Source organism: Leopardus geoffroyi, chromosome B2, assembly GCF_018350155.1.
Source record: "Leopardus geoffroyi isolate Oge1 chromosome B2, O.geoffroyi_Oge1_pat1.0, whole genome shotgun sequence".
Taxonomy (NCBI): domain Eukaryota; kingdom Metazoa; phylum Chordata; class Mammalia; order Carnivora; family Felidae; genus Leopardus; species Leopardus geoffroyi.
The window spans coordinates 102,561,349-102,624,299 of record NC_059332.1 but is presented as its reverse complement, the minus strand read 5'-3'; the positions used below and the strand labels follow the sequence as shown (position 1 = coordinate 102,624,299).

Genomic DNA, 62,951 nt, shown 5'->3' with positions numbered 1-62,951 from the left:
ATTTGTGGGTCCTTTCCTCGGAGGGAATGCTGCTTTATGGAAGCCTGCCTCTGCAGATCTCACATACCCTGTGGTTTTTAGTTTGTTAGTTCTCTCCGTTTTCTTATAACTATGTCCCAGCTCACTTTCTGCTAATTGTTTAATACCTCAGTTTGGTGGGAAGAGTTTGAGAAGTGGAACAAGCCCGCCCTCAGGGCATCTGCCTAGAGTAATAATAAGGATGAGTTACCGTTTATTGACTCGATACACCTTGCCAGGCACTGTGCAAACGCTTTGTATGTATTATCTAATTTAATCTACATAAGAATCCCGTGAGATCATTTTACGGGCAACAAAACAAAGTTTAGGGAAGTTAGGTAATTGGTTTGTGGATAAAGCTTTGATTCCTTCTCAGATCTCTGTGCTGCCATACACAATCGAGCAATTTTCCTAAAACCATGACAATGAATGTTGGACCATCCGCATGCCATGGTCTGTGTGGATATGATAAGATGGAATATTTTCTAAATTTTCTTGTCTCTCTCTCTTTCATTTTAAAGAAAATGTCCCTGAAGTCAGTGAGGAACTCGAGAGAGTTGCCCTTTTCCTTTGCTTGTAAGAGGAAATGTGAACTTTGTGATTGTTCCACACATTTTTGCCACTTCCCTAAATTAAAGAAAAAAAAATCCCACAAAAACATGGCTTAATGCATGTTTTTATATCAAAAGGTCAAAAATCAAAGATCCTTTAGCTCGCCATGAGGAAATAGTGGGAAGAGAGCATTGTTACAAAAACACCGGGAGTTTTTTACGTACGTACATACATACATACATAGGAGAGTTTTGAGAGGGATGGAGAGAAGGAATTAATATTTTGTTGCTGAATCCTGATCCAGATCTAATGTTTTCAGAAGGAATAATCCAGCCAAAGACTCAGGCATTGGGATTTTGTTGTTTCAACACTCCACCCACAAAGTAAAATTAAGGACCCATGACCACCTCCCCCCCTTCTCTCTCTTGAGGTCAAGAAAACAACAGAATGCACTATTTCCCCTATGGGCTATGCCTTCACCCAAGAGCAAGATGGAGACTTAAGCCAATTATCCAAAATTTCAAGCCACGTAGAAAGTAATTTGGCCTTAATTATGTGGCCAAAGTGTTTGGAAACCTGAATTATTTACACAAATTCTTATAGTGGCTTGGTACAAACAGAGTGACAGTGTTTAGGCCATTTCAGCTGATACTTATTCAAGGTTTTTAAATGACTAAACTTATCTATTTTCATGTCCGGAAAGGTAGCTTCAATATTCATAGGGAGAGAAGGGCTGAGGTCTGAAATTTGGGTTTTACATTACTGCCAATGCTGGGGGAGGATGTAAGCAGGGCTTCTCAGCCCCAGCGGCACAGAAAAATCATCTGAGGAGGTTTTAAAACCATACCCATGGCCCTGGTCCCAGCTAAGGCCAACCAACACAGGATTCATAGGGAGGAAGCTTAGGTCAGGATATTTTCTCTTCTTCCTTTTTTCTTTTAATGTTTACTTATTTTTGAGAGAGAGAGAGAGAGAGAGAGAGAGAGAATGAGCAGGGGAGGGGCGGAAGGAGATAGACACAGAATCTGAAGCAGGCATCTGGCTCTGAGCCATCAGTACAGTGCTCAACACGGGGCTCGAACTCACGAACCACGAGATCATGTCCTGAGCCGAAGTCAGACACTTAACCAACTGAGCCACCCAGGTGCCAGGTCAGGCTATTTTCTAAACGCTCCCCAGTGACTTGAAAGCATCTATGGTTGAGACTCATTTGATTCATCCTGGATGTCATCATGCTGATGGTGGGAAGTATAAAAAAGAGAATTCTTTAGCTTAATTGTCCAAATGGTCCCCAGACATTTGACATTTTAAGAATTCTGGCAATAGATGAAGCAAAATGACAGGGTGGGTTTACCTTCTTGCCTTTTTCACTAGCCTTGTGGCCTTCTGTATCAGTTGAAAATCAAATGTGCTTTACACTTCCCAAAACTAGTGATGAAAGCAAGTTCTAAAACATAAAAGTTCCTCCAGAAAAACGAAAAAGAAAAATCTCTATGTTCTGAATAGAAAAGAACAATATTGACCAAAATAAGTGTAATTTTTTTTTTTTTCCCCTACCATCAAGGTCTCAAAGATCAAGGTCTCAGGGACACCTGGGTGGCTCAGTCTTTTTTTTTCTTTTAATAGAATTTATCGACAAATTGGTTTCTGTACAACACCCGGTGCTCATCCCGACAAGTGCCTGCCTCCATGCCCATCACCCCCTTTCCCCTCTCCCCCACCCCATCAACCCTCAGTTTGTTCCCAGTATCCAAGAGTCTCTTGTGGTTTGCCTCCCTCCCTAACTCCCCTCTCCCATGGTCTTCTGTTAAGTTTCTCCAGATCCACCTATGAGAGAAAACATATGGCATCTGTCTTTCTCTGACTGAAAAATAAGTGTGCTTTAAAATTCTTCAGGAATCACTTTCACAAAGTCCTCTCACTTTACACTTGACTGTTCACACTGGCTCAAGGATCGACTCCACCTATTTCATGTTTTAAAGGAGTGGTTCTCACACTTTATCGTGCATCCAGATCACCCAGGGATCTTGTGACATCCAAATTGCTGGGTCCCATTCTTGGGGTTCCCGGGGTGAGACCCAATAATTTCATTTTTAGTGAGTTTCCAGGTGTTCTGGTGTCTCCAGCTGGATTCCCAAGATCTGACCTTTACTGTTTACCGGTTTGTACTCAATGACCTTTGTCCCACATTTTTCCTGAAGTTCTTCTTTCCAGCTTATCTCTTGACTCGGGCAAAAGACCGGAGAGGCGTAACACTCTGTGATGGAAATGAAAACTACCCTTCAATCAACAACAACTGCCCTGACAAAGTTCTGGCTGGCCTAGACCACCCAGACCAGGTTGAACTTAAGCCCTAACTCATGCTCCACAGATGGACCATGGAGTGACCCATGGACTCACGAACCGGTTGTTACCTTTACCTCATTATAATACTAAGATCTTTGCCTGAGGAGGAGCACAAGCCTCATTTACGTAACATAAAATGTACGTATAAACATGTTTCCTTAAGCTCATGTGCCACCTTATGCCCCGCTTCTCCATACAGTGACAAGACGACCCTTTCTAAATATTCATTTCAACCCTAAATAAAAGGAACTCATGCACCTTTGCTAAGGGAGTCACAGCTTTGGAAATTATTCCCCGTGGTCTCTTTAATTGCTGCAGATAAAGTTTCCATTGGGTAACAGCTCATCTGGTATAGTTTCTATCTGTTACTCACCAAGAAGCAGACTCAGTTAGTTTAGTTACGCTGGGACCACAGCAAACTAAGGTAGAGCTTGAGGTCCTCTCCCAAAAAAGCTCATTATAAGGGTGTGAAGACTAATGAGAATATTTAATTTAGTAGTATTTTGTTGCATTCCAAAATGGATTTGAACAATTCTCTGAAAGTATACACAACATGGGGCGCCTGCGTGGCTCAGTTGGTTGAGCATCCAATTCTTGATTTCAGCTCAGGTCGTGATCTCAGTGTTCATGAGATCGAGCCCCATGTCTGGTTCCATGTTGACAGCACAGAGACTGTTTGGGAGGCTGTCTCTCCCTCTCTCTCTGCCCTTCCCCTGCTCACTTCCTTGCATGCACATGTGTGTCTCCCTCTCTCTCTCTCTCAAAATAAATAAACATTTAAAAGTACACACAATTGATTAAACAAATGTAAGAAAATTTGGGTGAGAAGATTTAAGTAGTAAAAATCAAACAGCACATACACATAGAAATGAATTATTTTAAGAAGATAAAATTTATTTCATTATTTATCAAAATAAGTATTTGAGATTATCAATTATTTTTTATAAGTATTTTTTAATGTTTATTTATTTTTGAGAGAAAGAGAGACAGAGCACAGGTGGAGGAGGGGCAGAGAGAGAGGGAGACACAGAATCTAAAGCAGCCTCCAGTCTTTGAGCTGTCAGCACAGAGCCTGATGCAGGGCTCGAACTCACGAACCATGAGATCATGACGTGAACCAAAGTCAGATATTTAACCAACTGAGCCACCCAGGCGCCCCAGAGAATATCAGTTCTGTATAACAAATCACACCATTTCTGAGCTTTTTCTTATTTCTGAATTGCTTTGAATCTTAATTATTATAATGTTTAGTGAAGTAAAAATGGAAGTTGCTTGGCCAATCCTAGGGATAGCAGCCAATGGTATGAGATTTTATTGTGTTCTTCTTTATGTAAATAGATTTCAAACAGAATGTAGTGAAATGGAATAATGGGGACATGCCTGGTTTATTTAATAAAGCTGTATATAGTATGTAACTAAACTGAAAAAATTTCGGAAGTTTAAAATTTTTAGAATCATTATCTGCATAGGAATGAAAAGTCAAGAGCAGTAGTCCATATGAGCAAATGAAGCAGTTCAGGTGGAGACTGAGATACCTTGATATGGCACCCTGTCTAACAGGAGCATCCATGGCCCTGTGCTGGATAGTTGATTTATTGAGAAAAACCAGGACTTGGATTTTTCTACGGAACGTCGTGAATTTTTAATGTTGACAATAACGATAATGAGATATCACTTCACACCTGTCAGAATGGCTAAAATTAACAACACAGTAAACAACAGGTAATGGTGAGGATGCAGAAAATACCATTGGTGGGAATGCACACTGGTGCAGCCACTCTGGAAAAGAGTATGGACGTTCCTCAAAAAGTTGAAAACAGAACTGCCCCACAACCCAGCAATGGCACCACTAGCTATTTATCCAAAGGATGCAAAAATAGTGATTCGAAGGGACACATACATCCCGATGTTCAGAGCAGCATTATTTACAATAGGCAGACTATGGAAAGAGCCCAAATGTCCATCAACTGATGAATGGATAAAGAAGATGTGGTTGGCCAAAGAACAGCTGTCAGTGTAGGGATTGGGGTCAATGATCGTTTACTCATTTGTGCCAACTCCTCCAGTTGTGCTTGGTGTCCATCGAAGATATTCTCATTTCCTCTCCCTCCTACATTTATCTGTTTTGCACAGCAGCCCATGAATATTTTTTGAGGGTCAAGAGAACGTGATATAGATACAGGTGTATATATACACACACACATACATATATACATATATACACACACACATACATATATACATATACATATATATGTGTATATGGATACATACATATATACGTTGTATATATACAATGGAATACTAGCCATCAAAAAGAATGAAATCTTGCCATTTTCAACAACATGGATGGAGCTGGAATGTATTAGACTGAATGAAATAAGTCAATCAGGGAAAGACAGATACCATGTAATTTCACTCATATGTGGAATTTAAGAAACAAAACAGATGAACATAGGGGAGTGGGAAAAATAAAGAGGGTGGCAAACCATAAGAGACTGTTAACTATAGAGAACGAACCGAGGGCTGCTGGAGGGGAAGTGGGAGGGATGGTTTAAATAGGTGACAAGTATGAAAGAGGGCATTTGTGATGAGCCCTGGGTGTCATATGTAAGTGATGAGTCAGTAACTTCTACTCCCGAAACCAATATAACACTATATGTCAACAAACTAGAATTTAAATAGAAACTTGAAAAAAAAAGTTGACAACAAATTCAATTTAAAAAATTATACTGTGGGAGTCAAACAAAACACCTCTGGGGCCAGATTTGGCCTTACTATAATCTGTAAACTCCAGCCTTCAGGGATTAATTTTACCTGGTTAATTACCAGCTCCTCTTTGCTCTCAGGACAAATTTCTATCCAGGCAGCTAATCAAAGTGGAGGCAAAACTGTGTTGACTACTATTTGCATGGTTTTTCTTTAATCTACTGTGTCTCAAAGTGTGGTCCTAAATCACATCATCATCATCATCATCATCTGGAAACTTGTTAGAAATGCACATTAGGTTTGCCCACCCCAACTGGGCATATTTGAGATGAGCTCCCCCCACCCCCCGGCTTTACTGAATCACAAACTCTGGGAGTGGAGCCAGAAATCTGTTTTAACAAGCCCCTCCATGTGATTCGGATGCCCACTAACTCTTTGAGGGCCCCAATTTACTTGAAGAGAATTTAAGGCAGCCTCATTAAACCAAAACAGATCTACTGGGTTGGCAATAAGATGAATTCCTTACCAGCATCCAGAGCCAGAACTCACTGGTTATGTGACATTCCACATGATGCTGGGTATTATTATGCTGTTCATAGATACTTTGACATGTCTCTTTTAAAAAGATATAATTCCAAAGGAGCACAGAGAGTCTCATTTAAGAAGTTTGCTAAAGAACAGCTGTCAGTTTACAGAGTGGGGTCAATGATCATTTACTCATTCGTGCCAACTCCTCCGGTTGTGCGTGGTGTCCATTGAAGGTATTCCCATTTCCTCTCCCACCCACATTTCTCTATTTTGCACAGCAGCCCTTGAATATTTTTTGAGGATCAACAGAACATGATATAGATATAGATATAGATCCTTGCAACTACTCTTCTAACGGGAAAATAGTTTTGAATATACAAATAAGAGTCAAGATATGTTTACAGGAGGATACTTACTCTGAATGAAGATTTCAGTCTTAAATCAGTGTATTTACCAATATCCAGATGTGTGCCAATAAATAATCAACAGTTCAATATATTATTGAAGTGTGAGTATTTGAACATGCTACCCAACCCCCCCCCCCCCGTATATTTGACATCTTGTGGGTAGCATGGGGTGATATAAAAAGCATTGATGGGCACTTAAAAAGACTTGATTTCTTATCCCACATGTGTCCCAATCCATGCCTGTGCCTTGGACTGGTCATTTGTGACTTCCCTTTTCTCCATCTGTAAAATAAAAGGCTTGTACTAAATGATCTGAGAGCTTTTCAGCTCTGAAAACATTCTATGATATTAAAGGCTTAGTGTCATGCGGGTTATGAGTCTTAGCTGAAGCTTCTTTAGTTGTTTGGTTATCTGTGGATTGTGTATTCACATGCATTCCATTTAAGTCACATGCTATGAGCTCATTTACTTGAACTTTTATAGTAATACTTAAGCATTTATATATTGCTTTTCATCTTCAAAGCACTTAAAATACTTACGAATCCTTCCAGCAACACTTTGAGGTAAAGTATTATTAAAACAGGGAGAAAAGTTAAAGAGGGGAGAAGGGATGGGGGAGAAAGAGAAAGAGGCACACACATACACACACACACACACAGGGGTGTGGGCGAATGAAGGGATAGAGTGAGTTTAAGTCATTTAGCTTCCAGCTAAAGGAAGAGAATATACTGGGGGAGGGGGGGGGGAAGCACAATTAAAAATGAAAAAATTTATACCAGGGCCAGAATGAAAATGGATTCCCTGTTTCATATTAGACCTTGGTATCAAAACTTCCTTCCTCTAAACATTCTTAAGGGTTTAGAATCCTCCCAGCTCGACTCCAGGATTTTCTCTAATCTTTGTAGGATGAAGGCATTTTGATGTTGTCTGCCTCCTGGGAGGGCAGAGACCACGTCTTGCATAAATACGGTGCTTAGTTTGTAACTGAAATTTGCTGTTGGTGATAGTGTCATGGGTCCTTTCCCATTTAGGCTGATCTAACCAAAATCAGGAGGAAATACACCTGTTGTAAAAAGTGAAGATTTCTTTTGCAAGAAAGCAGCAAATCCATTTTTGGTTGCTAGTTTCCAGGTTTGGAGGCTTACATTTTCTCTGTAGCTTTCTAGAGAGTTACGCCTTTTAAAATAACGCCAAACACATGGTGAACTTTGGTAACCTTAACCCTTTAATGAAAATGTAACTCTGAGCAGGGTGTATAATCAGAGACCAAATAATAAAACTATTGCTAATAAAATTTTAAGCGTAGTTTGAGGATTCATAACTTTGACACTGTAAGAAAGGCGTGAATGGAGTGAGAGCAGATGGATGGCAGGGAGACAAAAACACAGGGAGGAAAGGAAAGCGAGCTCTCTGGAGAAGATTCAGGTTCCTGAAGAAGAATTTCGCTATTGCCCCAGCGTACTCCAGACATGCGCAAATATAAAAAGGCTAGTATTGGGAGAAAACTAGAAGTACCTATATGAATGATACTCTGATAGGAAGTTAGATTACACTTAGCATAATCCTATGCATTTTACTTTAAAAATTAGTTCACATTTGGGGCACCTGGGTGGCTCAGTTGGTTAAGCGTCTGACTTCAGCTCAGGTCATCATCTCTCAGTTTGTGGGTTTAAGCCCCGCGTTGGGCTCTGTGCTGACAGCTCAGAGCCCGGAGCCTGCTTCGGATTCTGTGACTCCCTCTCTCTCTCTGTCCCTTCCCTGTTCACAGTCTGTCTTTCTCTCTCTCTCAAAAATGAATGAACATTTAAAAAAAAAATTAGTTCAGATTAGACTTTTTTTGTTGCAATCTGCTTTAAAACAAGAATTAATTTCTTTGCAAATTCCTAATTCACCATATTACAATTTTTAGAAGTGTTTCACAATTTGTGAAATTTCTGTTCAAGTTGTATTTATATGTAAGATTATATATTCTGATTATAACACACACAAAAACACACACACACCTCAAACGACCTGAAGGTAACTCATCAATGTTTAATGATCGGTTGTAAAAATGAAGCTTTGCCCAACCATGCTTTTAAGTTGGACAGTCTTCTGGCAAATATTTTAGATCATCTGTCCTGGGACTTGTTATAACAGCCTTGCTCACATTGTTGGAAAAACATGCATTTGCTTCGAAAATAGTCCCCTGTTTTCATATTTATTGGCTCCCCAAGTTTTAGTTTCCAAAAGTATTAAAATTTGCTATCGGATGAAGTGACATTGTTGAGCATGGGCTTGAGGGCAGCTGCCTGTTTGTTTCTGGTTGAGCAGCTCTGGGCGCCGCCATTTCCCCGAGGTCCCAGCAGGCCTTGCGCCTGGTGCTCATCTCAGCAGCCCCTGAAATGTGATGGTTTCTGGCCATACAGGGTTGACTGGGTTTGGAGGTGGCTCTCTCATGCTAATGTCCTTATAAGAGACTTGTTCATAGATAGTCATTTGTAACGTGAAATACAGATAGACTGTCGTTGAAATTGGACTACAAAGAATTCTTGAGTCTCAAGACATCCTAGTTAGTAACCACCCAGAAGGTTTCTCAGAGAGAAAAGAATGCCCACACACAATGGGAAGCCCATAAGTCTTGGGGACTATTTTGTCTGGACGATGAGAAATTGTCTCATCTTCATTAGTCCTCAGAAGGTCTCTCTTCCTTACACAATGGTGAAGCTGTGCTCAAAAGTTGGAGTTTTCATTTCTTGTTTTTTCTTGACATTGCAACTGTCCAGGTGGAGGTGATTTCTCTGTGCTCCATAAATCTGCTTAACAACTGACTACATTCCAATTTGTATTTTGATGAACTGTGTTAAGAAGAAATCATTCTATTAATCTCTCTGCTTCTTTTTGTGCCTGTAATTCTGTCTTTCACACTATGGAGAAGACATATGGCTTATCTATTTGTTCTTTTTATTCATTATTCAAGGAGCGTTTATTGCCCACACCCCTTTTTCCCCTTTTCACTAAACAGTTCAACCTAGGAGGTTCCTGGATAGCGGTCTGACTACACAAACCCCATACTCCTAGTGTTTAAAATATTTTGTATCATGGATCTTTAATAATTTTCAAGGAAACACAACACGACCCTCCTTCTCTATAGCCATTGGGTGTGAAACCATATGGTTGAAAATAGATTAACCGGTATGGCTTTTGCCAAAACAAAGGAATGCAATATGCCATTACCTCTTCAGACACCATAAGAAATGTATAAGAATACCAAAAAACAAATTGCTATATCCCCAAATTATTCTCACACACTTACTCTTAAAAAGGTGCTGGGAAATAGTGTTCAGGGCCTATATATTTTAAATGTGTTAGAACACGCTTCATGCGGATTTTGCTTCATGACACTGCAGTATTGATCTAGTCCACACCATTTCTCCAGAGTGAGTTTTAAAAAGGAAAAAAAGAATAAAAATGTCTAAGACTCTACTTATACTGATCCTAAGTAGATTTTGAAAACTAACCTAACTGATTTGTATTCCTTGAGTTCTGTTGAACTCCACTTACCTTTAAATGGTCTCTTCTTTATGCGCTAAAACTTTCTGAGTAGGTAAAATTATTTCATGGTTCTAAAACAGAAAGTTATGAAAACTATTCAGATAATTCTTCTGTCTTAATCCCTTACCTGTCTGTACCCCTGTTGCTATCTTTTTTCAGTAAACAATATTCCTTTATATCGTACGTTAAGAGTTTTCTCATTCTCTTTTTTTTAAGCAGCTATTTTTATTTTTTAATGTTTATTTATTTATTTTGAGAGAGAGAAAGAGTGTGAGCAGGGGAGGGACCAAGAGAGAGGGAGAGAGAGAATCCTAAACAGGCTGCACTGTCAGAGCAGAGTGTGCCGCGGGGCTTGATCTCACAAATCGTGAGATCGTGACTTGAGCCAAAGTCAAGAGTTGGACACTTGACCGACTGAGCCACCCAGATGCCCCTTTCTCATTCTTTTTTATAGCTACAGAGTATTTGGTGGTAAGGACATACCAAGATTAATGTAACCCGTCTTCTATTGATACACATTTAGGTTGTTTCCAATGTTTTGCTATTGTAAATAATGATTGGATGAATATATTTATACATTTGTCATTTTACAAATAAGCAAGTATATGGTCAAATAAATCCTCAAAAATAGAATTACTGGAACAATTTCTGTGTGCACTTATTAACTTGTTAATGTTAACAAATTATCATCATAGGGGCTGTCCAAATTTATACTTGTAACATCAGAGATTGGCTATTTTCCCACAGGCATATTTAAAACTTTTAATTTTTGCCAATCTCCTAGACAAAAAACAATATCCTCGTGTAGTTTTAATTTGTGTCACCCTTATCATGATTGAAGCCAGTGTCTCCTGTATGTATGAGTCATTTATTTTCCCACTTTTTGAATGCTCTCTTCATATAATTTTCCCACTTTTGGGTTGTCATTCTTTTTATTGTTGATTTTTAGTAGCTCTTTATATATTAGGAAAATTAACATTTTGCAATTTAAGTTGAAAAATTATTTTTGCTTGTTTATTATGTCCTGCTTGTGTGTGTGTGTGTGTGTGTGTGTGTGTGTGTGTGTATTTCAAAAATTCTTTTAAACGTGTTGAACTTACCAACTTTTTCTTTTAGGCCTTTAAATTTTGACACATCCATAGAAAAGACCTCAGTACTCCAAAGTGAAAGGATTGTCCTTTTCTTCTAAATATTCTATGGTTTAATTTTTCATATTTAAATCTCTGATCCCTATGAAACTTATCTCAGTATATCATATCAGATATAGATCAATGAATCATCTTTTGATATAATCAGGAAAACTAAAATAAAACCTTTCTATAGTTTGGAATAAAAACTGAATCTATCAGTGAAATGAATGGCTCAGATTGGTAGTCTACAGTGATTACTCAGCACAAAATACCCTTCACTTTATATTATCTGTGTGTTTTCTAACTTTCCCAAACTCAAGGTCCCAACTTTGAGTTAACAAAGAGGAGTGACTCCTAATGAGGCAAACCCAACTTATCATCATGTAGCATATACTGAATACCTTTAAAGGTCCATACCACTAGTAATGAATTACTTGGCTTGAGTTCCACATCCAAATTTTAACAGTCTAATACGATGGCAAGACCAAGAGTTACCCAAAAGTGAATGTGGAGCAAACATTGAGCCGGATATAGAAAATCTATGTCATGCTGTTTAAATGCGACATAAAGGTCCAAAGGACATCATAATTCATAGACAGGAGGTTCTAGTTTTAAGTGAAAGGGCTTATTGAAGACATAAATTTTGACAATACTTCTGGCAGAGAGTGGTTACAGGGGTAAGTGAAACAGTGACATGAAGTAGCCCCATAGTAGAAGGAGCTTCTGGAAACTCCTGGACAGAGGACACAAAACAGGTATGAAGTGTTGACAGAATTTGCCATCGCTTTTAAAGGCAAATAAAACCAAGTGTGGAAACCAAGTGTGAAAGGGCCCATATGTTCCTAAGATAAGACTATACAATGGAGGTGTTGCTAGAATCCTCTATCTCAGCCCAGATAACAGGCACTCGAAGATGACCAGGCCAACAAGAGCAGATGAAAAAGGGCAAATCTCACTCAATCCTCAGCTCCATGCCACCCAGTTCACCACAGGAGGGATGGCGCCTGGTCAGTATGGTCAGTAATGACCGCAATGAGTGAAAGTTTCCTGCATTATGACTAGCCTGTTAGTTGCCCTCAGCATATAAGGAAAAATTAATTGGACAAAGCTGTAGCCAGGCAATAAGTCACTTTGGGGGATGTTCTAACTATCTCAGTAAAATATGCTGTGCAGATATGTACATTTGTCACTTAAGAAATATCGAGAGACTACTGGACTAGACGTCGAGAGAACTGAGCTTTAAGTCTGGTTCTGCCATTTAGCTCCCTAATTGTACAAACCTGAGCAAATCACGTGTCCCATTTGGTTTCATGTTCTAAGTTACCCAGCCTTGTTCTAGTCGTGAATAAGTATAAAATTTCTGTGGCTGACAACAAAAAAGAGCGAACAACGTTTGATTTTTATGTTCCTGACGTGTGAGAAGATGGATAAGAGGTATGTGTCCTTTTTGTTCTGCCCTGAAAGAGCTCCCTTGGGGAGCTATTCCCTCGGGGAGCTGTTCCCTCCAGGAGCTGTTCCCTCCAGGACATTGTCGCTGTGGCAGAGGGAAAAGAATAGGGGGTTGGCAAAACCGCATGACGACTGCTAAAGCCTCTGCTTCCCGTGTCACATGCAGTGTCCCCTCACTTGCCAATGGCCAAACGAAGCACACAGCCAAGCCCAATGGCAATAAAGTGGGGATATACACCTCTCCCGTGCAAGGCATGTTATATGGTAGTGGGTGGAATTGACGAATCCTTTCATGGGAACAGGAAGTGAATATTGGGAGTAGTGATACAATCTATCCTAAGCTTTATCATCGCTTCTTGAATATGCAGCACAATACATTCTCTGATATTCAGCTACTAAGTGGGGAACTTTAAGTCCTCTACTTGAAGGTCTCCATCGTGCTTTCTGTTCTGGAGTTCTGTGGTTCTAGAAAACAGTTCTTACAGTTCGTTGTCAGAAGAGAGAAATGCTGCCTCTGGACTGCAGTTGCCTAATGGCAGGTCTCTGCATTCTATCCCTGTTCCTGGAAATGTGAATATCAAGTATAGCTGGCTACAGTTAATTAGATCATCTCGTTTTACCAGGTGCTGAGGGATGGAGTTTGGATTAGAAGCCAAACTTGTCGGATTCTCTAAGCACGAATGTCCTTGCATGTTTAGGTCTAAATTTCCCAAATTCATTTGGCAGTACGGTATTTTTAAATGTAGATTACAGTGATAGGACAGCAACTGGAGCTCATGAGAAATAGGCTTGGATTAACAGAAATCATAAAACGGTCTCAAGAAAATGTTAATCGCGACTAGAAACTATCAACATTTGATTGATTGATTTTTTTCAAACCATGCTGCTGAATTTTATCACTCTGATTTTATTTTGTTTAATTTTTTAAAGTTGATTTACAGGGGTGCCTGGGTAGCTCAGTCAGTTAAGCGTCCGATTTCAGCTCAGGTCATGATCTCGCGGTTTGTGAGGTTGAGCCCCAGGTCAGGCTCTGTGCTGACAACTGGGAGCCTGGAGCCTGCTTCGATTTCTGTGTCTCCCTCTCTCTCTGTTCTTCCCTGCCTATACTCTGTCTCAAAATAAAGAAATAAACATTACAAAAATTTTTTTTATGTTTATTTTTGAGGGAGAGGGAGATAGAGTGCAAGAAGGGGAGGGGCAGAGAGAGAGGGAGAGAGAGAATCCTAAGCAGGCTCTGCACTGACAGCGTGGAGCCCGATGCGGGGGCTCCAACCCACAAAATGTGAGCCTGTGACCTGAGCCAAAGCCAACAATCAGACACTTAATCGACTGAGCCACCCAGGCTCCCCTCAACATTTGACTAATATACAAATATCCAATTGCTATGAATACTGTTACAAATACATGCTGAAATCATAAAAAGAGATACCACCGTAAACTAGTGATAGTGATAGAAGCAAAGTGTGGTACCCGCTGCTGTAACCTGTATAGCAATGACCTCACATCGTATGCTCTGTGTTCTATCATCCTGTAAGTGACTACTTAATATTCTTGCCACACGGCTTTGAAGAAAAACTAACACAAAAAATAAAAGCAGTTATACCTGTGTTTGATATTCCTCTCATACGTGTTCTAGGGTAATTCGAGAGGAACTCAAATTGCTAATGCTGAGAGGATTTGTTTTGTTTTGTCCTATAGAACACCCATTGATTTCTCACCGACCACTAGGAAGGTTTTGCTTTGGTAAAAGAGAAACTGAGACATATTAAAAATTTTTAGAGTTTATCTGAGCACACGTTAGTTTAAATCGGGCAGATTTAAGCCAGAAGTGGTTAGGAGTGTTCTACTAATAGGAGGTAGGAGGATGAATTTTATAGAGAAGACACAGAAGCAAAGCAAAGAAAGTATTTGATTAAGTTGTTGTCTTGTTTGGGAAAGCCTACTTGGCCGTTTGTGACTGGTTTTCCTTAGGTTTTGATTTCTTAGCCCTGAGATAGTTACAGGCTATGGTTTTGGGTTGTTTACTTAGGCTGCTAAGGCATAAGACCCTCAGGCTAATTGCCTCCTTGTTTGATTAGTTTAACAACTTCAAGATTTTGGAAAAAAAGAAAAACACGTGAAAATCCTTGTTTTATTCAATTCATTGTTGATTAAACAACTAGTGGTTTTTGAAACCTAGGTGCTCAGTCCTGTGTGCAGGCTTGAACGAATGACAAAACCCACCTGGGACCTAGTGTATTTTTGCTTTCTTATACTTGGCACATTCTGCTAAATATATTTATTTACATCCATATGTCTCCCACTTTGGACTCTGCACTTGTTGAGGGGACTGCGATTCCTTGTACATAGTGGTGAATAACAGGTGTTGACATGAACTGAACTGAATTCTATCTTGAAAAGAAGTACAATCTGGTTGGTTAAAAAAGATTTGTGTACATAAGACATTCAGAGAGATTCTTTTAATAAAATAAAAGGGTAGGATAACACGCATTGTTGGTTTCATTGACTAAATGACCCTTCAGGGAACTTCATCCTGAATGGGGCCTACAGGGCCTGAGAGTCACAGAGGAGAAAGAAAGCCAATTTCAGGTAGGCAAAACAGTAGTGCTAAAATTTTACAAAATTTATACTCTAGTTTACTTGGTTCTCTATACCTTTAATTCTACAGAACAATATTTTCATGGTCGGAAGGAAGATACTTATCCTTAACCAACTACTGGACTTTTCTGGCTGGTCTGTTTTTCAAAGTATACAAAGATAACAAGATGGCCCCCAGTAATTCCCATTTCCCAGTATTCTCATCCTTGTGTATTCCAGTCCCTCACAGAATAGAACTATATAAACAGCAACAAACAGTATAAACAATAGAACATTGGAAAAGTGGTGGCTTCTGAGGCTAGGTCACAAAAGATAGTATGCCTTCACCTTGCTCCCTTGGATCGCTCACTCTGAGGAAAGCCAGCTGCCATATTGTATGGACACTCAAGCAGTCTTAGGGGGAGGTATGCATGGTGAGTAAATGAGGCTACCTGCCAACAACCAGGCATGTGAATGGGACATTCTGGAAATGAACGTTGAGCTCATACAGCCTTCAGATAACTGCAGCCCTTATCAACATTTTGACTGCAACCTCTGAGAGATCCTGAGCCCAAATCAGATTTCTAACCTTCACAAACTGTGGAAGATAATAGATATTTACTATTAGCTTAAGTTGCTAATTTTGAGGTAATTTATCATTTAGCAACAGATCATTAATATACCTACTGATACAGAACACCAAGATCCCTGGGGATCTTGTCTTAAAATACATATTCTATAAAATAAGGCAAATCTTTCTTGATCTTAATTAATCTCATGCCATTTCTTGCCAAGCAAGTATTTTCCCCTATCGATCTTCTTCCTTATTCTGTTTATGACTATATACCTGGAATCCCTTTCCACATTTCTTTTCTGGCACACTCTTTGTCAGATTTCAAGACCCAGTTTAAAGAAGCCAGTCTATCACTTAGGATTGACTGTATGTGACTAAAGAACCCCAATTAACAATTACTTAAACAAGAGTCATTGTTGTAGTTGTTGTCCTTTATGTAAAAGAATACTGGGAGTAGTCCATTCATTCTGTTATAATAAATATATTATAAAAAATCTTGTAGACACGGTTTCTTCTAGCTTACTGTTCTGAATTTTGGTGCCTTGATTAAAGTCTAACATGTCAGTCAGAGCACCAGCCTTCACAACTTATTCCTGGTAGCGAAATGGAACTTGGAGGAAAAAAGAGGTGAAATATGTGCATTAGCTGTTTTTTTTTTTTTTAATTTTTTTTTTTTTTTTTTTTTTTTTTCTTTTTTTTTTCTTTTTTTTATTTTTTTATTTTTTATTTTTTATAATATATGAAATTTATTGTCCAAATTGGTTTCCATAAAACACCCAGTGCTCATCCCAAAGGGTGCCCTCCTCAATACCCATCACCCACCCTCTCCTCCCTCCCACCCCCCATCAACCCTCAGTTTGTTCTCAGTTTTTAACAGTCTCTTATGCTTTGGCTCTCTCCCACTCTAACCTCTTTTTTTTTTTCCTTTTTTCCTCCCCCTCCCCCACGGGTTCCTGTTACGTTTCTCAGGGTCCACATAAGAGTGAAACCATATGGTATCTGTCTTTCTCTGTATGGCTTATTTCACTTAGCATCACACTCTCCAGTTCCATCCATGTTGCTACAAAAGGCCATATTTCATTTTTTCTCATTGCCACGTAGTATTCCATTGTGTATATAAACCACAATTTCTTTATCCATTCATCAGTTGATGGACATTTCGGCTCTTTCCATAATTTGGCTATTGTTGAGAGTGCTGCTATGAACATTGGGGTACAAGTGCCCCTATGCATCAGTACTCCTGTATCCCTTGGGTAAATTCCCAGCAGTGCTATTGCTGGGTCATAGGGTAGGTCTATTTTTAATTTTCTGAGGAACCTCCACACTGTTTTCCAGAGCGGCTGCACCAATTTGCATTCCCACCAACAGTGCAAGAGGGTTCCCGTTTCTCCACATCCTCGCCAGCATCTATAGTCTCCTGATTTGTTCATTTTGGCCACTCTGACTGGCGTGAGGTGATACCTGAGTGTGGTTTTGATTTGTATTTCCCTGATAAGGAGCGACGCTGAACATCTTTTCATGTGCCTGTTGGCCATCCGGATGTCTTCTTTAGAGAAGTGTCTATTCATGTTTTCTGCCCATTTCTTCACTGGGTTATTTGTTTTTCGGGTGTGGAGTTTGGTGAGCTCTTTATAGATTCTGGATACTAGCCCTTTGTCCGATATGTCATTTGCAAATATCTTTTCCCATTCCGTTGGTTGCCTTTTAGTTTTGTTGGTTGTTTCCTTTGCTGTGCAGAAGCTTTTTATCTTCATAAGGTCCCAGTAATTCACTTTTGCTTTTAATTCCCTTGCCTTTGGGGATGTGTCGAGTAAGAGATTGCTACGGCTGAGGTCAGAGAGGTCTTTTCCTGCTTTCTCCTCTAAGGTTTTGATGGTTTCCTGTGTCACATTCAGGTCCTTTATCCATTTTGAGTTTATTTTTGTGAATGGTGTGAGAAAGTGGTCTAGTTTCAACCTTCTGCATGTTGCTGTCCAGTTCTCCCAGCACCATTTGTTGAAGAGGCTGTCTTTTTTCCATTGGATGTTCTTTCCTGCTTTGTCAAAGATGAGTTGGCCATACGTTTGTGGGTCTAGTTCTGGGGTTTCTATTCTATTCCATTGGTCTATGTGTCTGTTTTTGTGCCAATACCATGCTGTCTTAATGATGACAGCTTTGTAGTAGAGGCTAAAGTCTGGGATTGTGATGCCTCCTGCTTTGGTCTTCTTCTTCAAAATTCCTTTGGCTATTCGGGGCCTTTTGTGGTTCCATATGAATTTTAGGATTGCTTGTTCTAGTTTCGAGAAGAATGCTCGTGCAATTTTGATTGGGATTGCATTGAATGTGTAGATAGCTTTGGGTAGTATTGACATTTTGACAATATTTATTTTTCCAATCCATGAGCAGGGAATGTCTTTCCATTTCTTTAAATCTTCTTCAATTTCCTTCGTAAGCTTTCTATAGTTTTCAGCATACAGATCCTTTACATCTTTGGTTAGATTTATTCCTAGGTATTTTATGCTTCTTGGTGCAATTGTGAATGGGATCAGTTTCTTTATTTGTCTTTCTGTTGCTTCATTGTTAGTGTATAAGAATGCAACTGATTTCTGTACATTGATTTTGTATCCTGCAACTTTGCTGAATTCATGTATCAATTCTAGCAGACTTTTGGTGGAGTCTGTCGGATTTTCCATGTATAATATCATGTCATCTGCAAAGAGCGAAAGCTTGACTTCATCTTTGCCAATTTTGATGCCTTTGATTTCCTTTTGTTGTCTGATTGCTGATGCTAGAACTTCCAGCACTATGTTAAACAACAGCGGTGAGAGTGGGCATCCCTGTCGTGTTCCTGATCTCAGGGAAAAAGCTCTCAGTTTTTCCCCGTTGAGGATGATGTTAGCTGTGGGCTTTTCATAAATGGCTTTTATGATCTTTAAGTATGTTCCTTCTATCCCGACTTTCTCAAGGGTTTTTATTAAGAAAGGGTGCTGGATTTTGTCAAAGGCCTTTTCTGCATCGATTGACAGGATCATATGGTTCTTCTCTTTTTTTTTGTTAATGTGATGTATCACGTTGATTGATTTGCGAATGTTGAACCAGCCCTGCATCCCAGGAATGAATCCCACTTGATCATGGTGAATAATTCTTTTTATATGCCGTTGAATTCGATTTGCTAGTATCTTATTGAGAATTTTTGCATCCGTATTCATCAGGGATATTGGCCGGTAGTTCTCTTTTTTTACTGGGTCTCTATCTGGTTTAGGAATCAAAGTAATACTGGCTTCATAGAATGAGTCTGGAAGTTTTCCTTCCCTTTCTATTTCTTGGAATAGCTTGAGAAGGATAGGTATTATCTCTGCTTTAAACGTCTGGTAGAACTCCCCTGGGAAGCCATCTGGTCCTGGACTCTTATTTGTTGGGAGATTTTTAATAACCGATTCAATTTCTTCGCTGGTTATGGGTCTGTTCAAGCTTTCTATTTCCTCCTGGTTGAGTTTTGGAAGAGTGTGGGTGTTCAGGAATTTGTCCATTTCTTCCAGGTTGTCCAATTTGTTGGCATATAATTTTTCATAGTATTCCCTGATAATTGTTTGTATCTCTGAGGGATTGGTTGTAATAATTCCATTTTCATTCATGATTTTATCTATTTGGGTCATCTCCCTTTTCTTTTTGAGAAGCCTGGCTAGAGGTTTGTCAATTTTGTTTATTTTTTCAAAAAACCAACTCTTGGTTTCGTTGATCTGCTCTACAGTTTTTTTAGACTCTATATTGTTTATTTCTGCTCTGATCTTTATTATTTCTCTTCTTCTGCTGGGTTTAGGCTGCCTTTGCTGTTCTGCTTCCATTTCCTTTAGGTGTGCTGTTAGATTTTGTATTTGGGATTTTTCTTGTTTCTTGAGATAGGCCTGGATTGCAATGTATTTTCCTCTCAGGACTGCCTTCGCTGCGTCCCAAAGCGTTTGGATTGTTGTATTTTCATTTTCGTTTGTTTCCATATATTTTTTTATTTCTTCTCTAATTGCCTGGTTGACCCACTCATTCGTTAGTAGGGTGCTCTTTAACCTCCATGCTTTTGGAGGTTTTCCAGACTTTTTTCTGTGGTTGATTTCAAGCTTCATAGCATTGTGGTCTGAAAGTATGCATGGTATAATTTCAATTCTGGTAAACTTATGGAGGGCTGTTTTGTGACCCAGTATATGATCTATCTTGGAGAATGTTCCATGTGCACTCGAGAAGAAAGTATATTCTGTTGCTTTGGGATGCAGAGTTCTAAATATATCTGTCAAGTCCATCTGATCCAATGTCTCATTCAGGGCCCTTGTTTCTTTATTGACCGTGTGTCTAGATGATCTATCCATTTCTGTAAGTGGGGTGTTAAAGTCCCCTGCAATTACCACATTCTTATCAATAAGGTTGCTTATGTTTATGAGTAGTTGTTTTACATATTTGGGGGCTCCGGTATTCGGCGCATAGACATTTATAATTGTTAGCTCTTCCTGATGGATAGACCCTGTAACTATTATATAATGTCCTTCTTCATCTCTTGTTACAGCCTTTAATTTAAAGTCTAGTTTGTCTGATATAAGTATGGCTACTCCAGCTTTCTTTTGGCTTCCAGTAGCATGATAAATAGTTCTCCATCCCCTCACTCTCAATCTAAAGGTGTCCTCAGGTCTAAAATGAGTCTCTTGTAGACAGCAAATAGATGGGTCTTGTTTTTTTATCCATTCTGATACCCTATGTCTTTTGGTTGGCGCATTTAATCCATTTACATTCAGTGTTATTATAGAAAGATATGGGTTTAGAGTCATTGTGATGTCTGTATGTTTTATGCTTGTAGTGATGTCTCTGGTATTTTGTCTCACAGGGTCCCCCTTAGGATCTCTTGTAGGGCTGGTTTAGTGGTGACAAATTCCTTCAGTTTTTGTTTGTTTGGGAAGACCTTTATCTCTCCTTCTATTCTAAATGACAGACTTGCTGGATAAAGGATTCTCGGCTGCATATTTTTTCTGTCTAGCACACTGAAAATCTCGTGCCAATTCTTTCTGGCCTGCCAAGTTTCAAAAGAGAGATCAGTCACGAGTCTTATAGGTCTCCCTTTATATGTGAGGGCACGTTTACCCCTTGCTGCTTTCAGAATTTTCTCTTTATCCTTGTATTTTGCCAGTTTCACTATGATATGTCGTGCAGAAGATCGATTCAGGTTCCGTCTGAAGGGAGTTCTCTGTGCCTCTTGGATTTCAATGCCTTTTTCCTTCCCCAATTCAGGGAAGTTCTCAGCTATTATTTCTTCAAGTACCCCTTCAGCACCTTTCCCTCTCTCTTCCTCCTCTGGGATACCAATTATGCGTATATTATTTCTTTTTAGTGTATCACTTAGTTCTCTAATTTTCCCCTCATACTCCTGGATTTTTTTATCTCTCTTTCTCTCAGCTTCCTCTTTTTCCATAACTTTATCTTCTAGTTCACCTATTCTCTCCTCTGCCTCTTCAATCCGAGCTGTGGTGGTCTCCATTTTGTTTTGCATTTCATTTAAAGCGTTTTTCAGCTCCTCATGACTGTTCCTTAGTCCCTTGATCTCTGTAGCAAGGGATTCTCTGATGTCCTGTATACTGTTTTCAAGCCCGGCGATTAATTTTATGACTATTATTCTAAATTCACTTTCTGTTATATTATTTAAATCCTTTTTGATCAGCTCATTAGCTGTTGTTATTTCCTGGAGATTCTTCTGAGGGGAATTCTTCCGCTTGGTCATTTTGGATAGTCCCTGGCGTGGTGAGGACCTGCAGGGCACTTCCCCTGTGCTGTGGTGTATAACTGGAGTTAGTGGGTGGAGTCGCAGTCAGACCTGATGTCTGCCCCCCGCCCACCGCTGGGGCCACAGTCAGACTGGTGTGTGCCTTCTCTTCCCCTCTCCTAGGGGCGGGATTCACTGTGGGGTGGGGTGGCCCCTCTGGGCTACTTGCACACTGCCAGGCTTGTGGTGCTGGGGATCTGGCGTATTAGCTGGGGTGGGTAGGCAAGGTGCACAGGGGCAGGAGGGGCAGGCTTAGGTCGCTTCTCCTTAGGTGATCCACTTCAGGAGGGGCCCTGTGGCAGCGGGAGGGAGTCAGATCCGCTGCCGGAGGTTTGGCTCCGCAGAAGCACAGAGTTGGGTGTTTGTACGGAGCGAGGAAGTTCCCTGGCAGGAACTGGTTCTCTTTGGGATTTTGGCTGGGGGATGGGCGGGTGAGATGGCGCTGGCGAGCGCCTTTGTTCCCCACCAAACTGAGCTCTGTCGTCCGGGGGCTCAGCAGCTCTCCCTCCCTTTGTCCTCCAGCCTTCCCGCTTTCTGAGCAGAGCTGTTAACTTATGACCTCCCAGACGCTAAGTCGCGCTTGCTGTCGGAACACAGTCCGTCAGGCCCCTCTGCTTTTGCCAGCCAGACTCGGGGGCTCTGCTTGGCCGGCAGGCCGCCCCTCCACCCCCGCTCCCTCCCGCCAGTCCGTGGAGTGCGCACCGCCTCGCCGCCCTTCCTACCCTCTTCCGTGGGCCTCTCGTCTGCGCTTGGCTCCGGCGACTCCGTTCTGCTAATCCTCTGGCGGTTTTCTGGGTTATTTAGGCAGGTGTAGGTGGAATCTAATTGATCAGCAGGACGCGCGGTGAGCCCAGCGTCCTCCTACGCCGCCATCTTCCTGGAATCTTTTAATTTTTTTTTTCACCGTTTATTTTTTGGGGGACAGAGAGAGACAGAGCATGAACGGGGGAGGGGCAGAGAGAGAGGGAGACACAGAATCGGAAACAGGCTCCAGGCTCTGAGCCATCAGCCCAGAGCCTGACGCGGGGCTCGAACTCACGGACTGCGAGATCGTGACCTGGTTGAAGTCGGACGCTTAACCGACTGCGCCACCCAGGCGCCCCTGCATTAGCTGTTTTAAAATAAATTTTCTTAAAGTGCCACTCAATATTTCTCTTCTAAATCACTGGCCGTGAACTAGTCACATGGTCACACTTCATCTACAAGGAAGGCTGAGAAATGACTCCTTTTCTGACTGGCCCTATGCCCCACTAAAATTTGGGGATTCTATTGTTATTGAAGAGGTGGGTAGGTTCAATGGGGTATGAATGTGACCGTGCAGTAGACAACAGCAGCCTCGGTCATATCTTCCCTGTGTCCCTTGTGGTTCTTTGCATCCTCCAGTGGGTTCCCACAGCTTTTATTTTTTTATTATTTTTTTGTTTTTATTTTTTAACATTTATTTATTTTTGAGACAGAGAGAGATAGAGCATGAATGGGGGAGGGTCAGAGAGAGAGGGAGACACAGAATCCGAAACAGGCTCCAGGCTCTGGGCTGTCAGCACAGAGCCCGACGCGGGCTCGAACTCACGGACCGCGAGATCATGACCTGAGTCGGAGGCTCAACCAACTGAGCCACCCAGGCGCCCCTCCCACAGCTTTTAAATGCCTTATTGTGGAGACTCATTTGCCTTTAACAGCCAAAGGAAATCATAAGGTCTCAGTAAATGTGTGTTGAATGATTGTACAACTAAATAAATGCTGTGTCAACTTGGGGTTCTGAATCTTACCTTCCCATTTCTTTGAACTTCTTAGCAGAAGCAGTCACCATTAGTCTGTCTTTCTTTTTTTTTTTTTTTTTTTAAGTTTTTTTGTTTGTTTGTTTGTTTGTTTTTAAGTAATCTCTACACCCAGTATGGCGCTCAAACTCACAGCCCTGAGATCAAGAGCGGCATGTTCTTCTGACTGAGCCAGCAGGCACCCTCATTAGCATTTATTTGTATAAAAATTGCCCAGAACAGTCGAACAAAATGCCTGGTCTCAACTGGTCAATTATTAATCTAAGATCTTGTTTACGGTGAATTTCCCAGGACATTGTTTTTGACAGGAGAGAACTCTTTAATCTTGCTGTAGGACAAAAAATTATAGCAAAGTGTCCATTCTGTTAAATCATATTTCTTTGGTCGTAGTTGATCACGAAAATGTAATTCAGAATATGAACTTCATCTCAGAAAAGATGGTGCAAAACGACAAGATTCTCAGATGCTGTTAGAGGCATGTCAAGCAGGCATAACTCTTTAGGTTAACAATGATGGTATATGGGAACCATTATAAAAATGTTCTTTCGCTTTGACCCAGTCATTCTAATCCTGGAAATTCATTCTAAAATAAAGAATTCAATAAAAAACAAAACAAAAAAAAATCCATGCACTAGGATGTTCCTTGATGTATTATTTCTAGTGCAGTAGCAATCAGTTGGAAGCAAATAACCTAAATATTCAATATTCGGGAACTGGTTTAGTTATGCATGGTGCTTTGATACAATAAAAGATTGAGATAATTATGAAATCATGGCAAAGGGACATGACATTTTGCTAAGCAAGAGGGGAAAAGGGAGTATGAGAGGACATGCTCATGTTCATGCAAAATATGTGCGTTGAGAAAAAAACCACGATAGAACCAAAAATGAGAATAGTTTGGTGGTGAAATTTTTAGGTGATTTTTCTTTTGAAAACGATTTCCTTTGATATTCTTCTGTTGTTTTGACATAAACATATGACAGAAAATTCTGTGCAAGTGATAGCTGAGTCCTGTAACAAGCTAGTGGGTGACAAGCTACTTCTTTAAAGGCTGTAATGTGTTTCTGGTGGCCGGAACAAGGTTACACTAAGAAACTGTTTGACCAGTTCCCTGGACATTCTGCTTTTCAGTTTATCCCGTGATCCCAGCTCTATACTTCCATTTGATGAGGGACAGATGGGGGTTATGAAATGAATCATTAGTTAACATTCACCGTCTTCCTTGAAGATAAATTGTATGTTGATCTTTAGAGCTCACAGCTAGTCACCCTAGATGTGGGTAGAATCACACCTTCTAATGCTAATGAATGTAACTTCATTAGCATTGCTTAGCTTAAATATGCATATAAATATATATATATATATATATATATGTATATATGTATTTATTTATATCTAGAGAGAATTTTTTTCGCTAGAATTATTTTCTTTCCTTTACCCAAATTGAGGTTCATACTGGTGACCATTTCACTAAAGAGTGACTAGGATAAACGATACATCTTGTTTGACATTGTTCTTTTTTTTTTTTTTAATTTAAAATGATTTATTTATGTAATTGAGAGAGACAGATACAGCGCAAAGTGAGGGGGGTGGTGCAGAGACAGAGGGAGAGAGAGTCTCAAGCAGGCTCTGCGTTGTCAGTGACCGTGAGATCATGACCTAAGCCGAACCAAGAGTCAGGCGCTTAACGGACTGACCCACCCAGACGCCTTGCTTGTTTGACATTATTCTAAAAGTTGATAGGATTATAGAATTATGCCAGAAATTGAGCAGTTGATTGCCTCAAGGCAGGTAGCTGACATCTCAAGATGTTCTCTTTTCTCCAGTATGACTCAACCGGTCACGAGAGTAGGGAGTGTTGTTTATAGGAGACATGGTGGCATAGTATGACTTTTTAAAGTAATCCTTTTATTCAGATATAATTCAGATACATGAAACTCACACCTTTTGAAGTATACAATTCAGTGGATTTTAGTCTATTTACAGAGTTGCACAACTATCATCACTATTTAATTTAAAATATTTCCATCATCCCCCATAGAAATTCTATACCTGTTAGCAGTCACGCCTCATTCTTCCCTGTCCCCATCCTTGACAACCACTTATTTACTTTCTATCTCTCTAGAGTAGTTATGGGCTATGTGAGCACTGGCATAGATATTGGATTGATTCTATCTATCTATAATATATATCAATCTATATATACATACATGCATGTACATCCATATATGTACCTCTATATGTATGTATACAGAATTGAAAGAGAGATACTCTTTCAGATTAGAAAAATACAGACACACACAGGCATTCATGTACCTTCAGGTATTAAAGATAGTGTCAGATGCCACAGGTTAAGGGCTCAGTCCTACAAGACTAACCCTTCCCCCGCCCCCAGCCTCAAACAACAATCGAACATCCAGATTGTCATCTGGGCTTCTGACCAACTGGCTGTAGATCAGAGGTTCCAATGACCCCTTCCTTACATTCGATTAACTTGGTAGAGCAACTTGAAGAACTCTGAGGAACATTTTATTTACTCAATGACCAGTTTATTATAAAAGGACATAACTCAGGAAGAGGCAGCTAGAAGAGATACATGGGGCAGGGTATGTGGGGAGGGACTTGGAGTTTCCATGCTTTTTCTGGATACAGCACTCTCCAATCTCCAAGTCCTCATCGACCTATAAGTTCCCTGAACCCCATCCTTTTGGAGTTTTATTACATGGGCATGATTGACTAAATCATGGGCATTGGTGAATGAGCTCAGTCTACAAACCCCTCCCCTCCTTGAGGTCAGTGACTGGGGCTGAAAGTTCAAAACCCCTCTAATCCCAAGATTGGTCCTCTGGCAACCAGTCCCCATCCTTAAGTGATTTCCAAAAGTCACTTCATTACCATAAACCCAGGTGTGGTCGAAGGGGGTTTGTTATGAATCTCAAGACAACTTTATCACTCTTATCACTTAGGAAATTCAAAGGTTTCTTTTTTAAGAGCCCTGTGCCAGAAAACCAAATATATATTTCTTACAAAAACAATATCACAGCCACAGAACCAGCCCACTCGGGTTTGAATTGTTGGCAAGTCACTTAACAGCTTTGCTCCTGTGTTTTCCCACTTTTAAAATGGGGAAGATAATAAAACTCACACCACAGGATTGATAAGGTTAGATGTAAAGAACAATGTCTGAGGCACAGTAGGGCGATGTATTTATTAATTTATTTTTAATTTTTTTTAATGTTTATTTATTTTTGAGACAGAGAGAGACAGAGCATGAATGGGGGGAGGGTCAGAGAGAGAGGGAGACACAGAATCGGAAGCAGGCTCCAGGCTCCGAGTTGTCGGCACAGAGCCCGATGCGGGGCTCGAACTCGTGAACCACGAGATCATGACCTGAGCCAAAGTCGGACGCTTAACCCACTGAGCCACCCAGGCACCCCGACAGTAGGGTGATTTAAATGTTAACTCTTCTTACTGGGGAAACCACATTTCTCTCCTGACTCAATTATTTGACCAGGTTTGGAAAGTAACTATTGGCCCTGATTAGTGGTTTACACGTTAGAGTAACTCAGCTTGGTCTCAGTGAGCCACGGTTTCTTCTCCACTCTCTCATGATCGCTATTGCCTCATGATTCCTGCTTTATTACCTTTTCTGTGGTTTACTCTGGGTTCTTCATCACTCCACCAAATCCCAGCTCTTACTTTCTATAACCGGTGACAGAATCTGACAGATTCGACAAGTCCTAATAGAACAGAGTGTCTTCATAGAGTACAATATCAACCCTGGTTCTGAATCAGCCTATGGTAACAGGGCTACACGTCACACAGCCTGGCTACACACACACACACACACACACACACACACACACACGAAGAAGTATGAGCTTGGCAGAAACTCTTGTGGCTTCCAAAAAGAGGGAGGTATAATTTTCAGGCAAATTGCATGGAATGTCTGATACAGTCTTATGACACGGGGAGATATTTGCTCTATTGAGAAAAGCAGAATACAAATTTTTGTAGTGCAAAACAGTGGGAGAAAATAATAAGAAAATATACAACCTAAAAAAAAAAAAAAACCCTTTTTGATTTAGGCAGTAGAATCAATATTTTTCCTTTTTGACCTTTAGTATAATCAAACTCTCTTTCATGTGCAGATACTACTTTTTACAATGTACTTTACAGTTTCTGAAGTCTAAATAAAAGTATTCTTTAAAATGTAGCCATTTCTGGGGCACCTTGGTGGCTCAGTCCGGTAAAGCGTCTGACTTTGGCTCAGGTCATGATCTCACGGTTTGTGAGTTCGAGCCGCGCATCGGGCTCTGTGCTGGCAGCTCAGAGCCTGGAGCCTGCTTCCGATTCTGTGCCTCCCTCTCTGCCCCTCCCCTACTTGCAATCTGTCTTTCTCTCTCTCTCAAAAATAAACCTTTTAAAAAATGTAACCATTTCTTCATCTATGGAGACATAAACTATGTACAAAGAAAGCAGGGAGTGGTAATGATCACTTAGATAATTCAAGTTGGGGTTTCTACCATTGAGGAAGAAAAAAATATTTGAGATCAGATTTATTGTGTTGTCCGGTCCTCTCCCCCTTTGCTAACACAATTATAGAGTCTTTGCCATACTTATTTTCATGAGCGTGGGGACCATGTAAAGTCCTTGGTTCACCCTGCTTGCTGTGACTCTTCAAAATAGAGTTTAAAAAAAATCTATCTACTTAGAGAAATCTATGACATATGGCTCTCTGGTTTATTTTCCAGCTGTTTTCTGTTAACCTTGACTCTGAGAATCTTTTCCCCAAATAATTTATCTATCGAGGCAGGATGCAGGTCAGTGGGGAGTTGTACTTTTGGATGTGAGGGTGTTCAGGCACAGAGTATGAAAAGAGAACAGGATTATTTCAGCAAATTATAGATGGGTGACTGTTCGTAATTTTCAATTCTTCCTCACCCATTCTTTTCCTTCTCCCTTTTCTCCTTTGCTTTTATCAAACTTTCCCATCCTCTCTGTTCTGCCCCCATCTGAATGATTTGTATTTCTGGAATAATTCTGAACCTCTGTGAGCAGCACCCCTTTTAAAGTCATAGGATCACGGAAGCAATTAATTACAAACAGCAGGCTCTTACCTGATGTCTTCAGGATGGCTTTTAATTATGCTAAATGCCCTACTTTTCCTAATGAGGATGTTCTGTAAACCTGAACATGGTTTTCCCACACTGCGCTTGCAGACAAACCCTGTGTCCAGCAGGGCTGCTGTTGCCTGCCAGGCCAAATCCTTTCTCTGCGACAAAGCCTGCCATTGTGTCCCCCACGCAGCCCCACTGATCTTTTCCAAAGGGCCTTTTAAAACATGTGCACATTTATTTCCATTCCCTGATGTGCTGGACGTAATAATAGCCAAAGAACCATGGTAACTTGCCTGGACTCAACGTTGTCTAGTGTTCTCTGAAAGCCATATCTGGCAGCTGGACTCCTGTGTGTGCGTGTGTGTGTGTGTGTGTGTGTGTGCGCGCACGTCTAGTTGGGGGAGGGTAGTCTCTGGTGCTTTTGTTGGAGGGTGAGGGGGGAATAAAGAGCTTGAAGAAGTGACAAGGTGTCAGTGTCCTCCTGACTCAGCTGTTCAGGGGCTTAATCCCAACCCACAACTGGATGTCCTAGGGATTGAGGGAGACCGTTCCTCCTGGCTACTTTCCAACTGTTTCCAAATGCACTTGAGAAAGTTCCATGTGATTTTTTTTTTTTTTTATGTAGCACCTGCTCTAACAATCCCAAAGCAACTTTTTTCTTCTCCATTATACTGTACATCTGTTATTTTGCTGACATGGAAGCCAGCATAACAATGAGATTCATTACTTGCCCGATAAATTGATCCCGGCTAAGCTGAAAGACCCCAGAGTACTCTTCCAGCATTTATCCAGTGGGAGGACAAATTTTGAAATCCCGTCTGTAAAGACTTTCTCCAGTGAGACATGTCATTCAGATAAGCTTGTTTTACTTCAAGGTTGTGATGAGATGAAATTAGAAAGCTGAAGGATGGGTAAGATGATGAGAGGTGGCTGGGAATCATTTTTTACTTTCTCGTAAGCAAAAGCAATTCTGGGGAAGTACTTTAAAAAAAAAAATCCTTACATTTTCTATCTGCAGAACAATTTTAACAAATGAAGGCTTTGATGGGATGACAGTTACTTTTTTCCCCACGTCGTCCTAATAACAAAAACAAAGAAACACTTTTTTCTCTAGAGCTACTTTTTTCCCTCCTTGGAATAAAAAAAAAAAATCTACTTTATTGTATTGGGTAGGGTGGGGATGGGTAAGGAAGGAAGGCAATTTGAAAACATTCTTCCATGTTGAAGCACACATTGCAGTTCAGCCCTAGACACTGTGTGAAGCTAAACACATCTCTAAATATCTAAACACATCTCTAAATCACTAAACACATCTCCTGAGAGAAAGGAAACAAATAAACTGGTTAAAGGGGCTCTATGGCTGGAGGAGCTAAGCGCTCAAAAGAGATGCTGATCGTAGAGACGAAGAAAGTTCTTACCCCCGTTGGGAACTTCAAATCGACAGGATCAACGTAAACACCAAAACACAGCCAGTTTATATGGTGTGGACTCTAACTTAGAAAGGATTTTTTGCTTTAAAAGTTTGCTGCAAAGTGGTTTAAAAAAAAAACTGATGAAGCTTTTCTTTTTCTCTAGGAATATTGTTATGCCTAAACACTGTACTACGAATATAAACCGAGGGCCTATTATGTTCAAAGAATTATGCTAGCCAATGCAGGGAATAAAGAGGAATAAGAGGGCCTTTCTGAAGTGTTTATAGACTAACTGCAAAAGATAGAGGTAGAAAAACCTAGGTCCATGTCCTACACCTCTCTTACAGGGCAAAATAAGGTAAGTCCCACAGTTAACATGTGTTTTAAATAGTATCTGGGGCTTCGGAATAGAGAAAATGTACTGTGCGATGGAGGGTCAGAGGAGATTTCATGGAGAATGGGGTACTTTACATGTTTCCTTGAACAATGGATAGAATTTTCCTGGAACCTGGTTAACTGGTTCTCTAAGTCCGCTTAACAAGATGAGTTAAGGCTGGAAAGTTCAAGCTGTGTTATATTTTATAACTAACCCACAGAGATCTAACATCTAAATGTGATTTTAACAGTACAATTAACATTTATATATATGTATATGTTAATTGTATTAATTAATTGTAATAACCAATTGTATTTATATATATAAATTGTAACCTAAAACATCATCATAAATATTGTGTCTCTGTGAAATAATTTATCAGATCATCAATAGTGGTGGAGGGGAGGACAGGGGGGGAAAGTTAATAAGAATGGTTTGTTCTCCGGACTTCTGGGGAAATTTCTCATTTACTTTGCTAATGGTGGTTATGAATGTCTGAAAGTTTGAAATTTGGGAGTTACTTACAAAGCTTTGCGATATTTATTTCATGAGTTCTTTCAACAATGATCTATGGAACGCCTAAGATATAAGCCATGCCTAGGCACTGGAGATACAACAATGAACAAAGCAAAATCCTCACTGTCCTGGAGCTAAAGTTCTAATGGTAAGAGATGATAAATAAATGAATAAGTAGGTATATGACATGTCATATGCTGATAAGATTGATGGAAAAAATTAATTACATGAGGAAAAAAAGGATAGTATTTTATATAGATGGTCAAAGAAGTTATGGCATTCAAACAGACACTAGAAGGAAGCAAAGAAATAAGCCATGCAAAGATTTTCAGAGAGAGCATACCAAGCAACAGGATCAGGAGGTGCAAAGGCCCTGAGGCAGGAGTGTGCTGGAGTGTGAAGAACAACTTGGAGACTTGTAAAGTTTGATCAGAGTGAGCCAGGGGGAGAGGATTAGGGCACTGAGGTTTGAGAATTGGGCGATGGGAGTAGGATTAGTCTTTAAAGTCATTGTAAGAACTTTGGCTTTTACTTTTACTGCCGTGGAGACATCGGGTGGTCTTAAACAGAGGAGCACCACGATCTGATTTCTGTTTATTTAGATGCTGACGATTTGGGCCAAGGTGGCAATGGCAGAGTGGGAGGAAGTGGGCAGAGTTTGGAATATTCTGAAGGAAGATCCAACAGCATAGAAGTGGAGAGTAGTAAGAGAAAAAGAGTGATGAATAATGGTGATTTTGGGCTTACGTACCAGGAAGGAAGGAGGGAAGGAAAGGAATGGTGGAGAAGATATAAATGAGCACCGAATCCCAATCTCCTAAGTGGTCTCCCAAACTTCTGAAAATGTCGGTAGTCAGACCCCCGCATGACACCCTTCGTGCAACTGTCCCAGGGCACACATCCACATGCTTGAGCCAAAGCAGAAAAGGCCTTCCTACCGAGCTTAAGTCACAATGGACGATGGCAGATCCATTTTAAATTTTCAGTTAGGTCACACACCGCGCGGGTTAACAATCCATAAACTTTGATTTATACGAACTTCATTTTCTGGTAGCAGAAGAGAATGACATAATAAACAAGTAAATATACGATATGTCAGGGCTTCCATGCCGCTGGAGACCTCTGCTCATCTGGTCCCCTATACTCTAGAATAAGAAAATATTCCTTTTTCACAACTTAATTAACATCAAGACTAGTGCTGCCTGATAGATACAAAATGCGACCTATGTGTACAAGCCGCATATTCATTAAGAAGGAAAACTAAATAAGTAAAGTCAACGTACTAGTATATTTTATTGGGGCGCCTGGGTGTCTCAGTCAGTTAAGCGTCTGGCTCTCGGTTTCAGCTCAGGTCACGATCTCGCGGTTCATGGGATCAAGCCCCGTGTTGGGCTCTGTGCTGACACCGTGGCACCTGTTTGGGTTTCTCTCTTTCCCTTTCTCTCTGCCCCTCTCCCACTCTCTCTCAAGACAAAGAAATAAATAAACTTATGTAAAGAGTAATATATTTTATTACAGTGTGTATTTTATACTGCATTTAAGTCAGACAAGGGGTCAGTAGCCACATATGATTAGTGGCTGCCATCTTGGACAGCATTTAGATTTAGACAGTTCACTAACTTGGAGTCAATTCTTCCACATTTAGAAACCACAAAAAACGATTCAACTCTTCTTGGATCTGGATAAGTTCTCCTTTCCAGGCCTTGTGTCTAAAAAAAAAAAATCTACATGTATAAAATTTAGATACCATATTGTGAGTCAAAGTTACGGTTCAGTTGGTGGTCACTGAAAAACAACCAAATGGAAACACATACTTTCCCTTTTCCAACATGTCTACCTTCGGGGATATATCTTTCAAAGTTAGTGCATGTGTGTATACGTTTGCATGTACGTGTGTCTGTGTATGAATGCTCACTCACATGTTTGTCTACATATCTCTGTGTTCTTGTGCAAGATGGGTGGCCTCGTGGTTTAAGGGAAGGCAGAACACCATGGAAGAATCAATAAAATTCCTGGCCCCGGGACGTAGCAGAACGGGACTTCCTGATTGCCGTCCCAGTGTAGAGAGACCAGGATAATTATCTGTGATAAATAAAAGCTAGGTGTCCATTCTTGAAGTATATGGGGATGCACCCTTCTGAAAGAGAATGAGTCTTGAAGCTCTGTAACTATCCTCATTAGCTATAAAAAGTATTTGTGGCCTAGAATATATATATATATATATATATATATATATGTACACACACACACATATACATAGACATAGACGTATACATATATGTATGTATATGTATACGTCTATGTCTATGTATATATATATATATTTTTTTTTTTGCAACATGGGACATTTAATGTAATGGAAACGTTAGCCTTAAAAACAAAACTATAATCGTTACTTTGAGAGGAGAATGTTAAAATACAGGATCTAGAAAAGTGGACTGGGTGGGTGGTGAGGAAAAACCCGAATGTGGGAAAGTATTCAGAGAGGGAAGTGAAAGAACAAAGCAAACGTACCCTACTTGCTGTTGTGCCTGTTTTGCCCAAGGTCAGTTCTACCCCAGTGCCTCACCACATGCGGGGGAGTGTGTCTGTGGGGACCTAGACACTCACCCCTCACCCCAGAGAGGGCAGGATAAGAGGGAGTGCTGGTGAGTCTATTTCCTACACCTTCCACCAGCTAGAAAATCACAAAGTTATGGCCATCTTTGTTTTTATTTGTTAAAAAAGTTTTTTTTTTTTTAATGTTTCTTTATTTTTGAGAGAGAAGAGACGAACCGTGAGTGCAGAAGGAGCAGAGAGAAAGAGGGAGACACAGAATCCGAAGCAAGCTCCAGTCTCTGAGCTGTCAGTCCAGAGCCCAACGCGGGGCCCGGACTCACAGACCGTGAGATCATGGCCTGAGCCAAAGTCAGACACTTAACAGACTGAGCCACCCAGGTGCCCCTTTTTAGGTTTATTTATTAATTTTGAGAGAGAGAGCACGCGAGCAGGGGAGAGGCAGAGAGAGAGGAAGAGAGAGAATCCTAAGCAGGCTCACGGTCCGCACAGAGCCTGACGAGGGGCTCGAACTCACAAACCGTGAGATCGTGACCTGAACCAAAATCAAGAGTCAGCCGTCTCACCGACTGAACCATCCAGGCTCCCCTTATGGATATCTTTTTACAAAAAATGTAGTGAAACGTATCAGCCTTGCTAATTAGGTGACCACACTGCTCAGAGAAGGAGAGCACACATTAGGGGCCTGATTCTCCACCTTGCCCTCATTTATTTATGTTTGTTTCAAAGGGTTTTTAACTTCACAGATGATAAACAAATGCATGTTCACTGTAAAGGGAGATTATATATGAACCCAGTTTACAGACAAGACCACCGAGGTTCAGGGAGGTTGACCAATTTAGTCTGTGGGTAGAGATTGGATTGGAAACTAAGCTTTACCTCCCTGTAAGAGCCTCCTGACTGTCTTAGATAAGCTCTGGGTATTTCGATGTGAAAGAAGGGTGTGGAATGAGAGCTACTTGTGTAGAGTGGGGACAATGAGAGGTATGGCCAAGGGTCTTGGGGGATGGGAATGACACATAATACCTGTCAGTCTTCTTGCTCTCGCCTTCTTTGTGTGTATGTTTTGGTAACAATCATTGTCTTGGGATCTAAAAAGATAACAGACAGGACCTTCTTTTTCTTTTTTCTTTTTCTTTTTTATTTTAGAGAGAGAGCACGCACGAGAGGGAGAGGGGCAGAGGGAGAGAGAGAATCCCCGGTGCGGGGCCCGATCCCACAAACCTGGGATGGTGACCTGGGTCGAAACCAAGAGGCAGATGCTCAACCCTCTGAGCCACCCAGGCTCCCCCCAGAAAGGACCTTCTAGAACTCTAAAGTAGCGTATGTAAGAATGCTGATAATAATGTGTAGTGTTGGACAACTGTATGAGTGAAGAGTAAAAAAGTGGAGGCTTTGAACGGGTACTGGGCAGCATGTAAGTGACATCTCAGGGGAGGGAAAGAACACTCCAAAAGACTGAGCGGGAAGTTGGGAGCCACTGGAGATAGACATCCCAGATTGTCTGTGCCACCCTGGTCCTGGCCATTTATGTTTCGGCTTGTCCAGCAGGTTGTCACCGAGAGCTCCTCCAGTCAGATACTGGGTTGGTGCAGGCAGTACCACCATGGACCCTGCGATCCCTGTCCTGGAATTAGGCAGCCAGCCATCAGGACAGCAAGGGCTTTTGGGCCACCGAGAGGCTAGTCTGGGAAGCAGGGACTGGCCCTAGTGAGGCAGGTACGGTGAAGTACATACATCGCTGGCCATGCCACCGAAGTGAGTACGTGCGAATCATTCACACCAGGAAAATCCAGGACGCTTTTAAGAAGAAGCAGGTGATCCCTTTTACAACAAAACAATACAGTCCCAAAAATGTAAACAGAGCTTCTAAGAGAGTACAATGGGGGGAGTAGTTATTTATCTTTGCTTCACTAAAAAAATTACAACACAGATTTTCTTTGAATCTGGAACTGTCACAATGCTCTTGAGCATACGTTCAGAGATGACCAGCCACGTGATTGAGAACCAGATGGAAAGAGCCCATGATACCGTGTTAGGATTCACTGTTAAAGATCATCAGCCAACGGGCGCCTGGGTGGCTCAGTCAGTTGGGCGTCAGACTTCGGGTCAGGTCATGATCTCACGGACTGGTCCGTGAGTTCGAGCCCTGCATCAGGCTCTGTGCTGACAGCTCAGAGCCTGGATCCGGCTTCAGATTCTGTGTCTTCCTCTCTCTCTGCCCCTCCCCCGCTCCCTCCCTCCCTCCCTCTCTCTCAAAAATAAATAAGCATAAATTAAAAAAAATTAAAAGATTATCAGCCAAGAAGATAAAGGATTTCTGGGAAGACACTTTGGCCAGTGGGGTCAAAGCAATGCAACGTGCAAAAATAAAACTTCTATCAACTTTCAGTCATTTGAAAACAAGTTATTTTCAAATTGGGCACCTGCAGATATGAGGATATGTTTATGTCAAGCTAGAAGAATTTTGAAAACAAAATTGTAATGCATATAGTCAAAGTTTTCTCTACTTTCAAATATACAACCCTTCTATAGAATTCGTCTATATGTATTTAATAACCTCTTGCATATTGCAACAATATTTTTGACTATTGGAATTTAAATCCGTTTCTCTGATTTGAAGCTACTCTCTCCTGTTTTCTGCCCTGTGTTATTCCTTCATTTTTGAAGAAATACAGTGTGTCAGATCTCAAAACTCTGCCAACGAATTGGGACAGTCCAAATGGTCAAGTAGAAAAAGACTCAAAAATGAAAGTAAGAAAAACTCTGGTCTCCTCTCAACTTTATCACTACTTAGCTCTTTGAAAAATGACTTATGCTTCTTTTTAATTAAAATAGAGCATGTGATTTTATAATTTCTAATGATCTGAAACAGTTTCAAGATCCTACCGTGTTAATTGACTGTTTCAGATTCTGTTTTTAGGTGACAGTGGGTGGGTCAATATTTATATCTGAGCATAGAGTTCTCTCCTTCCCAAAAGGTTCCGGAGGAAATCCAAATTGCAATGGACAAATAGTACCAGAGGTGGAGTTTTAGTTTCCTTTTCTTTTCTTTCTTGGCATTCTGCTTGATTTCCTAACTTCATTCTGATTTCTTTGAAGCTATGTTTACTGTTCTTGCTGCCACGGGGAACACTAATCAGGAACCCCTTCATTATTCCACTGAAAAAAAGTTTATTGCACACCTGGATGCCTTCTACAACTATTCTGATGAAGCTCTGGCACACGTGATTCCCACATTTTCCAAGGCTCTTCAAGGCTCCAAGCCCTGGTATGTGCTGTTCCCTTTCCTGGTTGTTCTCTACAACCCTTTCCATCCTTTAAAACCGCTCTCGAATATCACTTCCTCTGCAAAGCCTGCCAGAGAACTTCCATTTTTGCATTCATCACATTGCACTGTAATTGTTTGTTTACACATCTGTTTCCTCAACTAGACTCAGAGCTCCCTGAGGTCGGAAATCTTCTCTTGTTCAACTTTGCAGCTTCCTGTTGGCTGCAGGGAAGTCCAGGGCCAGAAAGGTGACCCACCCTAAGCAAGTATGTGACCCTTCAGCAAAGAAGCTTTCCTGCCTTCACGTTGGCCCCCTCTTCTCCATCCCTTGGTCTCACTTATCTTATCTACTTCTAATTCCTGTTATCTGACAGCATTATTTACTTTGTAATTCATCTGAAAAACATTTTTTCAAACAAGGTAGACAGTTTTATAAGAAAAGAACTTAATGGATTCCCAGGGCTTGCCTTAGCACTGTCCTTGCAAGACATAAGATACTAAATAAATGTATATTAAAGAAGGCATGTATTCCTAGCAATATTTGATTGTGACTATGGACCAGACGCTGTCCTAGCAGGTTATATGTCTTTACTCATTTAATTTTCCCACTCCAGGGCCAGATACTGTTATTATTCCCAGAGTATATATAAAAAAAACGGAGGCTCAGAAAGTTTAAGCAACTAGCACAAATTCCACAGTTTGCAAGTAGCAAAGTCAGCATTCAGACAATGGTGATATGACAGGAAAAAGCTAGTTTATTTCTCAACTTGAATTATCCTCAGGATTTCATAACTAAAAGTTATGCATGGTAATTTAATACCTAAGGGCCACGGCTCAGGTACAGTTTTGGTTTCGTACACAGGCTGATGTGTGGTGTTTTTTTCCTCTATTTTGCAAATCTACATTTTATGGGAGTTTGTTTGGGAAAACGTCCTCCAGGGCTGCTATGCTTTACGCATCTCTGGAAATATGGACAACAGGAGGCACCAAACTGAGTAGCAAGGGGTCTGTCTCCTATGAAACGTGTGCCGAAAGCAGCATCTCAAACCTCCAGATGATGCAAAAGAGTGTGGAATTAGCAGATTTCCTAATCCTCTTTTTAACATGGGCTCCATGATTTCTTAACTGACTGACTGAAGCATTTCAAGGATCCTGAGTTCTGGCTCTTTGGGTAGAGCAGGGCCTATTGTGGAGAAAAGGCGAGAAGAAAGTTTCCTTCCCCTTTCTTGCCCCCTGGGTCAGCTCCCTTAAGGAGCTGTTGCTTTTCACAGTCTCATTCGTCTTTCTTCCACTTCTAAATCTCCACTCCTGTTTCAAGTCATTATGACTAGAGTGGCTCTGTGCCTCAGTTTCCTCCTCTGTAAAATGAGGATAACTGTGGTAACCACCTCACAAGGGAAAAATAGGAGGCGAGGGTACAATGGGAGCTGTGCGGGGGCTGGAAGAGAACCTAAGGAAGACAGGATGAGTTGGAGGCAGTAGGTGCAAAAGCTCAAAAGCTTTTTGGGTAAAGGAAGTGATGGGTGGGGGAGGACTGGGTTCTTTCAAGTAGGGTTCCTGACCTAAACAAGAACAAGGCTGGGCTGCTTCCAAAGCCCTATACTTACTGAAGCCGAAAATAAAGAATGTGGATCCTGTTCTGATGCAACCGAAGGATGCCCAAGGGGCTGCTGGGGTAGGCTAGGGGAAAGAAATGTTGTCCATAATCCCCGTTCTTGGGTAACTACCATTGTCATCCCTACTGCACAGACGTTCTGAAGGTGCCCTAGTACAACGACATTATTATACTCTGCACCTTTGAATCTTTCATTGGATGTTTTCCTATGATGATCATAGACTTTCACCTGTGCATTTGTATATCTACTAGTGTATTCAGGAAAGGGAATGGTTGGCCACACACCCCCAGATGCAAAAGCAGAATGACCCTGAGTCACCCTTAGGAGAGGCAATGTTGGCTAATTTGTCGCTATCTTGACCAGAGTTTCTCTGCAGTAAAATTGCAGCCTAGACCTAGAAGGGACCTCGAGGGTCATATAATCCCTCTCTGGGCTTCTCAGCCATTACAGACAGATAAGGAAATTAAAGCCCAGGTAGTGATTTGAGGACCTGAGTAATGGAGAAGTTTCCATCTCCAGCTTTGTTTGCCATTAGTTGACCAGTTGACTGTAGATGAATCTTTTTTAAAATACTAGAATGGCTTTTTCTAAGTGCAGTGAATTTTAAAACCTGTTAATCTCCTACCCCTGCTTTGTAAACACTGAAGGGCATGGATACATGCTTTGCAGATGGCTTTGTTGTTTCTTCAGTGAAAGGAATTTTCTAAATGACCTTCTTCAGGCCAAGCAGGCTGAGTTTAAAGACAAAGCCAACTAACATTATTCATCTAATTGGCATCCACTCATCTACTCAGAAGGGAGGATTGTCACTGCAAGTCAAAGATAGATGGTGACGGCCTCAGGCATGACACGGTAGACTGTGGTTGCATTTGAGATGGATGGAAAAGCCCACTGGACCAGAATTACCTTGGATATGTACAACCCCCAGAGATTCACCCTTCTTAGTTAATGAGCTAAACGTTTCTTTGTTTGTTTGTTTGTTTAAGTTTATTCATTCATTTTGAGAGAGCGAGAGAGTGCGTGCAAGCAGGGAAGGGGCAGAGAGAAAGAGGGAGAGACAGAGAATCCGAAGCAGTCTGCACACCACCAGCACAGAGCCCAATGAGGGACTCGAACCCACAAACTGTGAGATCGTGACTTGAGTTGAAGTCAGATGCTTAACGGACACAGACAGCCGCCCAGGCGCCCCGTGAGCTAAACTTTTTCTAATAGAACCATCTCTAGGAATGTTGACCTGCTGTAGCTCTATCAACCCCTCACACTTCAGTGTGACTTTGTTGAAAGTAGATGACGAGAACCAACCTGACTGAGGAAATGGCAGCAGGAATGGGGAGATGATGCCACTGCTTTGTCCTCCCCAAAGGCATCCAAGGGAAGGATCTTATTATTTCATGGAAGGGAAAGCACGATTTCGGGGAAACAGGATATTGGAGAACAATAACAGCAAAATTGGGTTCTTTTGCTATTTCCTCAAGATACAGGTAGGATTACTGAGCTAGACAAAAAGAAACACCATGTAAATATATATTTATTTTTAGTGTCTCCTTTTCCTCTTTCTTATTCTTCTTCTTGGGATACCCAAATCAGTATTTTCTACGGAAAACCCCTGGATCCCAAGTGACCAAAAGCTCTGCTCGGGCTAAAAACACAGACAAAGAAAATTAGTTATGAGCTGTATCTACTAAGAACAAAGATATTTGTTGGGGCTCCTTTCCCACAAAAAAGCTTGGGAAAATTTCCCTACTGTGAATAAAGATGTTTAAAAACAGCTTTATGGAGATATAATTCCATACGATACTCCCATTTAAAGTGTATTTGAGTTTTGGTATGCTCTATCATTAATTTTTAAAAATTATGGTAAGTTGGATATGGCATACTGTTTGCCATTTTAACCATTTTTAAATGTCCATTGAGCAGAGAGTTTTAATATTTTTTTTTTTACAGAGGAATTCTGTGACTTCACACTTGCTCAAAATATGAATCTGAAAATAAAATTAATCTATGGAATATAAAAAAGTCAGTTGAAAAGACTCAATGACATGGACCCTTCTGTAAGTGAGCAGCAAAGCATTAACTGGTCTTAAGAGACTTCCATCGGCAGCCAGGTGCCTTGCAGTTCCCAGGAGTTCTAGATCCCAGACTCCCTCGGCATCATCTTCCTGGAAACACTGCTTCAGGGTCATTACCACAAAGAGAGAAGTGTTCAAAAGGTGAGAGTTTCTCATAGTTTCCCAATAACTCTGTCTTATTAGAGTGTTGAGGAAAGTCTCTGGATGATTCTGAGTGGCTCTGGCTAAGCGCTGCTATCATGTGGTTCTATTACTCAAATTGTTGATTGCCATTGACAACCATTATCCGAGGCTTCCTTGTTTCAAGAATTCACAGTAGCATAGTTTTTACGCTTTGCCCAAGTTTTTGGTTGAAAATAATAATAGGTAACAATTCCTGAGCACTTCCCAGATGCTGTCTTAAGTGCTTAACATGCATCATCTCCTCTAATTCCTACAACAAATCCGAGAGGAAAATGCCTTCATTATCTCCTTTACACAGCACAGGAAATTGAAGTTTGGAAATATCCAGTAACTTGCTGGCCCAGTGTTATGTCATATGGTTGGTAAGTGGCACATCCAGGACTTTGACCCAGGCCCCAGTCTTCCTGGTAGGTCAAGACACTGAGCTGGAAAGACGGATTCCAAGCGAGATCTTTGCATCGCTGTTCCCAAGTACCAGCTGTGGAAAAATCTGTAACTTTCGTTACAGACAGGTGTATTGGGCAAAGTCTGAGCCAAGCTGGCCCTGAGGTGTTATTGTTCCTGCCCTCCAGTGGCTTTCTTTCTTTTTTTTTTTTTTTAAATTTTTTTTTTAACATTTATTTATTTTTGAGACAGAGAGAGACAGAGCATGAACGGGGGAGGGGCAGAGAGAGAGGGAGACACAGAATCGGAAGCAGGCTCCAGGCTCTGAGCCGTCAGCCCAGAGCCCGACACGGGGCTCGAACTCACGGACCTCGAGATCGTGACCTGAGCTGAAGTAGGACGCTTAACCGACTGAGCCACCCAGGCGCCCCCTTCCTCCAGTGGCTTTCAATCCGGGAAGAAAGAGTGGTTCTTTAACACAAGGGAGGCTCCAACAAGTTCTAGACTACAGCTACCAATCAGGTCAGTTGGGAGAAATTTTTACAGTTTAAATTTCTTACCAACTGGATGAATTTTTGTCCCAGATATAATGATATGCAATTAAAAACAGACCAAGGTAAAAAGACACATGCTATGTCTTTTTTTTTTTTTTTTTTAAGTTTAGTTTGTAATTTCTGATATTTCACACTGTAGTAGCTGCTGAGGTAGGACGCCTTCAGGGCTCCTTAGTAGCTTTGAGGAAACCACGCTTGCTCCACACTCCAGTGCAAACCCACCTCCTCCCTCCCTCTCCCCCCACTATTGTAATGAGTCTGTTTACTCGGGACACTTGAAGCCCAGTTTACAGGGCTGCTAACTGAAGCCCAGTTCACTTAAGGGCTGTGCGCCTCTCTAGGAGAGATGTCAATTATTGCTTTGCAAATTGTATCAACTTCTTGGCCAAATGGCAGTCAGCTGTCCATGTGGACACAAGATGAATCATGCAACTCAAGAAAGGTAGAGGTATTTGCAAGAGCAAACTTCCAAGGAAAGGAACAAACCTGCAAGTGTAGCCTTTGTTGCCTTCATCTTTCACAGCAGCAAACGACCTGATACTCAAGAAAGGTATAAATCCTCTTTTGTTCCCCAAACCTATAGACTATTTTCTAAATTGCTCCCTCACCCTTTTAGGCATTGTTTGCCTCTATCTTTAAAAAGCACTGAAGCGTAAATGTTATTCTATTTTTCCTTAAAAAAAAATTTTTTTTTAATGTTTTACTTATCTTTAAGACAGAGAGAGACAGAGTGTGAGTGGGGATGGGGCAGAGAAAGAGGGAGACACGGAATCTGAAGCAGGCTCCAGGCTCTGAGCTGCGAGCACAGAGCCCGACACGGGGCTCGAACTCACCAACTGTGAGATCATGACCTGAGCCGAAGCTGGATGCTCAACCAACTGAGCCACCCAGGCGTGCCTCATAAATGCTATTCTAAACTGTGTTACTTGTAAAAGTACTTTTAAAATTATTTTTGCTGCTGGGGAGCCTGGGTGGCTCAGTTGGTGAAGCATACGGCTTAGGCTCAGGTCATGACCTCGCCATCTGTGAGTTACAGCTCTGAATCGGGCTGTGCTGACAGCTCAGAGCCTGGAGCCTGCTTCAGATTCTGTCTCCCTCTCTCTCTGCCCCTCCCCTGCTCACACTCTCTCTTTCTCTCTCTCTCTCAAAAATAAATAAACATTAAAAATAAATAAAAAAATTATTTTTGCTGCCAAAAGTAAAGTAAAAAGTGAGTTTGGTGGGGGCAGGGGGGATACATTATTTAATCATGTATTTCGAAACCAGGGATGGAAAAGAAATAATCACTACAGGATAGATATTAAGTATTTACCTAAGATGGTTAGGCTAGCAGAACATCAACATCCTTGTATTTCAAAGTGTGGGCCTTTGACCACCTGCTTCAAAATCTCTTTAGAGGGGCGCCTGGGTGGCGCAGTCGGTTAAGCGTCCGACTTCAGCCAGGTCACGATCTCGCGGTCCGTGAGTTCGAGCCCCGCGTCGGGCTCTGGGCTGATGGCTCAGAGCCTGGAGCCTGTTTCCGATTCTGTGTCTCCCTCTCTCTCTGCCCCTCCCCCGTTCATGCTCTGTCTCTCTCTGTCCCCAAAATAAATAAACGTTGAAAAAAAAAAATTAAAAAAAAAAAAATCTCTTTAGAAAATAAGCAAACTCCACCTAAGACCACCTGAAGTCAAATCCCTGGGAATAGATTGCAGTTATCTGAATTTTAAAAATCCGGTTTCCATCATTCTTTAGTAGATTGTAGATCTTTCTGTTCTTTATTGATTGTAAATAATGTGCTGGAACATTCTCAGTCATGGGCCGCCGGGCAGCTGAGATTTTCCCCAGTGACTGTCTTTGCTGGCCCAGTGGGGTTTCCTAACCCTTTGTGTTCTATGCACCCCACTGGGAGTCTGGTAAAGCTATGGATCCTCTTTTAGCATAATGTTTTGAACTGAATAAATAAAACACATAGGATTACTGAGAAAAATTATATTGAAATGCAGTCATCAAGGAAAAAAATGTAATACATGCCTTTCAAAATGAATATACAAAATAATAATGCTTAGTAGTATCTGTAATAACTAACAAAGTTTCAAAGCAGTGATGAGCATAAATGAAATTCTGATGTTTTTAACAACGGATGTATCTATGCTTCTATTAATGATATCTCTTTCTATTACTGGTATTGCTAACGATTGGTTTATTTCCATGTAAAATAGAAGAAAATGACCTGAGCCGAAGTCGGACGCTTACCTGACTGAACCACCCAGGTGCCCCTGTGTACCTCCTGAATTCAAACTCCAGCTAAAGACTTCTTTTCTTTTTTAATTTTTATTTATTTTTGAGAGAGACAGAGGCAGAATGTGAGCAGGGAAGGGGCAGAGAGAGAGAGGCAGTCACAGAATCCGAAGCAGGCTCCAGACTCTGAGCTGTCAGCACAGAGCTCGACGTGGGGCTCGAACCCATGAACCGTGAGATCAGGACCTGAGCCGAAGTTGGATGCTCAACCGACTGAGCCACCCAGGGGCCCCTAAAGATTTCTTTTCTAGAAAGAGATAGATGGTAAGCACACGAAAACTTTTCTTGCTTCCCAGTTAAAACCTGCCACTCCTGAGAAATTTCTTCCTAATGAATTAGAGAAAACAAAATCCACTAAATACAGCACGTGGCAGGGAAGCAGACACACAAAGGTGCTGTTCTTATTTGCCATGGAATTGTGTTGGGTGCTTGACTTCTTAGAGACCTCTTACCTGCCCACCTTACAGACAGGTGTGGGATGGGAAATCTGGACACCCAGTGGGCAGTTTTTCCTTTTGGGCCATTCATTCCCAAGATCCCCGGAATAAGCTAATTCCTCTATAGCTTCCCACGCTGAGTTGCTAAGGGTGGAAGAAGATTGCTTACATTACGGGGGTAGAAGCTTAATCCTCGGCCCTACAGTTGGGGCGTCTGAAACAGGCGTGTGAAAATAAACCATACACGCATTTATTTTTAAAGCCTCCCCCATAGCCGCAGCATATCGGGATTCGTACCAAAGGGCCTTAACTACTGGTGCGTCACTCCATGATGGTGAATGAAGTGCTCAGAGCCCAGAGGGTCCATCTTGTAGATGAGACCCGGGGCTGCCACACTTGGCCCCCATCAGGGTGCAGAGTTGGCTGAGGGAATGTGGGTCCTTCAGTACGACCTCCGCTATTCCATTGGAAGTGACCATCAGCGCCTCCTGCTGGTGGGGTTGTTCACCCGGGCAGGTGAAGGCACAATGAATTGGGCACCAGGAAACAGGTTCCAGGCAGTGATGCTGACAGACTGTGTGACCGCTCTTTTTTCTATCCTGCCTCCAGTTCTTCGGCTAGAATCCAGAGGGTTCTATTAGGCCCTCTGTTATGCAGTGGTCGTATTAGCTGGCTAAGGCTGCTGCCATAACGTGCCACAGACTGAGCACCGGAAGCAATGGAGATTTATTTTCTCACAGTTTTGGGAGCCGGAAGTCTGAAATCAAGGTGACAGCAGGGCTGGCTCCCTCTGAGGGCTGTGAGGGAAGGGTGCATTCCAGGCCTCTGTCTTCTCCCTGTGTGTCTTCATGTCCTCTGCCCTCTACGCACATCTCTGTGCTCAAACTTTCCCTCTTTATAAGGACAGAAGTCATACTGGATTAGGCCTCCCCCCAGGGACCTCACTTAGCTCCATTACCTCTGCAAAGGCCTTATCTCCATATAAGGTCACATTCCAAAGTTCTGGGGATTAGGACTTCAACATAGGAATTTTGGGGTGGAGTGAGGGCACATCATTCAGCCCTGTAACTGCCATCTTTCAGATCTCCTTTCTATTAGACGGTCTTAGATATTAAATTTTTTTTTTTTTTCAACGTTTATTTATTTTTGGGACAGAGAGAGACAGAGCCTGAACGGGGGAGGGTCAGAGAGAGAGGGAGACACAGAATCGGAAACAGGCTCCAGGCTCTGAGCCATCAGCCCAGAGCCCGACGCGGGGCTCGAACTCACGGACCGCGAGATCGTGACCTGGCTGAAGTCAGGACGCTTAACCGACTGCGCCACCCAGACACCCCTAGACGGTCTTAGATATTAGATAAGTGTTCAGCTCCCCTGTAGGTGTAAGGATCAATTCTGAGACTCTCCCACAGGGAAGAGCCAGGGCACTGGTTCCTGAGGCACCCTGGGGACAGCTGCTCTCTCTGTCCTTGGCAGCTGTCTGCAGTGCCCAGAGGAGACTTGTCGGGAAATTTACTCCTCACTTCATAGGGAAGAGGCTAGGAAAAGGTGACTTTCTCCTTTGGGAATCGCAGACGGAGCAGCTGGGAGCACAACAGCCATCATTGCCAAAGGCAAACCGAGAAAATCCTCCCTGTGACAAATCCAAGAACAGTTTGATTTAGACTTTGTGCTGGGGGAGAGGCAGATGACTGATGAGTAAGTTTCCCAGCCCAGGGGAGGGTCAGAATCCCACCTGACCCACACCCCTGCGGCCCCACCTTAAATACACAGAGCTAAGCAACTCTTTTTTTTTTTTCAGGAGAGCACCATCATGGAGCCCACGCCAGCTTTCCACATGCTTACCCTGGATTTTAGCAGTAAATTGTTGGGTGTTCACATAGTGTGTTATTTACTGTATGGCACTTTATCTGTGTTTATAAACCATAGACTTGGTTTTCCTGCCAACTTCAGTGTGGGATAATTGAAATTAAAAAGAAAGAAACCAAGTGCCAAAGTCTGCAAGTCTCATCTGTAAAACAAAAAGGGGAAAAGCAGCTGAACTGAATTTCTAAGTAAAATATGTTGTATCTAATGTAAAACAATTCTAAAATCGTTTTCGAAAAGAATCCTAATGAGGAAGTGTCTTTTCATTACCAAGAAATTGTGCACAATTCGTAGCATATAACCATAAAATTTTATGGTGACTTTGATTTCATTAACGTTTCCTTGTTTATTTACCACATTAGATATATACCACAATCTATGAAATCTGAACAATTAAAAGTTATCTAAAGTTATATTATGCTACAATGAGAGAAATTATATTATGTTACAGTGAGATATATTATGCTACAATGAGATATGTAGCAATGAGATATGCTACAAAAGATATGCTTTTATCTTTTTGAGCTATGAGTTTTCAACTTCTAAACTGTTGCATTGAAGGCTATCTAAAACCCTGTGTCAAGCATACCATTTCCCCCCCACAGATAAAATCCTGTGACTTCTCCATGATAGGCTTCTGTAACTCACGTCTTTTTCGAAATTAAGTCAGTGATTTTGTTCTCATTCAGCCTCTGCACAGTCTGAAATTCAGCTTGAGCTAGTTCATTTCTTACTTTTTACACTTGTGTTGACTTTGGGGAATGTTTTTCATATACTCTTTATGCTTTGCTTTTATATCACTCACCGAAAAGGTAGCTGCAATTTACATGTTCAGTGATCTCTTTTTCACAGCGTTCTAATATTAATCTCTTAGACATTCTGCAAATCTGCTATGCTTCAAATTAGCCACTCTAGTTCTTGTCTGACCTAGATACCTAGATTGTAAACTCTTCGGGGTAAGGATCTTGTCTCTTGGTGGTTTATAATGTGTTCTAGACACTTCTTACCAGATGCTGAGTAATCATAATATGCAAACTGGTGTAATTAGATCATGAGTCTGTGAATGACAGTGTAACTTGTAGATAACATTCTACAGCTAGGTTAGGGTGTGGTCCAGTAGCACAGATAGCCAGAGGTGGGTAAAATGATTAAGCAAAGGGAAAGTTGGAAATAAAGTCATTAAAAGGGTAAGGGAAACCAAACCTCTTGTAGTATGGTTATTGATGCCAAAGAGAAGTCGAGGTGGCCTGTCAAACCTTGGAGGAGACTTGTACTTTAAGAGGCGTGCCAAATAGGCTGAATAAGAAAATATGAAAGCCCATGACTGCTCACTTTGAGCCTGTTGGAAACCGGAAACAAACAAACAAACAAACTATTCCTCAGGTACAAAAAGCCAATGAATATTTGAAAAATGTGGTGGTAATATCCCGCCTCACTTGGAAACCGATCTGATTAGTCTGTGACCCAAATGTGCCTTTTTTCTGTTTCTATATTGTTATGGCTATAATCTCCACATCTCCTAGGAGTTTGGAAAGTGACAAGTTAGAAACAGAAATTTGGAGACACTCCTTCTCTAGCATCAGGTCGCTTCTGGTCACTTCCTCATGGGCATTATTAAATCGACTGAACAGCTATCTTTAAAATCCCCATTAGGTATCTGGGGACCAATATTTATAAATATTGGAAGCCACCTTCTCCATTGTTTTTCAGAAACAAAGGAAGATAAATCAATAGAAAATTCTCAAAAATTGGGAAGAATACAGAGTTAAGAAATTTTTAAAAAATTGTGTTTATGTGAAAAAAAAAAAAAAAAAAAGCCCTTCCCATGGAGCCCTGGTTGTTACCACCTCTGGTCTATTGAGGCAGTCACCCCCTGGGCATGTAGTGTGATGCAGAGGTCTTCAATGTATACCTATGGCCCTGAGGGAGGCAGTATAAAGGATGCCATGGCAAAGAAAGCTAAGTGGCTCATCATTTAGCTGCGTAAGTGTCCTGAATCCCAGCCTCTCCCGAGGCTCTCATGCTCATAAGGAATTAAAGGGGTGTCAGCACTGGATCCCGTGAGGTCATCACCTGTGTTGACTCAAGCAGCAGAATTGCTAGCGACCCCTCACAGTACAACGTGACCTCTGGGAGAGGCAGGCTGGAGAGGCCAATGCCAAGGTCTCGACAGCGTCTCTCTCTGGAGGAACAAACAGGCACAAGAGGACCTAAAGGTGACAAAATGAAGAGGGCTAACTTTTCAGCTTTCTCGGCAAGCTTTCTGAGGTGACAAGGTTAGATGAGGTTCTCGAAGCAGGTCTGGCAAATCTAGGTGATGCTGGGCCCTTAGGGGTTTTAGGCCACTTTTTAAAGTCGTTTAAATGAAGTAAAAATAACGTAGGGTGTTATGAACTGAATGTTTGGGTTCCCCCAAATTAATACGTGGAAATTCTAGTCTCCAAAATGAAGGTGTTAGGAGGTGGGAACCTTTGGAAGGTGATTGGGTCATGAGAAAGGAGCCCTCGTGAATGGAATTAGTGCCCTGTATAAGAGATCTTACTTCCTCTCTCTGTTCTCTGTCATGAGAGGATACATACATGAAGACAGTCACCTACAAGTTGAAGTGACTTCTGAGCCGAAGTCGGACACTCAACCGACTGAGCCACCCAGGCACCCCTAAAATTAGAGCTATTTTAAAATATATTACCAACAACAGTTTTCAAAGATGCCGCACTTTCTAGAGCTTAATTTCTGAACAAAATGTTTGAAATATTTGAATGTTATTGTATCCTTCACAATTTAAGGTCTTAGTAGATAAGCTCGTCATCCTTATTTATAAGCCTATTTGACATTTTTATGGTTAAAAGGTAAGCCTTTTTGTGTTTTGTTATAAAGCAGTCCCTTCATAGATATTTATAAAAGAACCAAAAGCAATATTATTTGTCACACAACCTTCTTCTTTGTGTGTGCCTGGTAGTTTGGGCAGAGCTTAGAAAATTCAAAGCTCTGGAAATCCAAATAACACAGGAGGTTTGAAGTGTTAAAGTGATACTTATTTGCAAGAATGTCATGTGTGAACTAAGCAGATGTGTATGTATATACGTAGATGTATATACACATACCCATGCAATTAAATACACTTTCCTTTCTCTATCATCAGCATTTTATTTTATTTTATTTTATTTTTGATTCTCACCACACAGATTGTGAACTGGAATCACACATTTCTTCCCTGGGATTCCATGAAGTATAAAGCATATAAGAGTTGAGGAGGAAGATTTTGGGGCCAATATTTTGCGATAGCTTCTTGGGATAAGTTCGTCATGTCTGACATATTTGGAGTTCCTTAGTTGTATGGAACCAGCAACCTTCCAACATTACCTTTAAGATTAATGTCAACACCGTATGGAGGGGTCAAGATGCCATAAATCTATGCTTCCCAGGAAAGTCCAGCAGGCAGCCTTCCCTGACTGGGCTCACCCCCTGGAAATCATTCATTCTTTTTCACCCCCTCAGCACTTATAGTTTCCACTTGGATTTAGTGCTTTTCTGCGTAGTCATTTCCCAACTATCACATATGGTTTTATCCCTGTTACCTTCCCCAAATTATTATTTCCAAGGTTATAAACCACCAAACTTCCTGTCACCAAATCCAACAAGCACTGCCAATCAGTATCTTGTCTGCTCAAAGCTGTCAATGCTGTTGATCATGCACTCAGTCCCCAGGCTCCTGTGTTGACATTCGGTGTTTGTTTACCTCTTCACCTCGTGGGTATTCATCTTTCATCAGTCCTTCTGTATTGGGTTGCCTCTCAAACCTGCTCTTCAACCTGAATTTGCTGTCTTAGTGACAGGACCCATCCACCCATGGTGGTGTCGGTGGTACCATATTGTCTGATAGGTAAGGCAATTAGCCATACTTAGCTCCAAACTTACGTTTGCTGCTTTGTGTGCTCTTGTGAAAATTACATCTCTGGCTCTGTATTTTTCATCTGAAGTTGAGACGGTAATACCTGTGTCCTGGTGTTATCATGAAGCTTAATTAAGGTCATGAATATGTACAACTTGCACAATGCCTGGTACGTAGAAAACATTTAACAAGCATTAGGCATTCCTTTATTTTTTTCCTGCTTGCCTTACCCAGAAGCTTAGAGTCATCTTAGATCCTTTTCTCTCTATAATTCAACTCCATGATACAACTCTTCACAAAGTGCTATTGATTCAACTCCCTAAAATGTTCTCAAAGGCATTTCTTCCATCTGTGCTCATGGCTTCATCATATGTCGACTGGGTCACAATTTCTCTGATCTGCTCATAGCCAAATAAAGTTTTCAAAATGCAGATCTAATCTTGGCTGGGCCAAACTTAAATCCTTCAGTGGCTCCCTGCCAAGTTCACAGTCAGGTCTGCCTCCATAGGGGGGTAGGTGGAGTGCTTCCTGGTCAGGCTCTCCACTATCTCTTCACAGTTAACTCCTACTACTCCCCACTACAAATCACACTTGGGTTTTCTTGAAAGTTTCTTACTTTCTATACCTTCCCACATCTGGTTCTCACTCCCTCGCCCCTTCTCATTCTCTGATTCATCTGATTAGCCGCTAGACTTCCTTCAAAGTCAGCTCAGGCTTTACCTCCTCTGGGAAGGCATCCTGATGAGCCAAACTGGGTTAAATGACCTTTTATCCCCCTCTGTGCTTCCCATCGACATACGGATTGCATGGAATTTTTACAACAAAATATTTTTTAATTTACGTCCAAGTTCGTTAGCATATTGTGCAATAATGATTTCAGGACTAATTCCAGTGATTCATTCCCTATGTATAACACCCAGTGCTCATCCCAACAAGTGTCTTCCTTAATGCTCCTTACCCATTTAGCCCATTCCCCCTCCCACAGCCCCTCCAGCAACCCTCAATTTGTTCTCTATATTTAAGAGTCTGTTATGTTTTGTCCCCCTCTCTGTTTTTATGTTATGTTTGCTTCCCTTCCCTTATGTTCATCTGTTTTATGTCTTAAATTCCACATATGAATGGAGCCATACGATATTTGTCTTTCTCTGACTAATTTCTCGTAGTATAATACACTCTAGCCCCATCCACGTTGTTGCAAGTTTCATTCTTTTTGATCACTGAGTAATACTCCATTGTATCTTCTTTATCCATTCATCTGTCAATGGACATTTGAGCTCTTTCTGTACTTTTGGTATTGTTGATAGCGCTGCTATAAACATTGGGGTGCATGTGCCCCTTCAAAACAGCACACCTGTATCCATTGGATAAATATCTAGTAGTGCAATTGCTGGGTTGTGGGGTAATTCTATTTTTAACTTAAAAATTTTTTTAATGTTTACTTATTTTTTTTTTTAATTTTTTTTTTCAACGTTTATTTATTTTTGGGACAGAGAGAGACAGAGTATGAACGGGGGAGGGGCAGAGAGAGAGGGAGACACAGAATCGGAAACAGGCTCCAGGCTCTGAGCCATCAGCCCAGAGCCCGACGCGGGGCTCAAACTCACGGACCACGAGATCGTGACCTGGCTGAAGTCGGGTGCTTAACCGACTGCGCCACCCAGGCGCCCCTAATGTTTATTTATTTTTGAGAGAGAGAGAGAGAGAGAGAGAGAGAATGAGTGGGGGAGGAGCAGAGAGAGAGAGGGAGACACAGAATCTAAAGCAGCCTCCAGTCTTTGAGCTGTCAGCACAGAGCTTGACGCGGGGCTCAAACTCACAAACTGTGAGATCATGACCTGAACCGAAGTCGGACACTTAACCCACTGAGCCACCCAGGCGCCCCTATTTTTAACTTTTTGAGGGAACTCCATACTGTTTTCCAGAGTGCTGCACCAGTTTGCATTCCCACCAGCAGTGCAAAAGAGATCCTCTTTCTCCGCATCTTTGCCAACATCTGTTGTTGCCTGAGTTGTTAATTTTAACCATTCTGACAGGTGTAAGGTAGTATCTCATTGTGGTTTTGATTTATACTTCCTTGATGATGAGTGATGTTGGGTATTTTTTCATGTGTCTGTTAGCCATCGGGATGTCTTCTTTGGAGAAGTGTCTATTCATGTCTTTTGCCCATTTCTTCACTGGATTATTTGGTTTTTGGGTGTTGAGTTTGATAAGTTCTTTATAGGTTTTGGATACTAATGCTTTATCTGATATGTCATTTGCAAATATCTTCCTCCATTCTATTGGTTGCCTTTTAATTTTGCTGGTTGTTTCCTTCACTGTGCTTTTTATCTTGATGAGGTCCCAATAGTTCATTTTTGCTTTTATTTCCCTTGCGTCCAGAAACGTGTTGAGTAAGAAGTTGCTGCCACCTACAAAGAGCAACTTTGCTTTCTCCTCGAGGATTTTGATGGCTTCCTGTCTTACATTGAGGTCTTTCATCCATCTTCAGTTTATTTTTGTGTCTGGTGTAAGCAAGTGGTCCAAGTTCATTCTTCTGCATGTCACTGTCCAGTTTTCCCAGCACCACTTGCTGAAGAGACTGTCTTTATTCCATTGGATATTCTTTCCTCCTTTGTCAAAGATTAGTTGGCATATATTTGTGGGTCCATTTCTGGGTTCTCTATTCTGTTCCATTGATCTAAGTGTCTGTTTTTGTGCCAGCACCATACTGTCTTGATGATTACAGCTTTGTAATACATCTTGAAGTCTGGGATTGTGATGCTTCCAGGTTTGGTTTTCTTTTTCAGGATTGCTTTGGCTATTTGGGGTCTCTTCTGGTTCCATATAAATTTTAGGATTGTTTGTTCTAGCTCTGTGAAGAATGCTCATGTTATTTTGATGGGGATTGCGTTGAATATGTAGATTGCTTTGGGTAGTATCGACATTTTAACAATATTTGTTCTTCCAATCCATGAGCATGGAATCTTTTTCCATTTTTTTGTGTCTTCTTCAACTTATTTATAAGCTTTCTATAGTTTTCAGTGTATAGATTTTTCACCTCTTTGGTTAGGTTTATTCCTAGGTATTTTGTCGTTTTTGGTGCACCTGTAAATGGGATAGATTCCTTGATTTCTCTTTGTGTTGCTTCATTATTGGTGTATAGAAATGCAACCGACTTCTGTGCATTGATTTTATATCCTGTGACTTTGTTGAATTCATGGATCAGTTCTAGCAGTTTTTTGGTAGAATCATTGGGGTTTTCCATATAAAGTATGTCGTCTGCAGAGTGAAAGTTTGACTTTCTCCTTACCAATTTGTATGTCTTTATTCCTTTGTGTTGTCTGATTATTGAGGCCAGGAGTTCCAGTACTGTGTTGAATAATAGTGACAAGAGTGGTCATCCCTGTCTTGTTCCTGACCTTAGGGGGAAAGCTCTCAGTTTTTCCCCATTGAGGGGGATACGATATTAGGAGCGGGGGTCTTTCATATATAGCTTTCGTGATCTTGAGGTACGATCCTTCTATCCCTACTTTCTTTAGGGTTTTTATCAAGAAAGGATGCTGTATTTTGTCAAATGCTTTCTCTGCATCTGTTGAGAGGATCGTGTGGTTCTTGTCCTTTCTTTTATTGATGTGATGTATTACATTGATGTTTTGCAGATATTGAACCAGCCCTGCATCCCAGGCATAAATCCCACTTGGCTGTGGTGAATAATTCTTTTAATATATTGTTGGATCCAGTTGGCTAGTATCTTGTTGAGGATTTTTGCATCCATGTTCATCAGGGAGGATTACATGGATTTTTAATTGCCCATCTTCCCTACTAGACCACAAGTCTCTTGGGAACATGTTATATCTTCTGGATATAAAAATGCCTTCTATATACTATGTCTTAATATGTATATGTTGAATAAACTGGATGTTGAGTAATTCATTATCATGTAATGAATGTTGAGTAAATGGATGAATGAATGGATGGATGGATGGATGGGTGGATCAATGAATGACCTGAAGTTTTCAGAATTGACCAGCCTGGCAGGCACTCAGGTCTTTTCACAGTTGTTTTCATATCTATATCTACCCTTCTCTATCTATCTAACTTTGCCCTCTCTCTCCTAAAGTAAGTGTCCAGAATTTGCATCCCTTTAGCACCTCATATATGTATTTATATTAACAATTGCTAGCATGCTCCTGACAAAGGATTTAAAGAAATTAATGTCAATGTCACTTCTCATCAGAATTTAGAGTCTAGACTCATCAGTGAGTTCTGGGGCCATGGCCTTGTATGATTTACCTGTGCATTGAATATGTTATTAAGCCTATTTACAGAAGATGAAATCTACTTACAGAGGTGAAGTGACTTGCTTGAGCTTATAGACTACACAGTGGCAGAACTAAGATTTAATTTCCAAATGCCATGCTATTCTATACCCCTCCTGAGAGTACAAAATAAAGTAGAAAAAGAAAAACATTATATTCATTTCAATTTTTATTCATGTAACCACTGGATCTAAATTAATTATACTCTAATTTCCTGGTACTTAACTGATATATGTAGTTCTCATTAGATATTTTAGGCTAAAGTTATTATTTCCTTTAACAATGGCAAACCAATATGAACCACTTCCTTCTTGTGTATGATCAGTGAGGAGAAAGAAAAGAAGTAGATTACAAAGGTTTTGTTGGCTTATGGTCCATTTCATATTTTTATCCACAATAATAAATGAAGTATATATTATTATTTCTGAGACAGGTGTGTTCAAGAGTTGTGGTTGACAACAGAAAAAAAAATACACATATATTGGGATAAAATTAATTGTTTTACCTGAGTTGATGTTGGGTCCTAGATGACAAATAATTTTCTTTTTTGTTTCTTTTTTTCTTTCTTTTATTAAACCTTTGTTTCAACCCCCTTTTTCTGCAATACTGTAGGGAGGCTTCTAGACAAAGGCCTTGTTTGGGTAGTTAATGGCCTCACCCGGACAAGTTCCCACCTTATCTTTCATGTCCTTTGTGTACTCTAGACAAATAAAACAGATGGGGACTGGCATTTTGAGCCAAAGAACACAGTGCAGTTGGAAATACTTGCCTCATGTAGCCACAGCCATGTTTATTGTTGTTCTAGATAATAGATGCTAAAACACTACAGAGTGGAAGATAGGGGTCCCTAAACATACCACCCTCTCTCTCACATCCAAAGCTTTGGTCATGCTGCTGAGATCTCTGTGTGGTTACCCTTTTCTCTGGCCTTGTGAACTCCTTTCCATCTTTAAAACCTTAGCTCCTCTAGGAAATGTTTTCCAATGTGCCTCTTTAGAGACGGTTGCTCTTTTTGGTCAGTCCACTTTGGGTATAGCTCAGAGGTACCCACCACCTTGAATCATAGCTATGTCCTTGCACATCTGTGTTCTTCACTCGGTTATGAGCTCTTTGGGAGCAATAGACAGTGACTCACAACCAAAACCTCAGAGCCAATTCAAGGTGGACCTGGCACCGAGTAGCCACTCAAATGTTTATTGAGTAAATATTGAATAAATGTGAAGATCTGTCCTTAGTTTGAGATGATGTAATATGTGTAACCATTGACTCAGATGATAATAGCTTATGTTGATCAATTAGGTTATGTTAAGAAAAATGACAAAGGTTCTTTGCATTTTTCCAGAGTATATTGAATGCAATTATTATAAAGCCCAGATGAACATTTGATTGAAATGTGTTAGTTCCACAGAGCAGGTTGGAGGTATAGAATTGCATAATGGCTAACATAAGCAAACTTTTCATTTCCAGAGTCTCCAGTCATCTCTTCTAATCCAGGCTTGATGTAAAGGTAGAGAATAGAAAATCGGATGAAGCATTGTTGATGTTTAAGAGAAGTGAGCCAATGAGCTTAGAGTTTTTATTTGTTACAGACTACCACCAGGAGGATTGGTTCTGATTGGGTGCTGCTGACATCAGTCTCAGACTCGCTTCTTGGCTCTCATTTGGGGTAGGAGAATGGCAAATAGGGAGATCTAGAGGAAACACTATCCCAGGGTATAAATTTTTGCTTCTTAGAGAGACAGTACCCTCTTTCCTGATGGGATGAGGGACCCTACTTTGTCTAAACTATTTTGGAAAGAACAATCAGTTCAGTATACTCTGATTTCCTCTCTGTTCAGGAATGACCATGATCCTTAAGTCATGAGCATTTAGTCAAAGTGCATTGAGCATTCATTGTTTGAAAATATAGTGAGTACTTTGAACAAATGGCAATAATTACATAGACTAGCATTATATACATGATAATGTGAAATTCACTGCTACTGATTTTACTTAATAGTATTTAACTCCTTTCTTGGGAATAAATTTAGTTTGCTTCAATCTAATTGAGATGCTTGTCTTAACTTACTTAGTGCTCAGCAAGGTGCCTATTGAAAAAAGCAAAAGAAAACTGATAGTAAACCATAAGTTCACTGGACGTGTGAGTGCCTAAAGCAGCATTAGAAAAATGTCTTAATGCTTTTTCATTAGTCGTTCATTTTTTTAAAACTGTTGTAAATATCAGCGGCTGAATATAGAAAGAGGAAACGGATATTGATAAGTAAGAAATGTTCTTGATTCTTGAGAAACAAATGTTTGCTTGTTTCACCTTTGTATTTCCTAGAGCCACCTGCCAGGCTACTTATTGAGGTCTTTATAGGAAGGGTCTCATGTGAGAGAAACAATAAAATGAGAATATTTTATAATCAAAATTCACCACAGTTCTTTTAATTTACTTTTTGCCATTGAGTCCTGCAGAAGGCATGGTAGTGAATTAAGGGGAAAGTATTTTAAAAATGTGTTCATTTTACTCACCTTTTAACTAAACAAACACTTTGGCTCTGACTCACTTCCCCAATTTTATGTTACCTGAGCACTGAATGTCTCTCTGATTTTTGTTGTTTTTCTAGCATAAGATAACGCTTCTAAATAATCAAAAATCTGTTTTCATCTTTAAGGATTTCTGTACATAAAATGTCATTAAGGTATAATTATTAGAATAAACCTCCTCAACACAATTATGGAGAGACTCTGGGTCTAAAGATCTGTTTAGTTTAAGTCTTGATGTGGCCATTATTTTATGATCACTTTTGTGATCTTGGGAAAGTGATTTATTTTCTCTGAATCTCAGGTTTCTCGACCATGAAATGGGATGATGATTCTTCACAGTGATTATAAGGGCTGGATGAGATAATGTCACAAAAGCAGAACTGCTTGTAAATTCCAACTGTAAGGCTTTCAGAGTTTTTTCTGCTATGGCATAGGGAAAATGTCTATATCATTTTTTTATCCTCAGCACTTAGCAATGAGCAAGTATACAGTGGGCCCACAGAAATGTACGTGGAAGGAGTGATCAATGTCACAGGTGCTTGCTTCGTGTCAAGGCTTCCTTACCCATCTGAAAACTCTTCTGGGACCAACACTGAACTTATTGGGGGTGTTCCTCACAAATCCTGACCCTGTGTCTGGCATATGGCAGTTGTCTCTTAGGGAAGGAAGGACGTTGTCCTGAAGGAAGGAGAGGCAGCCATGTTGGCATCACGCTCCGCTTCTGAAGGACGCAAAATAATCTACGGTAGCACATATATTTGGCCATTTTTTGTAAGTCCATCAGTCAACAGAGAGGTCTTTCAACTTCTCTAGTGATACGGAAATCTACACAAGCATTTGTATGAAAGACTCATGGCTAATGCTGGAAATAATAAATAATCCCAGAGAGATTGTGAGTGTTCTATCCTAAGAACTTCAATAAAATTTATAAAATGGTTTCCAGAATAAAAGGTATCCTCTAAGGGCAGTAATAAGAATCTATAATAAAACCAACAAAGAATTGGAAGAGAGCACTTATTGTGGATAAACAAATTAGCTACGTTTGCCCAGCTGCATTTTTCTCCGGCTTTGTAAAAGACGTATGAGCCAGGGTCATGGCATACGAGAATACGGCTGTATTCTTAAACCAGACCCTGTGCAGCTCATCTAATCACTTTTGTTTCTATATTGGCATAAAATCCAGAGTAATGTACTAGAGATGTGGATTCTAATTCTTATTCTGCCACTAACTTATAAAATGAAGAAAAGCAAGTCAATTGATTCCTGTGTGCCTTAATTCCCTAAACTCTACAATGGGTATTACAAGTATGTTTGTTCTAAATACCTCCAGGGTGTCTGTGATGATTAAATGAGGGAATGTAAAAAGGTATTGGAAAATAAACATTAACATCTCTTTATCCAGACATTTTGCAATCCCTAGGGAAATAGCAATTGCCAATTACAAGCCTATATGATTTCTTTCATCATCTTCAATGAAGATACTCCAACTGCCATGCCTTCAACTTCAGCTGCTATGTTTCCTCTCCTAATAACTATGTTGTCTCAGTGTCTGATATTTATAAGTCTATCCTGAAAATCACCTCCTCGGCTGATAGTTCACCCTTGTGAAAATTGGAGCATTGGCTGTTGAAAACCATAGTAATAACATTTGTTTCTTTTTTTTTTTTTCAGTAACCCTTATTTAAAGTTTTTATCTCCTTGCAAAGGGAGTGTCTGCCTTGTTCATTACTTTATTTTCTAGCATAAAGTTGAGCACTTAGTCTGTGTCTAGTCAATATTTATTAAATACATGAACAAACTCTATATTATTGACTGATTTTTCCGAAGAAAAATTTTAAGCACCTTATTAGGTTCCTTGAAAAATTAATGATTAACTTAGGAGGAAGAAATATTTGAATGGATGTGATCGGTCATCAGATAAATGCTCAAATCATTAGATTGAGAATCATATGCATTAACTGCTAATTTGTTGGCTGTTGTCTGAGCTCAGGCTCCATGGTGGACAAGCCAAGAAGAGGCCAAATGGTATAAAACCCAGTGAGGTCAAATGGTACAAAAGTCCATAGGTGGAATTTTGGGGGACATATGAACTCAGAAAAGTTACTATTTCTTTCTCTGTGTGTCTCTCTCTTTTTTTTCCTTACTAGTGAATCATATTTTCACAAAGATTTAAGAAATGTAGTTGTACATTAGATGGAGATTTTTGATGTATGGGTCTTCATTTATTGAACAAATAGTCAAGTTCCTTTTATTTATCAGAAGTCAGACTACATGTTCGAAGTCGAAGATGACTAAGAAAGACCTTGTAGGTCTTACTGTAAAACTACTTGTGCAGATTAATAAACAGGCAAGTGCAACCTTTGTGATAAGAACCATTGGAACACATAATCGAGTTACCTTATAATGATTGGACTGGGGGAGCCTGGGTGACTCAGTCAGCTAAGCATCTGACTCTTGGTTTCGGCTCAGGTCATGATCTCACAGTTCATGAGATCAAGCCCATGTCAGGGCTTGGGATTCTCTCTCTCTCTGTCTCTCTCTCTGCCCCTTCCCAACGTGCACTCTATCTCAAAATAAATAAATAAAATTAAAAAAAAAAGATTATGCTGGAAGAAAGAGTCAAAGTAGGCTTTCAAAAAAAAAAAAAAAAAAAGCCTTCTAGAGGAAATACTATCTAAGTACAAAATGGAGGGAAAGATTGCCAGGTGGGACAAAAGGTGAATGAACAGTGGGGCTGGTACAGGGAAGTGGGAGAGGTGAGTGGGGCAAGAAATATTCCTGTAGAAGTCACGTGAGGTAGGTCACGTGGACCTTGAAAGCAATGTTAGAGAGTTTGGACTTCATCATAAGAGGACGATGAGCTCTTTGAGGAATTTAAGGAGGGGAGTGATGAGATCAAATTAGTTCTTTAAGGATTCTTCTGGCAGGCAGTATACATAATGGATAAGATGGGGAGACAAAAGAGAAGTTGTTGTAGTATCCAGAAAGAGAGGATGATGGTTGGAATTGGAATAGCAGTGTTGAGGGAGAGAAGCAGAAGAATCTGAGAAATTTCAGAGAATAGAACCTAAGGGTTACCCTAAATCCAAGCCAGGGATCACGACTGTGGATCTGTGCATGGTGCGTGAGGGACCCGGGGACTAGGATTTATGAGACTCTGCAAACTGGTGACAAACAAGCTGTGTGGTCTTTGAGGAGAGAACCTATGGAGGGCCAGCCTCACGGGCATACTGTCTGTGCAGTCACACAGAGCCCTGTACTTGGAAGGTCACTGTGCTTGGTTTAATGTTCTAGTGTTGTCATTTTGATATACTTTTTTTAAATGGTTACTTTTGAGAGGGGGTGGGCAGAGACAGAGGGAAACACAGAATCTGAAGCAGGCTCCTGGCTCCAAGCTATCAGCACAGAGCCCGATGCGGGGCTCGAACTCACAAACGGTGAGATCATGACCTGAGCCGAAGTCAGACGCTTACCCGACTGAGCCACCCAGGCGCCCCTATCATTTTGATATTCGTAATGATTATTGAACAAAAGGTCCTCTTCTCCCCTCGACACTTTCATTTTGCATCGGGCCCCACAATTTCTATAGCAGGTCTGGATACTACCACCAGTAAAAACACAGTAGATGCTCATAAAAGTCAGCTGGATGAGGGAATTGTTTCTGTAGTAAACATCCCCAGTCAGCTTTGGAGTCACTAGGCAAGTGGGAAGTAGCAGACTCTGCAAGACCGGGAGCTCCAAGTAGCAGCAAGGTCTCCCTTTTCTCCTGTATGAGGGTGGAGAAGGTGTCTGCTTGACCCTAAAGCTGCGCTAGAGTGCCCAAGGGTTTGTTTTTGGTGAGGTTTGCCTGTCCAGCCAGCTGATTCAACTTTTTAGGTTGTCTTTTCAGTTACTTCTAGACGCCAGTCTTTATTTAACACTTACGTAGACTCTCTACTGGTGGTATTCTTTCCCTATTATATTGACTTTTAGTTCCTCAGACTGTCTCTGCATCGTTGATTTTCTTTTGTCTTCTTTTCCATGCCAAGCGTTATTTTGCTGCAGTCAATTGCCATGCTGTATAATTGTTTTTAGATCAAGTATACTTACTGCTTCGGTTTCTGAGAGCAACTCACATACCGTGCGTTCTGTAAGTCTGTTGTTAGATTTAGGTGTTACAGAATTATCGCAAGGCAAAACTTAATAGCTCTTTCTTCATGGTAACTCTTAGGATTTTCTCTTCTATATGCCTTCTTGCAACCACCTCCGTCATAATCTTCACTGACATACGTCCTTCCGCAGAATCTTACTCCTTCCAGGCACTCTCCGCTTCAAGCTTTGCTAAAAGATCGGTCATTGGTTAAACAGGGCATCTTAGTCTGTTTCAGCTGCTGTTACAGAAATACCACAGACTTGGTAGCTTATAAACAACAGAAGTTTATTTCTCACAGTTCTGGAGGCTGGGAAGTCTAAGATCGAGGTGCTGGCAGAGTCCATGACTGGTCAGGACTCACTTCCTAGTTCCAGTTCTCACTGTGTCCTCACATGCTGGAAGGGGACAAGGAAACTCTCTGAAGCCTCTTTTATAAAGGCACCAATCCCATTCATGAGGCTGTTCCCTCATCACCAATCACCTCCTAAAGGCCCCTTCTTCTAATGCCATCATGTTAGGAGTGAGGCTTTCGACGTATGAATTTGGAGGGGACACAGAGTTCATCCGTTGCACGTGACAACCTAAAACGCCAAGGAATGCCTTTGCTACCTTTTTAGAACCTGTGGGGCAGGGGCACGAGGTGGAACAAGAAAGGACTTGGGAGTCACTGAGAACTTGGTTTGAATTCTAGTCCCGCCAGAGAAAGCTGTGTGATTTTGAGCAAGTTATTTAACTTCTTTGACTCCCGGTCTCTTTCTCTGCAGAAGAGGAGTAATAATGGCTATCTGGCCTGGCAACTGAGAAGACTAATGAGGCTAACGAATAGAAAATTCCCAGAATACCGTAGATAGGAACTCAAAAATGACAGCTACTGTGTAAAATACAGTCTGCGTTTTCTTCTTAAAATTTTTATAACTCAAGAAAGTTGTAAAATAGTCTCATTGTATAAAGTGTAAGAGAATTTTATTTACTTTTATCTATCTATCCTTTGCATATAATTGAATTTCCAGAATTGACTTGCCGTGTCTCCTCTCCTTCACAAGGTAGAAGGACTACACTTCAACTTGCTGAGGATTTTGAAATCCACGTTAAAGTTGAGATCATAGTACAATAAACATCGATGTACCCTTTGCCTAGGTTCACCAATTGTTAATATTCATCAATTGCTAATAATTATTAATAATATCCATTGCATATGTATAGTTTTCAATGTTTATTTATTTTGACGGAGAGAGAGCACGAGCATAAGTGGGGGAGGGGCAGAGAGAGAGAGAGAGAGAGAGAGGGAGAGAATCTGAAACAGGCTCCAGACTCTGAGCTGTCAGCACAGAGCCCGATGTGGGGCTCAAACCCACGAACCATGAGATCATGACCTGAGCCGAAGTTGGACGCTCAGCTGTACTTAGCCACCCAGGCGCCCCTACACATACACTTTTTCGTTGAACCATCTGAAAGTAAACGGAAGACATCATAACCCATCACCCCGAAATACCTCAGCATGCATCTTGAAGGCATAAGAACATTTTCCTACACAACCACGCTACCACACATCTAAGAAAGTTGGTAATAAAAAACCTTTCTCTTAGGACAAATCTTCCATTATGCTTGTTCACTTCCATCCCTTCAGCAAAGGCAAGTAATAAGAATTTTTGTTGGTCTCGGGGTCCGTTTCAACTCCAAGACAGAGGTTCTCTGAGAGAGAGGACACCTTGGTTCTTGGAAGTGTGATTTCACAGTCAGTTGCATCAGAATGAACTAGCAGAGTAGAAAGACAATTCTTTATATATTCAAGCTTATCTCCCTAGCTCTTCTACACGAAGCCTGCACTGTATCCGGGCTGATTTACTCCTTCGGTATTTCTTTACTTACCCAGCACACTCATTTGTACCTTCCCTTCCATTCTTGACTCTAAAGCCTTTCTTATTCCACCTGTGGGAATTCTGCCACGTCCTCAGGCTTCACCTTCTCTGCGGACTTCCCTGAAGACATCAGGTCACCCCTGTGTCAGCCTTCTCTGAATTGTCGCTCTTCCCCCTGTATGCGTCCATTTCCCGAGCATTATCTTAACATTGCTGTTCAGATTGT

At 41.0% G+C, this 62,951-nt stretch overlaps 2 long non-coding RNA genes across 4 annotated transcripts; both read left to right on the top strand.

The window, feature by feature from the left end:
• Window positions 1–15,560: 15,560 nt before the first annotated feature.
• LOC123608885 lies at window positions 15,561–41,139 on the top strand. Of its 3 annotated transcripts, none has more exons than XR_006717496.1 (4): window positions 15,561–15,684; window positions 36,461–36,629; window positions 40,190–40,455; window positions 40,796–41,139. It is a non-coding gene; the product is annotated as an uncharacterized LOC123608885 (long non-coding RNA). The 3 variants fall into 3 exon arrangements; XR_006717497.1 differs by lacking the exon at window positions 15,561–15,684 and adding an exon at window positions 34,640–34,685; XR_006717495.1 differs by lacking the exon at window positions 15,561–15,684 and adding an exon at window positions 35,940–36,112 and having other exon boundaries at window positions 40,796–41,138.
• A 2,719-nt stretch (window positions 41,140–43,858) lies between these two features.
• On the top strand, window positions 43,859–46,140 carry LOC123608884. The gene is made up of 3 exons (XR_006717494.1): window positions 43,859–44,920; window positions 45,626–45,847; window positions 45,951–46,140. It is a non-coding gene; the product is annotated as an uncharacterized LOC123608884 (long non-coding RNA).
• The last annotated feature ends 16,811 nt before the right edge of the window (window positions 46,141–62,951 follow it).